This window comes from Camelina sativa, chromosome 10 (genome assembly GCF_000633955.1).
Source record: "Camelina sativa cultivar DH55 chromosome 10, Cs, whole genome shotgun sequence".
NCBI lineage: Eukaryota > Viridiplantae > Streptophyta > Magnoliopsida > Brassicales > Brassicaceae > Camelina > Camelina sativa.
The window spans coordinates 13,098,329-13,167,539 of record NC_025694.1 but is presented as its reverse complement, the minus strand read 5'-3'; the positions used below and the strand labels follow the sequence as shown (position 1 = coordinate 13,167,539).

The 69,211-nt window shown below is 35.8% G+C and overlaps 8 protein-coding genes, 1 long non-coding RNA gene and 1 pseudogene across 16 annotated transcripts; 5 read left to right on the top strand and 5 right to left on the bottom strand.

Annotated features, from left to right (window-relative positions):
* On the bottom strand, positions 416-2,722 carry LOC104718767. Of its 2 annotated transcripts, none has more exons than XM_010436576.1 (7): positions 2,622-2,722; positions 2,409-2,481; positions 1,349-1,411; positions 1,197-1,244; positions 1,013-1,075; positions 850-912; positions 416-693 (listed from the first exon to the last, which is right to left on the bottom strand). In XM_010436576.1, exons 2-7 carry the CDS (start codon positions 2,463-2,465, stop codon positions 676-678), a joined length of 312 nt encoding a protein of 103 aa, XP_010434878.1. In that variant the 5' UTR covers positions 2,466-2,481; positions 2,622-2,722; the 3' UTR covers positions 416-675. The 2 variants fall into 2 exon arrangements, with proteins under 2 accessions (XP_010434878.1, XP_019086386.1); XM_019230841.1 differs by having other exon boundaries at positions 2,409-2,492; positions 2,622-2,706.
* On the top strand, positions 5,656-9,244 carry LOC104718766. Its single transcript, XR_756453.2, has 4 exons — positions 5,656-5,830; positions 6,079-6,140; positions 6,318-6,558; positions 9,156-9,244. It is a non-coding gene; the product is annotated as an uncharacterized LOC104718766 (long non-coding RNA).
* On the bottom strand, positions 7,095-8,160 carry LOC104718763 (ATP-dependent DNA helicase PIF1-like). The gene is made up of 2 exons (XM_010436574.2): positions 7,776-8,160; positions 7,095-7,672 (listed from the first exon to the last, which is right to left on the bottom strand). The coding sequence occupies exons 1-2, from the start codon at positions 8,149-8,151 to the stop codon at positions 7,095-7,097; spliced, it is 954 nt and encodes a 317-aa protein (XP_010434876.2). The 5' UTR covers positions 8,152-8,160.
* On the bottom strand, positions 8,193-9,215 carry LOC104718765. The gene is made up of 4 exons (XM_010436575.2): positions 9,134-9,215; positions 8,924-9,047; positions 8,631-8,843; positions 8,193-8,540 (listed from the first exon to the last, which is right to left on the bottom strand). The coding sequence occupies exons 2-4, from the start codon at positions 9,041-9,043 to the stop codon at positions 8,208-8,210; spliced, it is 666 nt and encodes a 221-aa protein (XP_010434877.1). The 5' UTR covers positions 9,044-9,047; positions 9,134-9,215; the 3' UTR covers positions 8,193-8,207.
* On the bottom strand, positions 9,287-10,588 carry LOC104720320. The gene is made up of 6 exons (XM_019230722.1): positions 10,211-10,588; positions 10,013-10,109; positions 9,816-9,940; positions 9,639-9,723; positions 9,419-9,552; positions 9,287-9,327 (listed from the first exon to the last, which is right to left on the bottom strand). The coding sequence occupies exons 1-6, from the start codon at positions 10,470-10,472 to the stop codon at positions 9,287-9,289; spliced, it is 744 nt and encodes a 247-aa protein (XP_019086267.1). The 5' UTR covers positions 10,473-10,588.
* LOC104718762 (calmodulin-binding transcription activator 5) lies at positions 21,813-27,196 on the top strand. Of its 5 annotated transcripts, XM_010436573.2 has the most exons (13): positions 21,815-22,031; positions 22,552-22,677; positions 22,804-22,919; positions 23,025-23,113; positions 23,232-23,277; positions 23,454-23,568; positions 23,682-23,810; positions 23,949-24,007; positions 24,090-24,509; positions 24,904-25,604; positions 25,701-26,250; positions 26,358-26,654; positions 26,787-27,196. In XM_010436573.2, exons 1-13 carry the CDS (start codon positions 21,968-21,970, stop codon positions 26,838-26,840), a joined length of 2,766 nt encoding a protein of 921 aa, XP_010434875.1. In that variant the 5' UTR covers positions 21,815-21,967; the 3' UTR covers positions 26,841-27,196. The 5 variants fall into 5 exon arrangements, with proteins under 5 accessions (XP_010434874.1, XP_019086626.1, XP_010434873.1 ...); XM_010436572.2 differs by having other exon boundaries at positions 21,813-22,031; positions 22,552-22,919; positions 23,691-23,810; positions 23,952-24,007; XM_019231081.1 differs by having other exon boundaries at positions 21,813-22,031; positions 22,552-22,919; positions 23,691-23,810.
* On the bottom strand, positions 28,010-31,865 carry LOC104718761 (dihydrolipoyl dehydrogenase 2, chloroplastic). Its single transcript, XM_010436569.2, has 15 exons — positions 31,468-31,865; positions 31,052-31,198; positions 30,795-30,929; positions 30,596-30,698; positions 30,357-30,481; positions 30,055-30,180; positions 29,887-29,967; positions 29,550-29,612; positions 29,362-29,436; positions 29,201-29,279; positions 28,959-29,059; positions 28,759-28,872; positions 28,561-28,674; positions 28,406-28,477; positions 28,010-28,280 (listed from the first exon to the last, which is right to left on the bottom strand). The coding sequence occupies exons 1-15, from the start codon at positions 31,774-31,776 to the stop codon at positions 28,230-28,232; spliced, it is 1,695 nt and encodes a 564-aa protein (XP_010434871.1). The 5' UTR covers positions 31,777-31,865; the 3' UTR covers positions 28,010-28,229.
* LOC104718760 (outer envelope pore protein 16-2, chloroplastic) lies at positions 32,172-33,581 on the top strand. Of its 2 annotated transcripts, none has more exons than XM_010436567.2 (7): positions 32,172-32,335; positions 32,442-32,493; positions 32,586-32,657; positions 32,750-32,778; positions 32,917-32,950; positions 33,058-33,128; positions 33,237-33,581. In XM_010436567.2, exons 1-7 carry the CDS (start codon positions 32,213-32,215, stop codon positions 33,381-33,383), a joined length of 528 nt encoding a protein of 175 aa, XP_010434869.1. In that variant the 5' UTR covers positions 32,172-32,212; the 3' UTR covers positions 33,384-33,581. The 2 variants fall into 2 exon arrangements, with proteins under 2 accessions (XP_010434869.1, XP_010434870.1); XM_010436568.2 differs by having other exon boundaries at positions 32,174-32,335; positions 32,592-32,657.
* Positions 39,281-41,898, top strand: LOC104718758. 2 transcript variants are annotated; one of them, XM_010436566.2, is made up of 5 exons: positions 39,281-39,334; positions 39,487-40,356; positions 40,450-40,575; positions 40,673-41,052; positions 41,165-41,898. In XM_010436566.2, exons 2-5 carry the CDS (start codon positions 39,960-39,962, stop codon positions 41,684-41,686), a joined length of 1,425 nt encoding a protein of 474 aa, XP_010434868.1. In that variant the 5' UTR covers positions 39,281-39,334; positions 39,487-39,959; the 3' UTR covers positions 41,687-41,898. The 2 variants fall into 2 exon arrangements, with proteins under 2 accessions (XP_010434868.1, XP_010434867.1); XM_010436565.2 differs by having other exon boundaries at positions 39,487-40,575.
* LOC104720319 lies at positions 57,148-57,980 on the top strand (annotated as a pseudogene).

Here is a 69,211-nt window from a genome sequence, read left to right as displayed (position 1 = left end):
AAGGAAATGAGACTCGGTGTATCAAATGACAAAATGCTTATTGAATGGGAAGATATCGTTAATGTCTTGAGGGTTGCACTTGACAAGGTCACATCCGCATCGTTAATGTCATTGTTGATAGCTCACATGACTAATTAATTCCTCAAGGAGATGACACGAATAAGAATTTCAAACTTATCAACAAACGAGTAGAATGAGGCCATTGTTGGGCCATACATGCCCATGTAGAATGAGGTTATGTTTGTTAAGCAGTAAGCTAAGATAGGTTAGTGGAAACACAATCACTAGCTAATGGAGTGCAGGTATAAATATGGTTGTATTAGGCTTAACCCAAAACAGATAACTATATATGAAGACAATTAAAGAGTTATAATTTAAAACTTAAATGATCATTGATTTGTACTTTCTAGGTTACTGGTTTTCAACTTTTGTGTGGTGTTGTCTCATTTATGCTGTGAATGGTTATGGAACAAACAAGAAAAGAAAGAAAAGAAACAGCAACAATTGTCTGCGATATTTATTGAAACGACAAGTATTTTATGAACCAAGAGTGAAAAAAAAACCGAACAACTTTTGCATACAAGTTTTAATGGAAACATGAAACACGTGAGTAGGCAGGCTCACTACCAAACCAATCACGTTCCAGTTCCACATCAAAACCCTTTTCCTTGTACCCTAAAAGCTCGACTCTGTCTGCAATTATTAAAACAATTTTTATAAATATCTGTTCTAAAAAAATTGCATTTACATTTACTCAAATGATAAAATGAAGAAAACACATTAGTTGTCGAAAAAAAAAACACATAAGGATTTGTTAAGTGAGTAATTAAAATCAACTTATTTTCTCACCAAACTCTCATGACCAGATGCACATGTGGGTCTTCTAGGGGGAAGTTGCTTGCGAGGCGTTCTCTGAAAATAAATTACAACGGAACAAAACTTCGTTGAATAACTAAGAGTATTAACCAAATGCAATTACTGCTCTAAGTAGATTTAATTAAGCATTATTTACCTGTAATTTGGGTCTTAGATTTTCTATTGCCGCTATTGTTCTCTCATCTATACTTGCTTCTTGCTGTGGAAATATCAATTAGATAGTAAAAACCATTACAAGAATGCTTTCAACATGTCAAAAAGATTGAAATATGAATGTTTAAATTACAGTTAGATATATTGCATAAATTGATAATATATACCTTGTGCAAAGCCCAATCTGCTGAATCAAAGAAAGCGCGTTTGTAGTCCTGCGTTGATTTTTAAGTTTGTTAAGCAATAATTAACAACAACTAACGATCATACGAATAAATATGAAAATAAGTGGGTTACTTAAAAGTTAAAGATGATTCACCTTAGAGATAAGAGGCTTTTTCTTTGGCACAAGTCCTCCGTATTTATTTGCACCAGTGGTACACTAATGACAAACACCAAAACAAATCGGAAAGTTCAATAATTTAAGTCTATAGCTTTAATTAGAAGAGGCAAAAAAAGAATGAGTCATTCATGAAACGCCTACCGACAATTCTTTAACCGGAAAACAAATTTCTATACCAGTGCTTCGTAATACCGATTGGTTAACAAAAAGGGTTTAATTTACTAAACCGATTATTTCGATTGTTGTTAAAAAAAAACAATCGGACAGAAAACATAATGGAAATGCATCAGACCAAAACGAAATCGACATTTTTCATATGGACCGGATCAAACCGGATAGAGGACAGGTGTCATCACACGTACTACGTGGCAATTCAGTAAACCGTTGATTTTGCCAAGGGGGTTTCTAAAAGTTGAATATGAGCTTATAGTTTACGACCGTCCGTTACATTAAAATATCTTATCATAAGATTTTATGTAAGGGAAACAATTCCTACCAGAAATATCTTGCATCCGACAAATTAAAAAAGTTCGACCATTCATTAAAAAATGTCGTAAAATTAACGTATTTAGTTTTTTTAATTTTGACTAGAAAATGTGAAACAATGTTTGAAATGTAGAAGAAAGATGAAAAGAAACGTGTACGCCGTCGTTAAAATTTGCCGACGATTAGGTTTGGTAATTTACCACACACAATAAATAAAAAAATGTTTTGACTTGTTGACTTACTAATCCGACCCTAATAATTATCAAATTAATTTAGACTTGTAGTCAAAACTTTTTCTTAAAACATATTTTAAAAAAATGGAATAAACATTTAATTATATTTGATACAATTCAATACCATATTTTTTTAAGAGTGATTCTGAACCGTATATTCATTTTCATCAAAACGTTAATATCTTATCTACCTTACATAAAATAAAAATTACCTAAAACATTGCACCACCAATCCATGGCTTAAAAAAAATCAAGAAATCAGAGAATAAAAAAAAAAAAAAAAATCGCCGAATAAAAATGAGATATAATAAAATTACCTCTTGTTGTTGCTGAGAAAATAAGAAATCATCGGCTCTGTTGTAATCCGTCGCCATTTCTTCTGTCAAATTCCTAATTCGGTTCCGATCAAATTAATTTACAGAACAAAACAATCAATTGAAGTAAAATAATCAAAATTAAAACTGCATTTTAGAATTAATCTAAGTTATAAAAGAAGATAATTAGGTTGAGAGAGAAAGAGAGAGAGAGACCTTAGTTAGAGAGGTTCAGAGAGGAGAAGGATGAGGAAGACGAAATTAAAAAAAGACGGTGAGATGATGATAGAGAATAAGAAGAATATGCGTTTTAGCAAACTTATATATATATACACACATATGCTGTACACACGTGCGTAGTAGTTAGGCACATAGGCTAAGCGCAACATACACGTGTGTGAGAGCTTCTTAGATATTTTTATTATCTCATTTTTTTGGTGGTAAAAATTACTATGAAATTAATATTATTATACTTATCTCATTTAGTAAGACTTTGGTATATATATAGTCTCTTGTATAGACAGATGGACATTTTTTTTTTTCTAATGTTAGAAAACTTGTATCCATATCCATTATTATTAAAAGGGTAATAAATTATATTTTGAAATTTAGATCAAATTGAATTTAATATGATATATTTACATTGTCAAGCAATTTAATAATATTTTATCATGGAAAATATCATCGAAATGGGTCCAGAAATCTTTTTTTTTTTTTATTTTGTAAATAAGAAAACACGTGGATGGAGTTTTGAAATCAATATTGAAATACTAGATTAGCATGTAAATTAATCTAGTTTTATATGCTCTCATTTTACATTTTCTGGTTGGGTTGATATATAGATGTATATTGTTTCCACGGTATGTGCGTGTTTGATGTTCTTTCTCTAAGCTTTGCCAAACAAGTGGGAATTACATACATGCATATCAGTCTAACTCCGAAGATTGAGTCAAAGAATGATAATATATGGAGACTGTAGTTTCTGTTATTTGCAATATATATAAGATTGTATCTAAAGTTATAGATTGAAGTCATCTCCTAGAACCTGTGTCTCGATCGATCTCAATAGTATTTTGGGATTCACTGATCTGACTCCCTTTTCTCTATTATCTAATATTTTGCGAATTTGTTTTTTAGGGTGTAACAAAGTCAAGGAAGAAAAGATTAGTTGTATAGAACTCAAATACCTCCATGCCGTTAAGACATCACTAATATAGGTTGGTCCATCTCGCACATGTTCAACCGACAGGTGTTTTATATATATGGGTCATTGTCTTAATGACATTATACAAATCTTAAATACAATAGAATACCATGAGCATGTAATATTTCTTTATGCTTTCTATGTATATATATACAATGTAATATTTGATATTTCTTCTCACCAACATTATGGTGGCTTTGGAACCGTGAGAATTTTTAAAAAAGATTTAGACAACTATACACTTTAAAGAGATTAATAAATTAAGTATTTCAACATATATAAATTCTTAATTAACAATATTATAAATTGGAAAAAGAATGCTGATTAAGAACAAAGGTAGTACAAGTTAACACCAGACCACTCACAGATGATATACGATCAACGTCATTTTCAAAACATGAAATGATTCTATCATAAGAAAGCTAATGAAATGTACAATCCTTCAAAACTAGTTTCCTTTCTACAAAAATAACTAGACAATGTATATATATAATGCGTCTAACCATATAAACAATTAATCGACATATATGTCTTACTTTATAACTGACATTATATCATACAATTTTTTTTTTAAAAGATAATTAGTACTTGAGATAGTAAAATCTACAAGGACTATCAAAATTCCTACTGAAGTTAGAAATTTTGTTAAATGTGAACAGTTGTTTCTATGTTTACAAGCAATGAACTAATTAAGATTTATTGTGGAACCTTTTTTTAAAAGAACATTTTTAGAGAGGAGTCTACTGGAAAAATATTTAAGGTTTCACCTCCTCTCCTTTCAGCAAATCAGAATCTAATTTTATTTTAAAAAAAAATTAAAAAGCAAAACAAATTAAGCAACCAAATTCTATATACTTTTAATTAAGAAAAATTAAATATTAGTTTGATTTAGATTTTACAATTAAACGAGGTTATATATCGGTTTGAGTTTACAAATAAGATGGTTAGGGTTTAGATTTTACAATTAAAACGAAATTATATGTCGGTTTGAGTTTACAAATGAGGTGATTAGGATTTAGATTTTACAATTATATAATGAAATTAGTTTAGGTTTACAAATGAAGTGATTATAGTTTAGATTTTACAGTTAGATTTGCGTTTAAAAATGAGGTGGTTAGAGTTTAGATTTTACAATTAGAACAAAATTATATTTCGGTTTGGATTTACAAATGAGGTGGTTAGAGTTTAGATTTTATAATGATGTACACAAATTTTGTTTCATTATTTTATAATAAAGTGAATAAAGAGGTGCACCCCTAAGAGCATTTACAACGGGCGAACTCTTTCTGTTACTCACAGAAAAAAAAGATAATAATATTTTATTCTATAACTAATAGAAAGATGATATGTATAGAATTAAACTTAGAAGCGCTGCTTCTCCGAGAATTTTGAAAACGGTTCTCTCTATTTCTCTCTCCTTCTCTCTCCCTTTTATATTATTTAATTAATTTTTAATAAAAAAAATCTTAGGAAGCAACCGGTTGAGCAACGTCCGTTGTACATGACCTAAGTGTGAGCCCGAATATTGTCTTCCAGTCTGATGGTTTTGAAAAGCAGTGAAATTAGAGCATTTCCATTGGTCATCCCAATCGGGGATGTGTTTCTTTTTTTTTATAATAATTAGATTTTAACCCGCGGTACACCGCGGGCCAATTTTTAAATTATATATTTTAAATCAGTTAAAATTAATAAATTATGAAATTTAAGATTAAATAATGTATATTTTTGTGACATATAGATTTTTGTTCTTTGCGTTTATGTATAATGACTTTTAAAGTTTTTTTTTACTTTCAGATTCGATCCGATTATCTACAAATTTAGTCACTTGTTTGCATGATCAAACAATGTTTCATCATAATATTACTGTATAAGTTATAAAATCTATGTTTCTATAACTTATTTTATGTATTACTTGGACACCCTTTGGTTTTTGTAAAAAATCATATTGGGTCTGTAGGCCCATTAATAATGTTGTGGTCGAAAATGTGTGGTCCAGTCTCCCTCTCCATCAATATTTCGACCCATGAACTTTAATCGTTTTATTCCAGATCGTTTTTTTTCTGGAAAAGAAGAACATATCCGGATGGTTTTTTTCTCACCGGCTGTCTTTTTGTCGGTTGGTTTCTTTCCCCTGAAACGATTAAAGTTCATACAGTGTCTAATGAGATAGAAGTGGGTATGTTTTAGATCTCATAATCACCGGATTTATAAAGTGACGAAGGTATTTCCTGATCCAGCCTTGCCTTTTTGGATTTGTTTTTTAGTTATTCGGTTTGCTACTATTGGAATTTGATGCAATCAATTTCCTATTTTACAAAATCGAGTTTTGGTCATTTTGCTTAGGTCGGATTGAATATTGGCTAGCTAATCTAAGTAAATTTGTATATCACAAAAATTATTACTCCAACTGCGTTCTGTGTTTTTTAAAAAAGCTTCTGTAAAACTGACGGATCTTTGTCTAATTTGCAGGTTTTATATGTCGATCCTCATTAACAGAGTTCCTTCTCTTGGTTTCAATATTCGTCTATAGTGTAAGATAAGTGATTTTGTTATTTTTATTTCCTTTTTAGATGTATTAAGGTCTGTTTGGTTTCCATAAAAAAAAAAATACTGGTAAAACTATAAATTTATAATGACCATCTATAGGAACAGTCTTATAATGTTCCTAATCAGTATATTAAACTACAGATTCATATGTCTCTGTTCAGGTTTTCGACCTGAATATAAGTGATGGAGTAATGTACAAGTTTTGCCAGAGAAGATAAGTAGCTACTCAGTCTTTCTTATAAATTGAATCTAATCATTCTACTTTATATTTGAAAAAACTTACTTTTAAATATTTGTTTTGTAGGTTAAATTCGAAGACAACATGTTGATGAAAAGGAATCAAATACGGGACTTGTTTCTACACACCACAAGTCTACACACCAATTCATACCAGATAAAGAGGTGTGTTTTTCATGCTCATTGATATATATTGTCTGATGCATGACATAATAGTTAGGACATACGTATTTAAGTTTTTCATAAATTGAATTTGAGATTTAGTTCTGTGTCAAATCAAATAGTAATTTCGATCGAATTAAATTGTTTTTTCTGATAACTTTTAAGATAAATCATATTTCCTTTTGTCAGTTGGTGTGAGATGTTCTTATTTTTAACATAGATTGTAATTGAAATTGTCGTTTTAAAATTACAAAGTCAGAATGAAGTAGTTTCATTCTTATTCCAAAAGTTTCCAATTTCTGGCATAAGAATACAAAGAAAAATAAAAAGTTTTCTAGGCATGAGTTACGATGGTAACTAACAATAAATTGTTCAACTTAATATCCTTCAGCTAACTCCTTCCAAATTAGCCATCTACAAAAAATATCAATATTTATTTCACCATCCATAAACTTCTTATGGTACAATATTGTGGAGTTCTGAAATGAAAGAGGTTACATACCTTCGAACTCCTTCAGATTTGGGTAATTATAGCAAAATTATTCCAAATTCTGAAACACCTCTTTGAAAACCACATTAGTGGTCTGTCTTTCTATCTTGCCTTCTTTGTTGAGAATCAAAATCTTCAATCCCTTCTTAGAAGTAACCCTAGATAAAGCAACATATAGCTGACCATGGGAGAACACAGGTTTTGGCAAATAAAGTCCCACCTTCTCTAGCGATTGGCCTTGACTTTTATTTATAGTCATGGCGAATGCAACAGAAAGTGGAAACTGTCTGCGACGCATTTTGAAAGGCAACTTGGTATTTGATGGAGTCAAATCAATTTTAGGAATCAAAACAATATCACCTGCTCTATCACCTGTGATTACTCTCGCTTCCACAACATGATTAGCCATCTGTGTTATTTGAAGTCTTGTTCCATTACATAGCCCACCCTTATGATCAATGTTACGAAGCAGCATAACTGGAGCTCCAATTTTCAGCCGCAAATTATGATGAGGCAACCCAGATATCTTGATGCTATTTAAGAAATCAGGTGTAATCACAGGATTGGAAAGTGAATCTGAATCAGTAGGATCAATGCTATCAGCACTCAAATACAGTCTCTCCTCAGCTGTCATTAATTAGAATACGAAACTGAGTTAGAACACAATCAATATTTAACAACAGTAGATGATATAATAACATATAATGAAGTTGTGTATAAGAACACTTACTTTCTAGCATCTCTAGCATATATTGATTGATTGTGTTCACATCATCGTTTGTTGGTGCTAAAATGGCTCTTCTCTGAAAGAATTTGGAATTTTCTTCATCTTTCCAAGTTGCTGGATTGCCATAAATCTCCATGCTAATTGCATGTATTGGATTCTCTGCTTCTGTCATAAGAAATTCATTGGGAATATCAATGATAGCCTCACCATCATTAGGTATAGAAATCCTACCATCTCCAACAGCTAATAGCCAATCTGAAAACTCTTCGATGTCCTTAGCTTCAGTAACACTCAAATCATTGGAGAGCAGACGCATGTTCTTAGTTAACTTTAGGACTTTACAATGATCCCAAAGATAAGAAGCATTAAGCGATGACATAACAATTTAAGAAAAGTGCAGAAAACATAAACCACCATCGGGACAACTTGTTGGTCTTACTTCTTTTCAACCTTGATTTGAACCCCCTTGATTTGAACCCCCTTGATGTCAACCACCTTTCCAACATTAGTATCTTTCATCTTGCACATAGGGGTCTCCATAGTCTTAGAAGCCTCAATACCCTCTTCCATTTCCTTCTCTCCAAACTCAAGTGTTGACACCTTTAAATCAAACTTCTTGATTGGGCCTCCTACTACATTGGATTCAGCACACACCTTCTTTGAAGAGGATGATTGTCCAGGTGTATCAGAATTGGATGTGTAGACACGTTTAGAGGAGGGAGTAGTTGATTCAGAAGTCTCCTGACTATAAGTCAAAGCAAGGTGTGCCTAGCCACATTTATGTGAGAAAGAGTTAGTATCTTTGCTTGTAAGACAAATGGGTCACTTTAGGTAATTAAATCTGCATAATACTCTTACCTGATCACCGGAGATAATTGAAGATGGGTTCACAATTTCATTTGATTCCTCAGTGATTTGCTCGGCTAAAAGTCCGTCTTTGGGAAGGATTTTGGTTACCATGTAGGAATCCTTTCCATCCCAAATGTTTTCTCGTTCCACACAAACCAGGAAAACAAATGTTTTCCCAATGACGTTCTTGATAGCGTCAGACAAATCTTCAGGATTTGTGATCTGAAAGCGAGAATCACATAGCATTTAATTAAAAAGTAGTGTAAACTGAATGTTTATAGATCTATGAACACGTTGATTACCTCATCCAATGAACCACCAAGAATAGCAGCTGCAGATTCTCCAATAACCTCAGAAGCAATGCTGTCAAATAATAGGAATTTGGACTCTCCAGTATTGTCCATGACTTTAACGTAAATCATGTATCTGCAATGCCATTCACAGAAGAAATTGTAGACTAAAATCTAGAAAGTTTAAATATATTTTAACGGTTTATCTGTTTGCAATCTTACCTTGCAATGACATTGGTCACAGGTGACCTGCAAACATCATACCAAAACTTTGGTTTTTGTGGCTTACTCTCAAATTGGTAAAATCCAGTGCGTATATGGGTCACTTTTTTATTGCAGGCACGACAACTAAAATAATACCAAGCCCAGTCGGTATCAATTGCGTAGATGGTGCTCATTACTCTTACTTTCCCGATCTGAAATTAGTGATATAGCATTCAAATACCATTCCTTAGGTTGGTCGTTTGTTCATATGTAAATGATATTTTTTAGAAAGAATATATATACCAACCTCAACTGAATCGATAAGTTCCGCAATGGTTTTCCTTGAATACTGACTGGTGTCTTCTGATGTGACAACCACAATCTCCAACTTTGGGACAGATTCACGGAAAGCGAGAGACAGACCATCATTTGGAAGGCTGTATGATATAAGATGCAAAGTGTTATATAGGTCGGTAAAAGTTTTATCATATATCAGTTTTATTCTTATGATAGAAGTACATACGATTTGATGAAATTATCAACTTCTATCCAAGCAGGGTTGATATGCACTTGTGATGCATCATAGGAATTAGATAGGTATCTACTACCTGTTACATATTTGTTCTTAATATTTGATATAAAGCCAAATATATTTTGATATATATTTGTTTTATTTAGGAAGATGCATGCCGAATATTACCTTTGTATGTTTTCACTTTAACAAACCGGAGGATGCAAACCACAATGACACCATTTGATGCATGGCAGCCTCCAAAAACTTTGTCAGCGAATGAGCCCCGCAAGGTACACGATAGCCTCTCGTCTCTGTCAATAAAAATCAGCTTTTAGTTCATGTTTTTTTGAATTGAAGCTTAGAATTAGGCAGATTAATGTAACCTTTCATCCTGCATCTCAAACACGAGTTTATGCGTTGGCTTGTTGTTAACTTCAACTGTCTCCATATCACCAATGTTCACCACTTGACCGATCACGTCTGATAATGTTGTATCACAAATAGAAACCATAAGAGGACTTTAATGTTTTGAAATCATAGATACTTTAAGAATATAATAAGAAAAAAACAATGAAATTTACCAATCAACATGTTAGTGTTAAGGTCTGGATCCTCAACTCTTGTAAACTTTGTCAAGCTTAGGAAGTTTGAGTCGGACTTAGGATCACTAACAGCAACATAGGTCCCGTTGACAAAATTGAGTTTGTACAAATGAGTGGTAGGACGAAACTGACCAACTGCATGAGTGATTGAGAAGGTCTCGATGAACCTCCATGAGCCAATGGTTAGGTGGTTGACGTAACGGTTGACCAAGTCTTTTTTCACGGACCCGTGTATTTTCATTCCCTATAATATATAATATAAAGTAGTGAGGGCAGAAGAAGTTATGAAAAGAATAGACTAAATGGAAATGATACTCACAGTCTCGTCAGCCAAAATGAGTTCAAGTGTTTCTCCTGTGGCAGCTGTATACTGGCGCCAATTATGAAGGACTTTGACCTGGATTCTCCATGCAGTCTTGTACAGACGAATGTCGCGGAGGAAAGCAAAAGTAGACGCCATTGTTTTAGGTATTAGCTTTGTTTGTTTGATTCGATGATTGGTGAGATTGTGTTTATATAGTCTGCAATTGGGGATTGTTATGATTGCGTATAAAGAAGGCTGAATATACGGGTTTGTCTATCGTTGGGAAGTTTAGATTTTTTTGGTGATAGAATTAAGCAATATGATTGAAGATTGATATGAAAATAATATAGATTGATATAGATTGGTTGTTGAATTTGCAGGAAATTAGGCGTTGAAGTCGAAGGGAGTTAAGAGATAATATAGTTTCCATCTTTTCGGCCAGAAACTTATTAATTTTCTTATTAATTTTTATTTTTTTATTTATATTAATTAGAATGGCATTCTAAATACCTTTGAACTCCAAGGCTTCTACTCAAAATTGCTGTGAAGTTTAGATTTTTTTGGTGATAGAATTAAGCGATATGATTGAAGATTGATATGAAAATAATATAGATTGATACAGATTGGTTGTTGAATTTGCAGGAAATTAGGCGTTGAAGTGAAGGGAGTTAAGAGATAATATAGTTTCCATCTTTTCGGCCAGAAACTTATTAATTTTCTTATTAACACAGCATTTGTTTATTTTTTTATTTATATTAATTAGAATGGCATTCTCTGTAAATACTTTTGAACTCTAAGGCTTCTTCTCAAAAATGCTGTGAAATTAATAATATAGATTAAGTGATTGAAAAATAATGTTTTGGACAAATGTTGTTTGTTTATGTATTTGATAAAATCACATGCTTTTTGAATTCAAAGTCCTCTGCAAATTTTGTGGTCTTCTGCAAATTTTGTAAAAGAAGAAAGGAATGTACGCAACACTTGAATTATCAAATCAACGAATATGTGCTTGTTGTGCAAAGATAAAATCAGTTACAAAATTAAACAACAAAAAAGCACATCTTCTATATAAATTAATTTTTAATTCTTAAGACCTCATATTTTGAGATCACCAGTGATGAGGCAAAAAATACAATCTTAATAGAGATTTAATATGAAACTTAATACTAAATTATATTTAAGACACCCTTGCAAGGTTTACCAATGTGAATGCCCTTAGATTTCATGCATAACTTTGTCTGAGTTACTAGCTTCTCATGACGGAATATTCTCATGTTCAACCTAATGGATCGAGTAATTTTTTTCCAAACCAAGAGAGAGATATCGATATGGTAAAGATTTATTTGACGTATATATATGTCAGACGTATACAACAAGTAATAATGATCATTCAATATACGTACTATTAAATTATAAATCTCTAGCAAGATTCATACATGCATCAAACAAATTAAACATTTTAAATGTTAGGCGGCCAAAATTTCTCCGTTAAATGAAAAATTCACAATTACCATCAACTACGAACACATGTGTACTAATATTCCCTTTTGCCCTGTTGGGTAGACTTACATTTTCTTTTCTAAATATTGGAAATTATCAAACTCTCCATAAATTTTAATTTTCCAATTTCTTTACTATGCCTTAACAGCAGCACAGGGATAAAGAATTATCGTAGTAAGGGCTTTTGACAATCTCACAGCAAACAATAAAAAGGAAAGAAGAAAAACTTGTTTAACCAAAGAATCGTTCACAATGTCTGTAGCACGCTTTGCTATACTTTGCATAATTTTCGTTTCCCTCTTTGGTGTGCCTGAATGTAAGTATCTTTATAAGTTTTGCTTTTGCTCATAATTACTACGTACCATCTTTATATTATAATGTCTAATCACTGTTTGTTTTTTAGGTAGAAACGTGGAGGCTATCGAAGATAACAAGATAAGCCTACGTAACATAACGTGTTACCGAGGAATATGCACCGATATACACTACTGCTTTTGCTGCATTGCAAGTCCCAGCAACTGTTACGGTGACAAAGACGGATGTGTGAGTGAATGCACCAAGCTTTACGGCCCGCCAATAAACATGACCGGAAACACAAATGGAGCAAGTAAAGAATTAGGGCTACCAATTTTGTCTAGTTTTCTTATTGCAGTTTCTTATTTTGTTTTTTAGGATAGTTATTTAGATCTTAAATGTTACCAAATTTTTGTTTTTTTTAATCGCACCACTTAATCCCCTCCATAGATTTTACGAGATTTTAAGAGCGTTTTGCTATCTTAATGATAACCAGTGCAGCTTTATTTACTTTTTTTTTTGCTTTTCCAATAATAATTATGTTATGAAAACTGATTATATGACTCGAACACTTCAATAAAAGTGAGATATACGTTCTAATTCTTTTATTTTGTCGTTTTAAATACAATTCGGCTCTAAGAACTAAGAAGTAAGAAAATAATCGTGGATGTGTTACTTCTCCCGTCAGGCCTCCTCTAACTTCCTCTGCTAAAGACTTCTTAAAACTGTGAACAACTCATCATCCACGGCAGCATTCGCGCTAGGAACCTATTTCGAGCATATAAAACAAACTGAAAACGAGTTTTAGAGCTTCTTCTATATTTCATCCGATTACACCCAATTATGGTAACTAAAGTTTTTTTTGTCTGGTTATCATACTTTGCTATCCTTTGCATCATCTTTCTAAATATGCATGTTGGGGTATCAGCTGTCCAATCATAGACTTTCATTTTTTTCTCTATATATTGAAAAGTATCTAACTCTCCGTAGATTTAAATTTTCCATTTTCTTTCTGACACCTAATTATGTCAATGATATGATCAGATATGATATGATACTCTAGAATATATGATATCTACATATTAGGAATGTACAGTTATTGCTCAACCTAGAGGTTGCACCTCGTCTCTTGTATATAAACATCACTATGTATTACTGTGAATATATCAAGCATTCTATTCATAATATGGTATCAAGAGCCATATAATTATTTTTTCGGCCGCCACCCTCTCCTCTGTTTTTTTTATTCATTCTTTCGTCTTCTTTCTTCTTCTCCTTTACTCTGTTCTCTGTCTTATCTTCTCAATGGCCACCAACGATGAAATCGTTGATCTGTCCCAATCTCTCCTCAATCTTAATATGGGAAACATCACTAAGCTCACCTCCATGAACATGGAGTCTTCAAGTTCACTCCCTGCTTGATGGTCATGACCTTGCTGGTCATGTCGATGGTTCAATTGTTCCCCCCGCTCCCACTATCACCACCGCTGGTCGTAAAACACCCAATCCTATTTACGCGAAGTGGCATCGCCATGATAAGCTTGTTTACAGTGGACTCCTTGGCACGCTTTCTCCATCTGTTCAGCCTCTTGTCTCTAAATCCAAAACTGCGGCAGAGATGTGGAAAATTGTCACCGACACTTATGCCAAACCAAGTCGAGCCCATGTTCAACAAATTCGTATCCAACTACAGCAGCTGTCCAAAGGCGACAAATCAATCGATGACTACATGCAGCTTCTCACCACCAGGTTTGATCAACTTGATCTCCTTGGGAAACCAATAGATCATGATGAACATATTGATGTCATTCTCAAAGGTTTACCTGAAGACTATAATTCTGTGGTTGATCAAGTCGAAGGTCGTGAGACTTCTCCATCTCTCAGTGAAAATCATGAGAAACTTCTTAACAACGAAGCCAAACTCCTTGCTCTCTCTGCCTTGAGTTCTGCTATTCTTCCTGCTTCGGCCAATCTTGCGACTTCCCGCAATAACTCCTTCCAAGGTCGCTCCAACCGTGGTCGCAACAACTCGTGGAACCAATCCTGCCAGTTCGCTTATCAGCCAGCAACTCACAGTGCCAACTCTGTGGTGTGTTTGGTCACAGTGCCAAACGGTGTTCCCAGCTCCAACGCCATGCGTATCCACAACAAGGTCTCCTACCGTCTCCTCGTCCTTGGCATCCAAGAGCCAACTTGGTTTGTGCACCTCCTCGTTCTCCATATCCCTGGCTCATGGATAGCGGTGCTACACACCACATGACCAGTCATCTCAACAATCTGGCTATTCATTAACCCTACAATGGTGATGATGGTGTTCTCATTGGTGATGGCACTAGACTTCCAATAACGCACACTGGTTCACTTACCCTCCCCTCCTCCTCTCGCAACCTTACTCTAAATCGTGTTCTTTGTGTCCCCAACATTAAAAAGAAACTTATCTCAGTTTACCGCTTATGTAATGCTAACCAAGTTTCTGTTCATTTCTGCCCTGTATCTTTTCAGGTGAAGGATCTCAGCTCGGGGGTCCTGTCAATCCAAGGCAAGACTAGGGACGGACTCTATGAGTGGCCAGCCTCACCCTCTATTTTCTCTGCTTTCTTTGCTTCCACATCCACCAAACCAACTTTGGTTGATTGGCACTCTCGCCTTGGTCATCATTCTCTTCCCATTCTGAAAAATGTACTTTCAAATAATGCCTTACCATATACACAATATGTACCTCTTTCTTCTTTATGTTCCGATTGTGAAATAAATAAAACACACAAACTTCCCTTCTCCACATCTACCATACACTCCATAAGACCCCTCCAAAATATCTTCACCGACTTATGGTCGTCACCAATACAATCTGTTGATGGCTATAAATACTACCTCGTTCTTATTGACCACTATAGTCGCTACACATGGTTGTATCCTCTAAAATTAAAATCTCAAGTTCGTGATACCTTTATTGTCTTCAAAGCGCTTGTTGAGAATCGGTTTCAGACAAAGATTGGAACACTCTTCTCTGACAATGGTGGTGAGTTTGTTGCCCTCCGTTCATTCCTCGTCACTGCTGGTATCTCTCATCTTACCTCTCCGCCTCATACTCCGGAGCACAATGGCATTTTTGAGCGGAAACATCGTCATCTCATGGAAACAGCTCTATTGATGCTCACTCATGCCAAAATGCTGAAGTCATACTGGACTTATGCTATTGCCACAACCACATATCTCATAAACCGTTTACCAACTCCAGTTCTGAACATGACGTCTCCATATCACATACTCTTCGGTGAGACTCCCAACTTTGCTAAACTAAGGACATTCAGCTGTCTTTGTTTTCCCTGGTTGCGACCATACACCTCGCACAAATTAGAAGATCGCTCCACTCCTTGTGTTCTCCTTGGTTACTCACAAACTCAAAGCGCCTATCTTTGTCTTCAACCTACCTCTGGTCGAATCTATGTCTCCCGCCATGTTCAGTTCGACGAATCTCAGTTCCCCTTCCATCGTTCCTTATCACCATCACCGTCAAACACCACAACAGCCTCTCCATCTAAATTCTCTTCACTAACCTCCATGACTCCTTTCACTATCGTTCCTTTTACTTCACCTCCTGCCACCATAGAGACTTCTTTGTCGCCACTAGTCTAGCCAACGGAGCCGGGATCCTTGCCTGCACATTCTCACCGGATTATGCACTCGACCTCCTCGTCGGGAACAACTGTGAGATCCACAGAACCCTCATCACCAGAAACGACGCCGTCGTAAGAACAATATAACCAAACCCAAAATCAAATCCAATTACTCTGCAGCTCTTTCTTCCTCCATCCCACCTGAAACCCAAACCGTGAACCAGTCGTTAAAGGATCTCCGCTGGCGTGGTGCCATGTCCCATGAGATTGATTCCTTTGCGATTCATCGAACATTTGATTTAGTTCCACCTCGACCTAACTACAATGTTATCGGTTGTAAGTGGATTTTCAAAAAGAAGTTTAATCCTAATGGTTCTCTTAACAGGTGCAAAGCACGCCTCGTTGCCAAGGGGTATGATCAACAACTTAGGCGAGACTACACTGACACGTTCAGTCTGGTGATCAAAGCCACCACACTTCGTCTCGTTCTTGATGTTGCAGTCTCAAATCTTGGCCGATACAACAACTTGATGTCAACAATGCTTTCCTCCAAGGAACACTTGACGAAGAAGTATACATGGAGCAACCACCATGATTTGTTGATGCTGATAAACCTGACTATGTCTGTAAACTTCGTAAAGCAATCTATGGTCTCAAACAGGCTTCCCAGGCATGGTACACTGAACTGCGAACCTTCCTTCTCAGTCTTGTTTTCAAAAACTCTTTAGCAGATACATCACTCTTTGTTCTTCGTCAAGGTTCGTCATTTGTATATCTCCTTCTCTATGTCAATGACATCTTAATCACCGGTAATAGCAAGGTTAATGTTCGTCGGATTCTTGATCTCCAGCGGAACATTTCTTAGTTAAAGATCCAGGGGACTAAAATTATTTTCTTGGCTTAGAGGCTCACCGAACTTCTGCAGGACTACATCTCTCACAACGTAAGTATATCTTGGACATCCTGCACCGGTATAATATGATGAATGCTAAACCAGTGGCCACTCCAATGGCCACATCTCCGAAGTTGACTCTCGCCATGGGTACTCCTCTCTCCGACCCGACCGTATACCACAAACTTGTTGGCAGTCTTCAGTATCTTGCCTTCACCAGGTTAGACATTGCTTTTGCCGTTAACCGACTCTCACAGTTTATGCACCGTTCGACGGAAGCTCACTGGCAGGCTGCAAAGCGTGTCTTACGCTACCTTGTTGAAACCACCACTCATGGAATCTTCTTCTCGTCTCGTAATCAACTGAACCTCCATGCCTTTTCTGATGCCGACTGGGCTGGAGACACTGACGACTATGTTTTAACCAACGCTTACATTGTTTACCTCCGCTCTCATCCGATATCCTGGTCGGCAAAGAAGCAAACGGGAGTAGCTCGCTCCTCCACAGAGGCGGAGTACAGAGCCGTTGCAAATACCGTTGCAGAAATTCGGTGGATTTGTAATGTCTTAACCGAACTTAGGATACTTATACCTTCTCCGCCAGTGGTATATTGCAACAATGTGGGTGCAACGTCCCTCTGTGCCAACCCTGTCTTTTACTCAAAAATGAAACACATTGCTATTGATTATCATTTCATTCGTAGTCATATTCAGCAAGGAGCTCTTCGAGTTGCACATGTTAACACCAAAGATCAATTGGCTGATGCACTTACAAAGCCACTAAATCGTTCTCGGTTCATTGATCTTCGTAACAAAATTGGCGTGGTCAAGACCCCTTCATCTTGAGGGGGCGTGTCAGTGATATGATCAGATATGATATGATACTCTAAAATATATAATATCTACATATTAGAAATGTACATTTATTGCTTAACCTAGAGGTTGCACCTCGTTTCTTGTATATAAACATCACTATGTATTACTGTGAATATATCAAGCATTTTATTCACAACAAATTATTATAATTAGTGAATTTTTACATTTCAGTGAGAATAGAGATTCACGTTTTTATGCTGCCTTAAAGAATTTAGAAACAAAAGAGCTTAAAATTTTTAGGCGGCTCCCAATTTAATTTATGCCGGTTTACGTGAAAACTCATTTTCCTCTTAAGAGCCTATTAATTAATCCAGGTTAAAACCAAACCTTCTCTCCCACTTGGAAGACTTAAGTGAAAACCAAAATCCTCTTTTTCCTCATAGAGTGTTGCCCAAACTGATGTATTACTTGACAAACTGGAAAGGATTATATAATGTGCTAAAGTTACAAAATTTGTTGGTTAAAAAGTTATGATCTAGACGATTTATAAATTGTTTCAATCTTTTATTCATATTTGCTAATCAGCTATTATTAGTTCCTTATTTTATTTTCAGAACTATATATATTTGTACTACTTGTTAAATCATGTCCATGCTTATTATGACTAGTAATCAGACGGGAAGGTTCCGTAAGGAGAGATCCAACCAATTCTTAGTAAATGTTTGGGATATATATATGGAAAGTGGTTGGAACCATAGGTAAACAAGACTTGCCCAAAGCCCCAAACTAATAGAGATACAAAGAGAACCTTACCAAAGGACGTCAAGAATCATAAAGTTAATGAATTAGACCGGCTATCTTATTATCGAAAAGTCAAGGATCAGAGTATCAGGCAGTTAAGGCTATTGAGATAATTATTGGTGGTTTGATTACAGGAAACAATCAAATAATTATCAAGTGGTTATCACTTGGTTATCTATTTTAAGCAAGGTATGTAATTTTGATCTAAGGACATATTATGTTGCCGAGGAAAATTAAAGAAATGTCGAAGATCAACTAGCTTTATTGAAGATATCAGTTTTGGGATGAGACAATAAATCAATGATCAAAGGGGGTCAGATGCAAAATAAACAATGTTCAATGGTATTGGCGTTCGAGATCGTGCCAAATTAAATGAAGAATGGTTGTAAGAAGAAATTAGAAGTATGTATATACTTAACATTTCTTCTCACCAACATTATGGTGGCTTTGGAACCGTGAGAGTTTTTTAAAAAGGTTTAGAAAAATATACACTTTAAAGAGATGAATAAATTAAGTATCTCAACATATATAAATTCTTAATTAACAATATTTTAAATTGGAAAAAGAATGCTAACTAAGAACAAAGGTAGTACAAGTTAACACCGGACCACTCACAGATGATATACGATCAACGTCACTTTCAAAACATGAAATGATTATATCATAAAAAAGCTAATGAAATGTACAATCCTTCATACACCAATATTAGTTCGTCCTAGCCGCTTTCTTTCTCTCTAGCACAATCTTCGAGATATCTCTTTTTGGCAGTGTCGAATCCGATCGGTGCCGCTGGGAAACTGCATCTCTGTTCTCTTGTCCACTATTCCTACCTAAGCTTGTTCTCTACCTGTTTCTACGGCAAATCCACCGGAGGTTCACCGATGCCTGAATCAGCTACTCCGACCATGGTTTAGCTTCATCATTTCCCTCCCTCTCCGTCTCATCCGGTGGGTTTTCTCGGTGAGTCGATTCTCGCAAGTTCCCAGCCATTCATCGCCAAATTTGAGATCCCAGAACATACTGCTAGTCTTTTGTCTCGTCTCTCTCACCAACTCCCCTTGGAGTTAACCCTAACAACTCTCTGCTCCTTGGATCTAGAATCCCCACCAAGTGTTTTACGTGGCTGCGTTTGGAAAGGAGCTCTGTTTTGACGCTGGAGTTGTGCAAGATATTGACGACGAACCATTACCCAAACCTTGTGCTTCAAAAACCCAGGTTTGTTCCAAATCTTTCTTTGTCTATCCATAGCATATCTCTGTGTCGATCCATGGTATCAATTGTCCAAAGACTGCAATTTGAACCTAATCAACCATTGTTGCTTTGTTGCTACAAAGTATTTTTACAAACTCTGTCATTAGAATCATCTAGAGACACTATCTATGATTGTTAAAGGATGAAGAGGACCTGCATTATGACCTGGTTCCTATGGTAATAATGGTCTAAAGTAGTGTAATTCTATGGTATTTCCTTAAAAAAGAAATCATACTCGAGAAATATTCAATTATATACTTTTATGGAAAGTATGAATTTTTTTTATGTTGAAGTGATATGAGACGTTTACAAATTGAGTAAATAGTTACATTACTTTTAACAACCGAAGTTTAATGTTTGATGAGATATGTTAATATTAACTAAAAATTTATATCACTTTAAAAATAATGTAAAAAATAAAAAATTCGTAAACATAGGTTATTTAAGTGATATAAATTAATAATTTTGTATTAATATTAATATATCAGGTTGCGTCACTTTTAATAAATCAATATCATATATGGCAATCTTCAAAATTTTCAATACGAGCCTAATTTTGACGGTCCAAAGCCATGTTCAAAACAAGTCAAAAAGTCATTACAAAGTTGAGTCGAAAGTGCTACATCAATGTATTACAATACTTTTACATATTAGTACTGTATTGTGTCAAACAAGTTGGGGATGGTTACGGTGAATCTTCTTGAAAAAGAGCAATAGTATTATTTTTATATATAATGCCACTTTGTAGGAAAACTCTTTATCTCCCTTTGCTCCCTTTTTTTGTCGCCAAGTGAACTGATGGATGTTTCTCGCCTTTGCTTCAATTATTCTCGAGAAAGAACATTTTATTTATTGTAACAAATCTTGTAAATCACAAAGGTCTGAAAAAATTATTAGTTAATCAGCGAAAGCATATAAAAAAAATACAAGCATGGAATATAGAAGTCGGCAATGGTCAAACATTAGCTTAACTCGTAAGTCTAATCAATTTGGATAAATGGTGTCTAATCTTAGNGGGGGGGGGGGGGGGGGGGGGGGGAGAAATTAGTCCATATTTTCCTTTACCAAATTTAAGAATTTTGTATTTTCTTCTAAACTGCTGTAAACAAAATTTTAGTCGAGATTCCAGTGATAAAAACGCGAAAAACTAAAAAACATAATCTCAAAATCGAAAAAATGATGTATTCTTTAGTTTCTTTTCAAAGATAATAATTTTAAAAAATTTATTTATATATTTCGTAAAAAAATATGGACCGTCCGATTAAATGTCTTTTTTTTTAAGATATATATTTTTGGCTTCTTCTCTCGGACCAGAGTCCTCCTAATGTACTGTACGTATCTTTAATTAATTGTCAACTAATAAAAAGGATAAGTTCATTAGATGGGATCCACTGGTTACTTAAACCAATAGAATCGTGCCACGTCATTACTGTGTATAAGTTCGTCAGTCGCGGAAATGATAAAATGGTTCACATTTAACTTTTTTTTGTAGGGATGCTATTTTTTTCACGTTAGGGAAATGGTTTTATTCACTTTGGCCTGCTTTTTAATAAGTTTTGACATCTACCCATGGATTTTTCAATTTTGTCAATTTGGTACCTAATGAGATTAATATATTGTTTCAATATACATCTGATGTGCCTATCTTCTTATGTTGAAATATAGTGAATTTAGACGGTTAAAATAAAAACTTTTTAATTTGACAAAGCTATTTTGAGTAATCAATATTTTTTTGATTAATTATATGCATTGTTCACTAAAAAATTTAATCAATGAAATTTTTAGCGTTTATCTGAAATGTTTCAGTGCTCAATTACCTAGAAAAATAGCCTTTTTCGACCTCAAAAGAATCTACTCGTTGATGTTGTGTATGATATATGTATGGGAAAATACAGTCAATTTTGTTTTGGACGGGTGTAATTTATGAATTTAGAAACACAAAGTCTTATCGTTAAAAAAATAAATAGAAGACATTTTTTTTTGTTTTTGTTTTATGCGAGTTAACGCATATACTACTAGTTCCATTGAATCGTCAACACATTAGATTAGAGATAAAATTTTATCTTTTAACAACTTTTCTCTCTTACCAATTTTTTTTTTTAATAGCTCGTTGATTTTTTTTGTTTTTTTTTTTCCTCTCTCTTTCTCTCTTTCATCGTTTTGCTAATTTCTCAATTTCTGAGTTTGTTTACACACTCTCTCCATCGACTTGTAATTTCACTTTCTTAGGGTTCATCGGAGGAGGATCATCGGAAAACGGAGATGGCCGGCGTTGGTTCCGGCAAGCTCATCGGATCGGAGATTCATGGATTCCATACTTTGCAAGGTTTCTTCTTCTTCTCTTTGCTGATTCAATCAATGTAAATCTTGTTCTTTTTTTACTGTTTCTTTTTTGGTTCTTTTAATTCGCACGCACGGACATGGTTTGGTCTGGGTTTTGATTGTCCGATTCCATTTTCGCCTGGGGTTTTTATAGTTCATTTTTTAATATATTCCTCCGAATGCTCTTTTGATTCGTCGTGAAGCTGTTGAACTAAAATTTGCAAGATAGTTGTAGAATTGAGGAGGCTCCTTGTGTTGTTGATTTTAATTACGAAGTCATGGACATTTTTAGGAGAATCAAATGGGATAGAGCAAACTTTTTGATACCGAATGAATCAAAGCCCAGAGACTTTTCTCTACATGCCATGTTCTTGTTTTAATGAAATGGTTGAGGAGAATGTCATCAGTGTATACTTCTCCGGTTTTGATTGTCAATATGGAAAACAAAATTAGATGCATACATGAGTTCCTTCTCAAATGATTCCTTGTCTGAGTATTGATAGTTTTGGATTTGTGTGTTGCAGATCTTGATATACAAACTATGTTGGATGAAGCATACACTAGGTGGCTCCGTCCAAACGAGATCCATGCTCTCCTTTGTAATCATAAATTCTTCACCATCAACGTCAAACCAGTGAATTTGCCCAAAAGTATTCTTTTTTCTTTCTTTCTTTTCCCTCCTCATAGTTCAAGTTTTCTTCTTCTAAGATTTAATCAGAGATGCTTTCAAACTCTTAATCTGTCAAATTTTGTTGAACTATGGTCATATTTGGCAGGTGGTACGATTGTGTTGTTCGACCGTAAGATGTTGAGGAACTTTAGAAAGGATGGTCATAACTGGAAAAAGAAGAAGGATGGAAAAACAATTAAGGAAGCTCATGAACATCTAAAAGTGAGTTTCCTTTGACTTCATGTGCCTGTGTTTTTTCCCCTCCATAGCTAATATATAAGTATGTTCCTTTGTGATCTCTGAATATTATTATTCTTCCTTCTCCAGGTGGGTAACGAGGAAAGGATTCATGTTTACTACGCCCATGGCAATGATAACCCTACATTTGTGCGAAGGTGTTACTGGTTGTTGGATAAGTATGTCTCAACAAAAGATTATTCATTTGGTTTCTGAAGAAATAGTTTGGATGCCTTCTTTCCCTCTGCTTTGTTTCTGAAGGTTATGAAATTAAATCACCTCTTCTTGTAATGGCAGGTCTCAGGAGCACATAGTTCTTGTCCACTACCGCGAGACACATGAGGTTTGTTTTCTACCTGTCCCCAGCTTCTTTATCATTTTTTATTTTCATTTTTTTGTGGTTATAGATTACGATGATGTATCTTTGTTGTCGGATAGAGTACAGCCTTCCTTTGGCAGATTTTAGTTATAAAAGATAAATATCTGTTTGCTGCTCTCTGAGTAATTTTGGTTAAACAGGCTCAGGCAGCTCCAGCAACACCTGGAAACTCCTATTCAAGTTCGATCTCTGACCTATCACCAAAACTTGTGGCTGAAGATATCAATTCTGGTGTCCGTAATACTTGTAATACAGGTGAGAATGTGTCTCTTCATGATTTTGAGTTGTTACGATTTGGCGTATATTAAAATATGCTCTTCATTTGGAGATTTTAGAAGGAGAAAAAATTAATCACACTCTTTTTTAAGGGTTTGAAGTGCGCAGCAACAGTCTGGGTTCTAGAAATCATGAGATTAGGCTTCATGAGATCAACACGCTTGATTGGGATGAGCTTCTAGTACCAGCAGATATCAGCAACCAGTCTCATCCAACAGAAGGTACTTATGTTACTTGAGCTTATCTTATAAAACTTCCCATCCTTGACAAAAAGAATATCTGACTCTTGTAATAAAAAAATGCAATGAGATGATGCTAAAATACTTAACTTTTTCATTTTATTTGTTCTCTGTTTGTAGAAGATATGTTATACTTCACAGAGCAGCTCCAAACTGCACCTAGGGGATCTACAAAGCTAGTGAGTAAATGGAATTTTCCAACCTGCAAGTGGCTTTAGCTGTTTTTATGTTAACCATCTTGTCATCTTGTTCATTGTGCAGGGATATCATCTTGCAGGCTACAACGGATCAGTAGATATACCATCATACCCCGGTCTCGAAGATCCTGTTTACCAAAATAATAACTCATGTGGTGCAGGAGAATTTTCTAATCAGCATGTGCACTGTGGAGTAGAGTCAAATCTACAGAGTAGGGATTCCAGTGCAACGGTTGCTGATCAACCAGGTGATGCTATGCTTAATAATGGTTTTGGAAGTCAGGATAGTTTTGGAAGGTGGGTGAACAACTTCATTAGTGACTCTCCTGGTTCCGTGGATGATCCTTCCCTTGAAGCTGTATATACACCTGGGCAGGAATCTTCTACTACTGCTGTATTTCATTCCCACTCTAACATACCGGAGCAAGTATTCAACATAACTGATGTTTCACCTGCCTGGGCCTTTTCGACAGAGAAAACAAAGGTTTGTATACCATTTTTTCTAGTATACCTTCTTGTTATTTTATGCTGAAGGAAAAGAAAATAGTTTCACTCCTTAGACTTTGGTTTAAAAAGAAGAGGGTAATAAATTATCAAGAAAATAACTCAAAGTCTGCATATTAATAAAATAAGTGTGTGTCTCACTTTACTGCGTGTGTATTTGTTAAAATCTTATGCATCTCTTTTGCTAATTATGAGTAGTATGTTTGTAGTATGAAATTGTGTATAGTGTGATTCACAATATGAAACTTAGATAGGTAAAGCATAACATTGTCAGACTGTCTCTACTTCATATTGCGTATTAAATCTACGTGTTAAGATCGAGTAAACATTTCTAGCTGAAAAATACTGACCTTTTTAGTCGTTAATTTTTGCAGATTCTTGTAACTGGGTTCTTTCACGACAGCTTTCAACATTTTGGAAGATCAAATCTCTTCTGCATATGTGGAGAGTTACGTGTCCCCGCAGAATTTCTCCAGTTGGGGGTTTACCGTTGCTTTCTTCCCCCTCAATCTCCGGGGGTGGTGAACCTGTATCTGAGTGTCGATGGAAACAAACCAATCAGCCAATTGTTCAGCTTCGAACACCGCTCGGTTCCAGTTATTGAAAAAGCTATCCCTCAAGACGACCAGCTATACAAGTGGGAAGAATTTGAGTTCCAAGTCAGACTTGCTCATCTTCTGTTCACTTCTTCTAACAAAATCAGCGTTTTAACAAGTAAAATCTCACCTGATAATCTGCTAGAGGCTAAGAAACTCGCCAGCAGGACTTCCCATCTCTTAAACAGTTGGGCGTATTTAATGAAGTCAATCCAGGCGAATGAGGTGCCGTTTGATCAAGCGAGGGACCATCTCTTTGAGCTTACTCTGAAAAATAGGCTGAAAGAGTGGCTTTTGGAGAAGGTCATCGAGAACTGCAACACTAAGGAATATGACTCTAAAGGCCTTGGAGTGATCCACCTCTGTGCCGTCCTAGGATACACTTGGTCGATCCTTCTCTTCTCCTGGGCAAATATATCGTTGGATTTCCGTGATAAGCATGGTTGGACTGCTCTTCATTGGGCAGCATACTATGGAAGGTAAAACTAACTTGCATCTTTTAAGTAATAGGAGATTTGCTATCTTGTTTCCGTTTTATTTAATTTACTTCTTTACCAAGTTTTTTTTTTGTAAAGGGAGAAAATGGTGGCTGCTCTTCTGTCTGCTGGGGCAAGGCCAAACCTGGTGACAGACCCGACTAAGGAATTCCTCGGCGGCTGCACGGCGGCTGATTTGGCACAGCAGAAAGGTTATGAAGGTTTAGCAGCTTTTCTTGCTGAGAAATGTCTTGTAGCACAGTTTAAGGACATGCAAATGGCTGGAAACATCACTGGCAACCTTGAAACCATCAAGGCAGAGCAGGCGTCGAACCTAGGGAATTCCAATGAAGATGAGCAGAGCCTGAAAGACACTCTGGCGGCGTACAGAACCGCTGCAGAAGCGGCAGCGCGGATTCAGGGAGCGTTCAGGGAGCACGAGCTGAAAGTTAGGTCAAGCGCAGTTAGGTTTGCTAGCAAGGAAGAAGAAGCCAAAAACATAATAGCCGCGATGAAGATTCAGCACGCGTTTCGCAATTTTGAGGTTCGTAGGAAGATTGCTGCCGCTGCTCGGATTCAGTACAGGTTCCAAACATGGAAAATGAGACGGGAGTTTCTGAACATGCGGAAAAAGGCAATTAGGATCCAGGTACTAACAAAAGCCGATCTATATACCGTCTTTAAGAAAAGAGATAAACGATTCTCTGCGAACTTATAAAACTGCTCTGTGGTTTCAAATATGGAAATGTTTTGCAGGCTGCGTTTAGAGGGTTCCAAGTAAGAAGGCAGTACCAGAAAATAACATGGTCGGTGGGAGTTCTTGAGAAGGCGATTCTGAGGTGGAGACTGAAGAGAAAAGGCTTCAGAGGGCTTCAGGTTAGCCAACCTGAGGAGAAGGAAGGGGGTGAGGAGGTGGAGGATTTCTACAAGACAAGCCAGAAACAAGCAGAGGAACGGCTCGAGAGGTCAGTGGTTAAAGTCCAGGCCATGTTCCGGTCCAAGAAGGCTCAGCAAGATTACAGAAGGATGAAACTGGCTCATGAAGAAGCTCAGGTGAAAATCACTTTTACTTCTTTCTGTTTTCTTTAACTCAATTCAAATATATTCGTAACGGATTAAAACACCGTATCACATATAAGGTTTGATGATTGATAAACGTATGTCAAAATTTTAAACGTGACACAGCTGGAGTATGATGGGATGCAAGAACTTGATCAAATGGCTATGGAGGAGAGCTGAATGCAACAACAATGAAGAGGAGGTGGGTGCAGTGTGGTGGAACTGTAAATTTGTGTAAATGACGAGGGGCAATTTCGACCTTATAGAAGCTGTTTTCAAAAAAGTTTCAAAGGGTATTATGGTAAATCAAGCCTGGAGCTGGGAGATCTTCCATAGAGCGTCTTGTCGTTAGTAATTTTCTTTTGTTTTGGGGGATTGTGAAGTAGTAAGTCTTGTATTGCTGCTGTGTTCTGTGACATTTTATGAGAGTTGACCGTAAAAAGCTAAAACGTTTTTTAGATTGTCTTTTAAATTCTCTCCTTCTTACTGTTTTCTATCTTGGATTTTCTGACTTATAATAAAATATATTTCAATTATGTGTCTGTTTTTTTTTTCTTTTTTCTTTTTTTTTGTCTGAAGGATTTCATTGATATTCCACGAGAGAAAGATATTACAAAGTCTCTAAAGGATATCAATCCTTCCACAAGATTAAGCCGGTAAATACAAACTCACTCGCGAAGACTAAGACCAAAAGAGGTCAAACAAAGGAGAAAAAACCCGAGCATGTGAAATACACTACATCCACTCAATTACTTCCCGAATCAAGATCTAGAACTCCAAAATTAAGATAAACAAAACCTAAACCTTTGATAAATTAAAATAATTCTGAGACAAGAAAACCACACAAGCGGATAAAAATACAAGATTCTCCTTAACCACAAATTAAAACCGAATGGAGATGTCGTGCGTCCCTTTTTATGATGCTCCGATGAGAAGCTTCAGAGGCGGTGAGACAGATCCAGAACCAAAAGACATAGGAGGAAGGAGATCTAGATCTACGATGGTGAAATTCTTCATCTGAGACAGAAAAGAACCGGTTGACGGCTGCATCTGCCGTAAAAGGGGACGGCCAAATCTGTAGCTGAGCTTGACGGAAAAACAAAGACAAGCAACGAGAGCCCTAAAGGCGAAAAGGTTTAAGTTTCATAATCTAGATCTCAAAAAGCCAAATCTGATGCTGTTGGAATAAAATAAAGATATGGATGAGCCGAAAATTAAGATAAAACAACACTAAAAGAAGAGAACCCCAGCTCCGGTGCTAAAGAAGCCACCGGAGCCGGTTAAACCTAGGCGGCCGCTGGTGAGTTCTAGAGAGAAGGGAGAGCGATTGTTTATTTTTTAAGAGGAGAGAGAATGAATGTGATTCCACATGTTTAGTGAATTATGCGTCTGTCACAATCTGTTTCTTTTGTTCTTAATTCTAAGATACAATTTAAAGAACAACATGAAACAAATATACGGGATGAAATGTGAGACTCAATCTTTGTCCGTCGTTGAATATTGGTAAAATACAAATGTCTTCTTCCACAAAACTTTTGTTACAGGATGCTTTCAAACTTTTTATTTTGTTTATACAGCAACTTTTACACTTTGTGCTGTTACTGAAGCTGGACTGTCAACCTGGAATATAGATAAATAGGAGTTGGTTGCTTCTATATCGAGATTTGATGTCTATAGATTAGAGAATGTGTTGTGAAAAAAAAAAAAAAAGATTAGAGAATGCAGATTTAGATTCTTGTATTTACCTTGGCTGCTTTAAATAGTTCATCAACAACTTCGGACAGCGTCGGATGTGCATGAACAGCAAGTTTTATTTCCTGCATTGTCATCACCAAACAAAAAAATCACAATCTAAACACCAGTGATCAAAATCACAGCCAGGCCGCAGAGAAACCATTACCTGAATGCGTGTTCCTAAAGCAATCGCGTTAGATGCTTCATGGATAAGATCCGCAGCATGCAGCCCAAAGATATGTACTCCAAGGATTTCACCATTGTCAGGTCTGTATATCATCTGTGCACATAAAAGGCGTGTTCAGATATCTTCTCAGTAACTCGAAGACTGTAAACAACTTTCGATTTAGTTTCTTCTCTTTACCTTAGCAAGTCCTTCTCCTTCATTTTCGGCTAGGGCCTTTGTGTTTGCCTTGAAACTTGTTTTTGCAATACTTACTTTGAATCCCTCTTTCTCAGCTTTTTCTCTTGCTTGAGGCTGAAATTGAAAGATATCCAACATTAAAGGTTACGGTTATACACCTTATTTTCAAGCACCAATCCACTAAGGGTGTCTAGGATTACCTCTGTCAATCCCACCATGCTGATTTCAGGATGAGTAAAACAAGCAGCTGGGATGCTAAGATGATTAAGCACATGATCTGTACCTGTGACTTGCTCCACCACTAACCAACACAAGTAGATGCACAGAGTTTAATAAGTGGCCAATCAAACATATTAAATTGGAAACGAGGGCAAAACACAGTAAAGTGTAAAAGAGGGCAAAACACAGATGCATTGATAGTGGAAACTTAATTATCATTTACCAGAAATTCCTTGAGCACTGGCTGCATGAGCGAGCATCAATTTACCATTGGCATCACCAATGCAGTACAAGTGTGGAACCTATCAACCAAGAGTGACTCCGTACATAAAATATAAATTTGACTGCTAAAAAATAAGGTGTACATATGAAATTATCACTAACCAGCTTTCCATTTCCATCGATAACACGCATTCGCTCATCAACTGGTATAAAACCTCTCTGTGTCTCAACATTGATCTGTGTGGAAAACATAGCTTTAATGTTATTTCTTTCACAACATAATAAGCTCCTCGATGGAGCAAAATGAAAAATAGTATTCATAAAGGATGCCTTTTAATGTCGATTCATACATTTTCTAGGCCAAGTCCAGTGGTGAATGGAGCTCTACCAGTAGCAATTAGAGCAGCGTCCACCTTGAAAAAGGAACATAAGGTCACACTTCCAGTGCAGATTAAAAGCACAAAACGAAAAGTTCCAATTGTGATGGAAATCAAAGACGTTTCTGTTCATTTTCTTTTTGGCAATCCCTGGCTAAGCAACGCAAGTATGCATGTCTTAATTTATAGACTTCCCACGTGGTAATAGTAAAAGCGTCACAACATTGTGGTAAGAAGCAGAATAAGCATCACATAACTGGACAATAATTCTCTTTTGTAGGATTTCAGATACTGCACAACATTTTCTTACCTCCAAAGTATCTTTGGGTTCCTTGGTTTTGGCATCAATAAGCTCAATCATCACGGGTTTTCCATCCTTTGCTGGAGTGATCTGTAAGGAAGAGTTAAAAGAAAAAAAATTCCATAAATTCTCAGTATAAGGATGAAATCTAACTTAGAATGAGTCAAAAAGGCTTACTTTGCTTGCAAACACTCCAGTATGACAGTCAATCTTTCTTGGGTTAATCAGAACCCTTTGAGCCAGCTTACTGATCTCAGGATCAAATCCAGGCATCAGCTGATCCAGCGCCTCAATAAAAGTTACCTGCAAAAAGAGTAATCTTGAGACTTCCTGGGGGTTGTAGTGCATTGCAACGCAGAACATAGCAATAGAAATACCAATAGAGCAGAATCATAAGAGCCTTTTGTTACTATTGAAAGAAACAAAAACCTCACATTATTATACCAATGCAAATCATTAATACAAAATCAACAATTTACCTCACTTCCAAGGGCCGTGTAAACGTCACTGAACTCAAGTCCAATATAACCACTTCCTACTATCACAATCCAGTCAGGAACGGACTCCAATTTCAATGCATGGTCACTTGTGATAACAGTCTTTCCTGCATCACAAAATATAAGGAAATATTAACTATTTGCTATATCAAAAGAGATGAAAAGTTTTGGTTTTTGAGGCTTCTCCCCTAGCTTATACATGTTTAAAACAAAATACATACCATCAACTTCAATTCCTTTCGGGACAAACGGTACAGATCCAGTTGCAATGATGATATCTTTTCCGGTGATAATATTGTCACCATATTTAACCTTTTGTGGGCCCTGCACAAGTGCCAAAAAGACTGATTAGCATCAGGATCACCAAATAACAAAGACGTATCATGTGAGTTAGTCAACCAAAGACAATGACATACTGACCAGAACAGCGCCAAACCCTGTCAATATGTCAACACCAAGTGCCTTCATAGAATTGGTGAGATTATTCCTAATTTTGGTAGCCAGGTTACTTGCATGGTCAGCCACACCCTGACGGTCATAACCGGCAGCAGAAACCTATTATCCAGGGGAGACAATGGAGCTAGAGTCAAGGCAAGGGAGATAATACTTGCTTCACAATTGTTAGAGATCAAACTTGAGCGATTACGAATTGCATTTGACAGCAGTATATACTATACCTGCAGACCAAAGGCCTTCATGTGATGTTCGTTCTGGAGTTCCCGCATCCTACCACTAACAGCAAGGAGAGCTTTGGAAGGCACACAGCCTCTGTTAACGCAAGTCCCTCCAACAACATCTCCTTCAATGATGGCAGTTTTGAGTCCCTATACAACGTTAGCAAAACAACAATTCACCTGATGAGATCATGAGCACTAGAAAGAAAACACAGTAATTAGATAGTAAGTCATCCTATCAAGCAAATTTCCAAATTTTTCCGGCTCAATTGAGAAAGAGTGTACCAGAAATGTTAGTAAGAGCATCAAATTCGCATGTCCAAGAACAATCATGCTAAGAACGATCTGATTCGTGTTCTGACATTAAAGGCAATTTGAATCAGAAATTGGCAAATCATAATCCTAATTAGAAAGCAGACCTTCTCAACGGCGTGTAATGCAGCTCCATGGCCGCCAACTCCAGCTCCGATGATGATCAAATCATAATCGAACGATTTCGACGGAGCTCCATTTCCAGCTGATGCGGAGATTTCGATCCTCCTACTCTGAATTTGAAAACGGCACGAGTTCAATTGCTTCGACGGAGAGAAACCAAACGCTTCTCGCCGGAGTCCACAGAACCGGAGATTCCTCGGCGTAAAGGAAGGAGCTGCGTTGGACGAACAAAGCGGACGGTTCGCTAAAGGAAGAGATGCCTGTGAGAAGGAAAGAGAGAGAACTGATTGCATTGTGTTAGATAGAGAACGTGAGTGAGAGATCTGTAGAGAGAGAGGAGTGACGGAGATGACAAGTAGTGGAAGTCTCTCACTCCGACGAGCAGAGGCGGAGATATCAAAGCGGAGAAGACACGTGGCACGTTTCTCGTCTTTAAACCGGAGATTTCAAAATTCCCGGTTTATAATAATATCTACCGGTTCATTGGACCTTGATTTTAATTTCTCGGTCTGTCTGACGTTGATCTTGTGAGTGCCACGTGGGGAAGGAGAACGTTGAACAGTTCAAACGGCAGACTCCGACACGTGTGGAGGAACAGAACACGTGTCGAAAAAACTCTGTTCAGTTCCACATACTTCTCCTTACTTTTTGTCGAAGAGAGAAGTATTAACAGATAAAAAAAGATAGAGAAAGCAAGAAAGAGAAAGTGAAGAAAAGGGGAAAAAAAAAATGGAGAAGGGTGGAGGAAGAATAGTAATGGATGAGATAAGAAGCTTTGAGAAGGCACACTTGTTCGATCTTGGTCATCCTCTTCTCAACCGTATCGCTGATTCCTTCGTCAAAGCCGCCGGTGTAAGTTTTCGTTTCATATCTTTCCGTTTTTCCGATAGTATATTTATGTTACGTTACGTTACGTGCGTACTTAACACATATAGCTTAACATGGATTAATTATGAAGGTGGGAGCTTTACAAGCCGTGTCGAGGGAAGCTTACTTTACGGTGGTTGAGGGTAAGAACTACTCCGACGAGTTTCTTTTGTTCCTTATAATTTATGCGTAACAAAATTATGTAATATATATGAGTCAAAATTAATAAAAATAGGGGCAGGGTTTGACTCGAACAACGTCGGTCCACCGTCCGAGAACAAGAAACATAGGTTCCCTAATCTCAGAGGTCCGTTTTGTTTGTATCGTATGTGGTTTCTGATCTTATGTAATCAGCGTTAATGTTATGATAGTGATATTTATCGTTGTTATTATTATCAGGGGAAAGCAGCAAATCTCTTGATGCACTGGTGAGTTTATTAACCTTTTATATATAATCGTCAAATGTTCATCTAGACGTGGGCTAGTGTATCCATACGAGTTGCAAACATGACACGTTAGGTCTCTTGTTAGTTTACTGAACATGTTTGAATTTGGTTGGCCTCTAGGTGAAGAACACAGGAAAAGAGTCTCTCCAATGGGGTGAGTTTATTATATATACGTATATTTTTAATTAAATTAATGTTTCAAGATTTAACGTCGGAAGGAGATTTTAAGGTTTAATTTGGATATTGATGTTGGAATTGTAGGGCTAGCAGCTGGGTTGTACTCAGGTATCACTTACGGTATGAAGGAGGTTCGTGGAGGAGCTCATGATTGGGTTAGTCAAATTGATTTATTTGTATCATTTTGTTTCATCAATGATTAACATGTTCTTTAATTATGTTGTGGTAATCATATGTATGTATATATGTAATGTATATCACAGAGGAACAGCGCGGTGGCTGGAGCATTGACAGGAGCGGCAATGGCTATGACGACCTCGGATAGGACAAGCCATGAGCAAGTGGTTCAGTCTGCTCTTACCGGAGCAGCCATTTCTACAGCTGCTAATCTCCTTTCTAGCGTTTTCTAGATGATTTTCATTAGAAGCTTTTAATTACAAGGGTTGTTTTTATTTTGTATCAGTTATGTCTGTTTTAGAAGAAGAAAAAAAAACAAATTCTCTAGTGGTCTACTAAGACTTTTTGTTTTGAAAGTTGAAACTCCAAAAGCCAGAGATCACTTCTCCATCCTTCAAGAATATTACTTTGGAATCTATCTTTCTGTCCAAGATGATCTTATCCAATTTGAATAAAAATTCGGGTCCTGTGAGACTAGACAAGAACCCGGCCGTGAGGGTGAGGCCGCAATAGATCGTTGGAAGTATTTGCTCGCTTATTTATGACTGAATGACATTTTGTATGGAAGTGAAAATATTTTCTTCTCTGCTCCCGATTGAGAAATGTCTTAAAATGTAAAAATAGAAAAATGGTCAGTTTAAAGTTTTTCAAATCTTTGTCCGGTTCACAAAAGGCTTGGATTATCTATCTAATTACTGAAAAATTTAAAGTTAGGTGGCGCATATATTCTCTAATCAACTTTGATGCATCTTTAAATGTACTACTCTATATTTTTGTTAGTACATTAAAGAAAATATAAACATTCTTTTTTTTTTTTTGTTTTGGAAAAAGGTTTCAACACCCAACATAATATATGAATTGAGTAAAAGACTCCCCATGTAATATGAACTAACATGTTAACAACTGGCAAGAATCCCCATTTTGAAGCTTCAAGAATCTCCATTTTGGTTTACATGCAAAATCCAGGAAACTTTTAATTCCTAATATGTAATCTTGCGATAAACGTGTTTATTTTATCCATGATTTATCCATCAAAACCTCAAAGAACGATTTGAATTATTTGTAAGTTTTAGAAAATCACAAAACTAACAAAACTTCAAAACTTTTAGAATCTAGAAATAAATCTACGCATGTACACGACACATCCCAAACTCAAACCAAATCGATATATTAACAACTAAGTATTAGTAGAGTTTTTCACTAAATTTAGAAATAAGGAATGTGGTCGTGGAGTCGATGACCCATACAGTGCCGGTCAATATATATATATTAATCCTTTGCAATCAGCAGATGTATTTTGTAAATTTTTTAATTAAGTGTTCATCACCCGCGTGATTAGGAGGCAAATTCACCCAAGTTAGATTTTATCATGTTGTTTGCATAATAAGAACTTTAAAATTAAGAACAGTAAAGAACGTTTGTGTTTTACTTAGCAAAACAAAATTACATAAAATAAACCTAGAAAAAATTAAGAAGATTAATAAACACACCAAAAGCTAATCATAGAATCAAAGTCGGAAAAACACTTAGGGGGTATATTCAACTTGACATTTTAAGTGATTTGTGTGAAATTTACAAATCCTATGTTATTCAATCATGAATTTTAAAAAGTCTATTAAAATTCACTGTTATTAAACTGATAATTTAAAAATCTACTTTAAAATCCACTTTTATTAAACTGATGATTTAAAAATCTACTTTAAAATCCACTGTTGTTCAAAACAATTTTGTGGATTTGGATTTTAATGATTTTTAGGATTCTAGAGAACTTGAGAGGATTTGTTTAGTTAAAAATACATAAATCCAAATCTCATGGTTTTAGATGGGTTTTGAAAGAATTTTACAGAAAATCATATCAACTTCCCTAAAATCTATCAAAATTCTAAATTTTCTAAATCCCATCAAATTCTCCAAAATCATGGTATACATTATGATTAAGGATCTTGTGTTGAAAACTCCAGAAGAAAAAAGATGGTAGCTGGTATCGATTAGGTTTAATTTTAGATTGATTTGTCGATGGTGATACAATTTGTGTTGATTTTGATACAATTAAGGATCTAATTAAGGATCAGTTTAAGGGTCGATGTTGATACAATTAAGGGTCTAATTCGTGTTGATTTTTTTTTACGTTCACACAAATTTATTAATTCTATAAATATAATATAATTTAGCATCAGTATTTTATTGATGTAAATTTTATATCATTTTAAAAAGTGATTTAACCAAAGATAAATAATTACATCAATTATCTAAATGATATAAAAATATATTTTATATCACTTTTAATAAAGTAATACAATCTAATAGAAACTGAATCAATTTTAAATAACTAATTAAAATTAGATAATTATAATGTCAATTGACATAATTGTTGCTAATCATATATATTTGCATCACTTGAAAATAAGTAATTTAAAATTGCTTCATTTAGTTTTGTGATACAATATACCTGCTTTTTTGTAGTGAAGGTATATAACTACTAGAAAAAAAAAATCCATTGGTTATATGGTGCATTTAAGTATACAAGTAATTATATGTTCTAATATGAGTATTTCATACATTAAGCTGTTGATAACTATAAAATCATCCTATTGATTTGGTGGTTTATATTTGAACTATGAGAAAACAAACAACCACAAAAATGCTTATTTTTTTCATAACATATGCACAAAATTTCTACAAAATAGCAAACATATATAACATAGTCAAATTCCCAAGCCTAACTATAAAGATTGTATAGATTAATTGAGTTTTAGTAAAATAATTTTATGCATAATACTATAAATTGTGACAACTACGCTAAAATGATAAATTGACTAAATCTTTAAGTTTTAATTCAAATTTTGGATAAGATTTGGAATTTTTTTAATAGAGAGCAAAAAGATAACTGAAAATTTGTTATGCCTGTTTATTACTTTAATGTTATAAAATTATACACAAAACTAATGCCTTTGTCGGATATAAAATTAATGTTTTAAAAGTAATTTGTCTAAAATCATGGAATTGGATGAGAGTGTTTGGCCAAAGCTAATGGAAGGTCTCGCCAGCCGTGGATCTATTGCGAATTAGGGAGTTTTGAAGAATTTGACCAGGTCGTCAAGCCTTCACGAACAGGATGATCATCCAAAAAGTGGCATGTGTTGCTCATAACCAATCCTTTCAAGGCATTTTTCAAAAAACATTGGCTGTTTGTCGTACTTGTCAGCTTCATATGTAGTCCTATTAATTGTCACTTCATCGCCGCCACATTTTATATGGAGACCGGAGGAAACTTCAAGAAAACAGAGTATTGAATTAGCATTCACCAAGAATTGTCCTATTATAAATAATCTAATTTATTAGTTTTAACCCATGAAATAATTATTTTTACATTTTTTATTAGCATGTTAGTAATCATTAAAAAAAATTAATTGTTTCATATCAAACAATATAACTATTATTGAATATTAGAGTTTTTAAAGGAATAAAGATATTTTACATATAAATATAAAAATTGTTTTAGGAAATTATAAACCAAATTTTTAGAGATAATTATGGAATCTAATTGATTTTTTTTTGTTTGTAAACTTTTAGAGATTAATTTTGTAAATAAGTATAACTTAAAGGGTAGAACTTCAAATGTTTTTCAAAAATGTTAATATAGATAAATTTTGTTTTTATGTAATTTTTTAGGAATTAATTTTGTAAATAAGTATAACTTAAAAGGTATAATACCAAATTTACTTCAAAAATGTTAATATAAACTAGTATATAACCCGCGATACACCGCAGAACTATATTTTTAAAATTTTAAATATTTAAAATACATGCATTATATTTGTTTGTTATTTTACAGTTGTTTTATTAATTTTAAATTATATACCTATAAATTATAGGGCAATTGACAAAAATAGCACACATTTAAGTTTTTGTTCCAAAACTAGCACATACATTCAAATATTCCAAATTTAGCACAAATTTGTATATCATTAAAAATAAAATGTTAATAAATTAAAACAATAATCTCTCTCACATCTGAAACAAAATCGTGACTTTGTAACCACCATGTTCTCTCTTACTCCTCCGTCTCCGTCGATTCCAAAACCAAATGCAAACGGTGTACCATCGACGAACCCAATCAGATCTGAATCGGAGATGAGTCATCGTCGGTCGGTGTATCATCGTCGGTCAATCAACGGTGGTATCACGTTCACGTATCAGATTCATGATTCTTCTTCTTCCCTGATCATCTTCTTCGTCTTCGTGTCACTGTTCATCATCTGGTATTCTTAGTGTAAGCTTTATATCATTTTCACTTGCTATTCTTCTTTTATTGTAGAAATTGTAAGCATTGTAACTTTTATATATATGTGATTTTGAATTTTTTTTCCAAATCCCTAAAAACCTAAATCATCATATTCTTATCAATTTAGTTAGGCTAGTATTTGAGGACATAAACAAACCAGAACTTGAGATGATTCAGTGTTGGCTTTATTATGTGTGTATGATTTGCAGTTTGTAATTTTTATGTGTGTGTGATTAGGATTTTTGATTATGGAAGTCTTTATCTTTCTTACTTGAATTTGTTGCAGAAATTAAAGAATCAAATTATTGTTGACTGCAAAATAATTTATATTACTCTAATTGACTTGGTCGTTTTAGTTTTGTAAGAACAAGTTTATTGTAAGTATATTTGCGACGAGTCTTGAAATTGGATGTTCTTGTTGCTTATTGAGATGGTCTTGGAGCTGAGTTAGGCCTAACATGCACCATCAATTAAGCTTCTATATTTGTGTTGTTAGATTTATATACTACCTCATGATAAATTTAAAGTGTGTTTGCCACAAGATTTGAACATTGCCCATAATACAACATTTTTAAAAAAGAACTCAGTTGTCTTATCTCTTATGTATAATATGTTTTCATCCTTATTGATTGTTGCTTGTGTATTGTTTATTGTTTGTTGCTTGTGTATTGATGTGTTTCTTAGTTACATTTGAAAATTCAGGAAGAATTGTTGCAAATTCAGAAAGACTTTCCTGAAACATATTCCATGTTTTCATTTTTATTGCAGGAAATGGGGATTGATCATTGCTTGTTGGAGTTTATCTTATACTTCTCTCAATTGGGGAGATAAGAGTATGTAATTCAAAATTTGCTTTATTTAGCTTCTGATTACAAGGTAGTAGTGTTTGGGCAAAAATAACGTTTAAAGACTACGGAAACAAGAAACAGATGTCGAACAGTTCTCTTTATTGATCAAAGTCTCGAGCTCAAATACAAGAATTCAAGGCACATCGAATCAATCTATAAACCCTAGCCGCGTTCTAGAGTTGAGTCGTGTGTCTTGTGTTTTTAGGTCTCTTGCTTCGTCTCTTGATGCCCCCTCTTGTGGAGGCCTCTCTCCTTTATATAGAGATCTCTCAACCCTAATCCCTTAGGATATGTCTTGGGCTCCTCGAGTCTATCTATGATAGGGTCGGTCACAAGACTCTTGGCCCACTAGTAAAGTTGGTCGCTAGACTCTTGGTCCATTAACAGATCTAGTCATGTGATTTTTGGCCCATTGATGAAAGCAGTCGAGAGATTCTCGGTCTCGTGATAGAGTCAGTCACGAGATTCTTGGTTCACTGAACCAATCAGGAAGACTATCCTTTTATAAGATAAATTCATATGTACATTGACTTTATCCAACAAAATATGCGTTGACTTTATCAATTATATTTATTTATTTATGATGATAAAATTATGCCCAACAGTTTGCCCCCACTCTCTATTTTCTTAGTAAGAATTTAGAGAGTTGTATACATATATTATTTTACCGAATGCATAAATAAGACTAACAGTTGGAATATTAATAAAAGAAAGATGCTCCTAAGACTAAACGTAAGTACACAAATATATTGCTAATGCTAAGCATAAAGTACATCAACTACTAGGAAATATGTGGGTCCAAAAATGCTTTTTTTTTTAGCAGATAGATATTTTAGCTAAATGCTCTACCCATGCATTTCTACATACGCTACAATCTTTTTATTAATTTCGCTTGATTAAAGTGAAGAATCAAAATTGGGTTGTAAACGTACCTGGGCTTTAGGGAGGCCTAATAAATAGAAGGGAATTTTTTTGGCCACTTACCTTCCCTCTATCCCGCTCGACTCCCACTTGCAGCCCTAGCGAGCGCATTCATTGTCGACTTCCCAAGGTGAGAAAATTTTTCTCTTGTAAATCTTTGTTTCCTTTCGGTTTTCACAGTGCTGGTAATTTACCAGCAATTTTAGAGCAATTTTAGTTGTTCTTTGGAACACTGTGACTTTAATAACCATTTTCATTGGCCATTTCTGTGTTATTGCACAGATCCAAAAATAGTAAGGTTCATTCCGTTTTTGTTGGCATTTGTCGAGACTCTGGTCGTTTCTCTCCACTTCCATGTGTCTCGATTTCTACTTACAGGTAGTGTATCTTGTCCTCTTTCTATTTATTTTGTATCATATATTTTTTTGCAATTCTTCCCAACATTTTGCTCTCGTTCGTTCAACATTTGCTGGTGAAGAGCTGAGATAATGGGAGATTTTCACGGCGTACTCTAGACCGTTGTCGTGTCGTTTGAGTTCGGTTCAGGGTGTTCCCTTGCTCACATTATGTTAGGCCAATCAAGAGAAATCATAGAAATTCATGTTGGGGACTTAGATGGTGATGAGCCAAATGTTAGGCTGCTCCAAAACAATGTCGCGTCAGTCTTGTCCGAGGAAGACATCAGTAGAATTTAACGGCTTTACAGTTTATCATATGACGTGGTTCTAAGATGTCCTTTGCCATCTGAGCGTGCCATGGATGCTCGTCTTAACGAGGTCGTCGTCTACGAAGCGAATTTCGCATCAGGATTTCGAGGAGTCATTCCTTCTCTGATCGCCAAAATGGCCAACGAGTTCTCTATTTCTCCTGGTCAGTTTTCTCTGTTAGCTTGGAGAGTGCTGATGGCAACTCAAGCCTTTGGAGAGTCTCACTCCCTTGACATAGGAGCGAATGAGGTATTGTACGCTTACTACTTCAATCCTCTAGTAGACGATATTGGTAGATACTCTATACACTCACGTCGTCCTGATCGGTTGGTGTTTGATGTCGGGTTATTTGAGAAACGGAGGCTTGAATTGTCTTGGCCACAGAAATACTTGTATATGAGGGTTGGTTACAATCCAGGATTTCCCACTGATTGGTTTGATGCTGGTGGGTTCGCGAATGACGACTTCATATGTGCCCCGATTTATAACCACTTACTCGTTCCCTTACTCGTTTGGCTCTCCCTCTATATTTTTGCAGACATTCGCGCAAAAAGTCGTGAAGAAGGCAAAGAAATAATCTCCAAAGTGCTATTATACAATCCCAAGTACCGCTCCATTGCCTTCCTCACGAGTTCTTTTGTACTTGAGCATTGTAGCTTTTGGGGTAAGAGATTTGTGTTCGTCTTTGTCGAAATAACTTTGACACTAAATACATAGGTGCATCTTCATATACACACCTATTTCTTTGTTTGTTTTTGCAGGATTCGACATGTCGAATGGCCAGCGTCTTCCCATACCTGACAGCTTCGCGTCATTCTTGGCTGCTCACGGAAAACTAACTGAGGCAATCCAAACAAATGAAGACTCTTCCAACGAGATGGAGTGTGTTGAAGTTTCTGTGGCCAACAAACGCAAGGCCCCTCAGGCGATCCCAACACCATCATTTCCTAGGCGAGCGAGACTGGCTCATGGCAACACTGCCTCCACCGTCACGGTCCCTTGTCAGGAGATTCTAACAAGCACTGACTCTTCTTCGGTTATTGAGCAGCTGAAAAACAAAGTTTTTTCCCATGATTTTGATTCTCTGGATGCCGACGGCACTGCTGCCCTTGCCAATGGAGTTTATAACGACCTTCTCAAGGTATTGAAATCTTGACTTTGTAATAGGCTTGTGTTATTGTTGCGTGATGACGTAGGTGTTGCACACTTGTGTCTTTAGATGTGGTGAACCTCCTTGCTTTCTCCAATTTCAGGTCATGTCATCATTCCACCTTGTTGAAAGGAAACTCTCATCCACCATCGTTGAAGTTGCACATGAGCGTCTAAAGGTGGATAGCCTCCAACAGCGACTCGACCATGAAAAGAAAGAGTCTCGTTCTCTTGTGGTCTCCAAAGACGAGACGATTAGTTGTCTAGAAGGTGAAGTGAAAGAACGTGACTTGATGATTTGTGGCCTTCAAACTGATGCGACGAAATCGATGAGAGAGAAAGAGTTGTTGTTGCAAGAGATTGAAACCCTCAAGAAACGGATTGATTATATGAAGAATGAGCATGACTTTTTCATGAATGGGGCAGCCATCATTGCTCACTGGGAAGCTCTAGGCGAATGCCTTCTTTCAGATCGCAAAGAGTGGAATTTAGCTGATGCAGATATGCAGTACGTGCATGTGATGGAGGCCCAAGAAAAGTTTAAAGGACTGCCTCTTCCTACTTTTGAGGTTTCTCTTGTTGCCATCGCTGAGAATTCTTGCGAACCTTCTCCTACTCAGCCATGAACGCCTTTTCCCTATGCACCTCACTCTCTATCCCTTTTGTTGTGACCACATAATACTCATATTATTATTATTACTGTTTTGGGCGGTCACGCGGCTATAGAGGGTGTTATATATCATGCGTGTATGCTTTGACATTGTGAACGTCGCGACTTAGGCTCCTCGGTATTTTATAATTAGAAGACTTTCGTATAAGACTTTCTGATTATCATGTCGAATCTTACTTCTTATTGAATCCTTTATGACTAGCATTGTACTGCAGCACGTCGTATACTCATGACATTTTATATCATGTGATGTTACGTGCTCAAGAGATCATTCCTGTCACATGCTCAATAGCGCGTGCTACTATTTGCGTCATGTGTGACTGTCGCTATTCATGTCGCGTGCTCATGGCGTGAGTCTCGTGCTTTCGACAATCGCCTTGTTGCTCATGCATCCAATCGTTGGTTTTTGCTCATCACGGTTAGCAAGTTAACTTTTGGAATTACAACACACTTTTGGGTCTCGTGCTCATGACACATTTTATTGTCTTGTGCTCGTGACACATTGTATTGTCTTATGCTCGTGACAGTCCATCGCGTGTTCCGTAACTGTCACATGTTCTTCTCTTTAACAAGCAATGTTTGTTACACTCTCCATGTTTTGTGCTCATGACATATTATCTATGTCTCGTTCTCATGACATATTTTATGTCTCATGCTCGTAGCACACTCTATATCTCGTGCTCGTGACCCTTCTTATGTCTTGTGCTCGTGACACTTTTAGTCTCGTGCTCGTGACACAAATAAATCTCGTGTTCGTGATACGTTTAAATCTCGTGCTCGTAACACACTTTATGTCCCGTACTCGTGACACAAATAAATCTCGTGGTCGTGACACGTTTAAATCTCGTGCTCGTAGCACACTCTATGTCCCGTGCTCGTGACCCTTCTTATATCTCGTGCTCGTGACACTTTAAGTCTCGTGCTCATGACACAAATAAATCTCGTGTTCGTGACACGTTTAAATCTCCTGCTCGTAACACAATCTATGTCTCGTGCTCGTGAACCTTCTTATGTCTCGTGCTCATGACACTTTAAGTCTCGTGCTCGTGACACAAATAAATCTCGTTATCGTGACACGTTTAAATCTCGTGCTCGTAACACACTTTATGTCTGGTGCTCGTGACACAAATAAATCTCGTGTTCGTGACACGTTTAAATCTCGTGCTCGTAACACACTTTATGTCTGGTGCTCGTGACACAAATAAATCTCGTGTTCGTGACACGTTTAAATCTCGTGCTCGTAACACACTTTATGTCTGGTGCTCGTGACACAAATAAATCTCGTGTTCGTGACACGTTTAAATCTCGTGCTCGTAACACACTTTATGTCTGGTGCTCGTGACACAAATAAATCTCGTGTTCGTGACACGTTTAAATCTCGTGCTCGTAGCACACTCTATGTCCCGTGCTCCTGGCCCTTCTTATATCTCGTGCTTGTGACACTTTAAGTCTCATGCTCGTGACACAAATAAATCTCGTGTTCGTGACACGTTTAAATCTCGTGCTCGTAACATAATCTATGTCTCGTGCTCGTGACCCTTCTTATGTCTCGTGCTCGTGACACTTTAAGTCTCGTGCTCGTGACACAAATAAATCTCGTGTTCGTGGCACATTTAAATCTCGTGCTCTGAACATAATCTATGTCTCGTGCTCGTGACCCTTTTTATGTCTCGTGCTCGTGACACTTTAAGTCTCGTGCTCGTGACACTTTTTATGTCTGGTGCTCGTGACACGTTTGCGTGATAGTAACATCCTCACAACAAGACTTGCTTTGTAGAATGAAAAATCAATTTTATTGGACGTGTAGTGTTAATCTTCGGTAAAACCAAAAAGACCAAAAATAAATAATTAAAAACCAAGAAACCAAAGCACTAAAAGTTGTATTTCTTCAAATGCAGGGCATTCCAGCTATTGGGTTGATTTTTTCCTTCACTGCTTTGCAACTTATAGGCTCCTGACCCACGAACTTCAATGATTTTGTAAGGACCTTCCCAAGTGGGACCGAGTTTCCCAGCTCCTTGTTCCCTTGTATTTTGAAAAGTACGTCGCAAGACCCAGTCTCCTACTTGAAATGTTCGTGTCCTGACATTTTTGTTGTAGCTCCTAGCGACTTCCTGTTGATAACACCAATTATTGGTTTTCGCTGCTTCTCGTTTCTCGTCTAGTAGGTCGAGTCCGAGACTCATCAACTCTTCATTTTCCTGCAATTTAGGGTGTTCGGTTCGTGCCGTTTTCACGCCTACTTCACAAGGTACTACTGCTTCCATCCCATACACAAGTGAAAACGGTGTTTCTCCGATCGAGGACTTAGTAGCGGTGTGATAAGCCCACAACACGCCTGGAAGCTCTTCTACCCAACTTCCTTTAGATTTCTCTAGGCGTTTCTTCAGCAGTTTCACAATTGTTTTGTTTGACGATTCTGCTTGACCATTAGATTGCGGGTGCCTTGGTTTTGCAAAGCTTAATTTTATGCCCCAATCGTCGCAAAAATCCTTAACCTTGTTACATGCAAATTGGGGTCTATTGTCAGTGAAAATTTCATGAGGCACCCCAAATTTGCATATAACATTCTTCCATATAAAGCTACTGATTTCTTGCGCTCTGACCTGGCTGAACGCCTCTGCTTCTACCCACTTTGTAAAGTAGTCAGTCACTGCCAATAGAAAAACTTTCTGAGCAGGTGCTGTTGGCAGTTTCCCGACTATGTCCATTCCCCACTTCATGAATGGCCATGGAGAACTGATTGTCTTTAAATTTTCCCGTGGCAGTTTTGAGACATTAGCAAACCTTTGACATTTGTCACAGTCACGAACGAATCGTACAACATCCTCGTTCATTGTCATCCAGTATTATCCAGCTCTCTTGGCTCTTAACACTAGACTTCGCGCGCCTGAGTGATTTCCGCATTCTCCTAAGTGTAGTTCGACCAAGACTGTCTGAGCTTCACTCGCCGTAATACACTTCAAATAAGGTCCAGAGAATGATCTACGGTACAATTGTCCTTCATTGAGAATATATCGTGCAGCTTGCTGTTTGATCTTTCTGCATTCAGCGCGATCCAGTGGTAACACGGCGTCTCGGAGATAGTCGAGTATCGAGGTCGTCCAGTTCGGTGTTTCGCTCGTCGTCATGACACAGGACTCCTGCTTTTCTATATCTTGTTTAGTCGCCGGCCACTGTAAAATCAGTAGTGGTACATAAACTGAAGTGTCAGTTTTGAGTGCGGATCCAAGGTTACATCTGCATGATTGTTCTCCTCTCTTGGGATTTAACTAATCTTGCAGCTACTAAACGTTTTGATAAGCTCCTTCACTACACTCAAGTATCTAGACATACTAGAATCCTTGGCTTGGTAATCCCCTTGGGTTTGATTGACGACTAGTTATGAGTCGCTAAACACTTCTATGTTTTGAGCTCTGAGTTCTCGAGCCAACGTTAGTCCTGCTATCAATGCCTCGTACTCTGCTTCATTGTTAGTAGCTCGGAAGTTGCATCTGACTGCTCTCGAAGCTGTATCGCCTGTTGGAGACATAAGAACTAGGCCGAGACCAGTTCCTCTAATGTTGCTAGAACCATCGACATAGAGCTTCCATTCCCCATTTCTTGTCTCATCCTTAAGCGTTTGCACTTCTTCTTTCACTTATGGGATCATGCTTGGTGCGAATTCAGCGACAAAATCGGCTAATTCTTGCGATTTTATGGCTGTGGTCGGTCTATAAATGATGTCATACTCTCCAAGTTTGACTGCCCATTTAGCCAATCTCCCTGATACCTCTGGCTTATGGAGCACCGATTTTATAGGAGACGAAGTTACTAACAAGATAGGATGGGCTTGGAAGTAAGGACGTAGCTTTCTTGCCGCTGTTATCAATGCAAGCGCTAATTTCTCTAGGTGATTGTACCTTGTTTCGGCTTCTAAAAGAGACTTGCTCACATAGTATACCGGATATTGTTTGCTTCCTTCTTCGCGTACGAGGACTCCACTGACTGCATGTTCTGATACAGCAAGATACAACAACAACACTTCAGTGCTTCCTCACACTTGTCGTCCCATATAAAGTCCTTTGGCTTTGGCTTTTGTAAGGCAGCAAAGAACGGATGAGATCTATCAGAAAGTCTCGAGATAAATCTGCTGAGGGCAGCCATCCTTCCAGTGAGCTTCTGCACTTCATTCACGTTTCTTGGAGGAGCAATGCTCTGAATTGCTCTGATTTGGTCTGGATTAGCTTCTATTCCTCGAAATGTGACAATGTAACCAAGGAACTTGCCTGAACTAACACCAAACGAACACTTCGAAGGGTTTAGCTTCATGTTGTATTTGCGTAGTGTAGTGAAGGCTTGATGCAGGTGTACTATGTGGTCTTCTGCCACCAACGACTTCACCAACATATCGTCGATATAAACCTCCATATTTTGACCGATTTGGCTAGCAAACATCATGTTCACTAGTCTTTGGTAGGTGGAGCCAGCGTTTTTTAAACCGAACAGCATCACTTTGTAGCAGTATATGCCTCGTGTAGTCATGAATGCCGTCTTCTCTTGGTCGTCTGGATGTGTTAGAATCTGATTGTAGCCACTAAAGGCATCTATAAAGCTCATCAGTTGGTGTCCAGCGGTAGCATCTACGAGCTTGTCGATGTGAGGTAGCGGGAATGGGTCTTTAGGACATGCCTTGTTTAGATCAGTATAATCTATACAGACTTGCCACTTCCCGTTTTTCTTTTGAACGACTACCACAATGGCTAGCCAATCCGGATACTTCACTTCACGTATGAACCCTGCATCCAAGAGATTTTGGACCTCTTTGTTAATTATCGAATCACGCTCAGGTGCAAACTTCCTTCGCTTTTGTCTGACTGGTGTATGATCCGGATCTACTTCTAGACGATGCATGATGACGTCTAGAGCAACCCCAAGCATGTCGGCGTGCGTCCAAGCGAAGCTGTCGGCGTTTGATCAAAGAAAGTCGATAAGTCTCTTTCGTATATCAACTGACAGTTTTGAGCCTACGTTCACCCGTTTGTCGGGATCGTTATCTAGTAGCGGCACCTCGTCCAGTTGCTCAACCGTGGCTCTTCGCCGTGTGGCATCAGCGGTGGCTTCTGTAATTGCTATAATTGTTGGCCATTCCCTTTCAAAGTAGTTTGATAACACGAGCGTGAACTTTCTTGTTCCCCTACTATCTCTTTCACTCCCCATGGGGTGGGAAATTTGATAGTCTGGTGCAGAGTCGATGGAATTGCTCCCTTGTCGTGAATCCAAGGGCATCCCATAATAGCATTGTAAGCTGAAGAACAATCTACTACCAAAAATTTGGTGTGCTTGTTAACTCTTTCAGCGTACACTGGAAGTGTCACTTCCCCAATACTTTGCTTGACCTCACCGCTGAACCCCACCAATGGAATAGATTATCGTGTTAGTCCTCCTTCGTCGAGACCCAGCTCCTTATATGGTTGCATATAAAGGATGTTGGTTGAGCTTCCATTGTCGATTAATATCCTCTTCATCAAACAGTTAGCCACCGTCAGCTGTATGACTAATGCATCGTGATGCGGAGTTGGTACGCTGCTCTAATCAGTCGTAAAAGTTATGATGTATGATGGTGTATCGCCTTGTGTAATGTGTCCTCTGCTTTGAGAGTTCTTGACAGCTCTAGTATTTCTTTTCGCAGTTGAGTGAGTTATTCCACTTATCTCTGATCCTCCAGAGATAACATTAATGACTTGATCATGTTTTGGGGGTGAAGCCAGACCACTTGTAATTGCTTTTTGCTTATTTTTCTCGCCATCCAGCCGGTTACGGGTTTTGTCGGATAGGTATTCTCTCAAGTGACCTTTTTTCAGCAGCTCGTTCACTTCCATCCTTACCGTGATGCAGGCTTCTGTTCTGTGACCGTGATCATTGTGAAACTCACACCACTTCGAGGTGTCACGCCTATTGTCAGGCGCTTTCATCTTTGGAGGCCATCTCACAGTTCCACCCATCTCTTTCAATACACCGACTAAGTGTGTATGCGAGATCGAGAGGTTACTAATATCCGGCCATGTCGTTTATTTAGGTTTTCTGTCGTCAGCTCCACTCAATGGTCGATGCATGTTCTTCCTTTCACTCTTCACGTTTTCATCACGAGGTCTTTGGTAAGGCTTATCGTCCCTACTTGTTCTCTCGTTTCTCACCACACGAGAATCAGATCGTGGTGAACGTCGCTGGCGATAAGCTGAGTCTTCTTCCCAATTTATCTGTGCCCATGCACGTGAAAGCACGTCTTCCATTGTTCTGCACTGATACTTCGTAAGCTCCTTGTACAAGTCGCCGTCTGGAAGCAAGCCTCTTTTAAATGCGGAGATAGCGGTTGACGTGTTGCAACTGGGTATCGATACTTTTTCTTTGTTAAACCGTCCCACATAGGCACGCAACGGCTTGTCTCTCTTTTGCCGTACCTCCTAAAGGTCATCCGCTGTCTTCTCCAGGTTCCTGCTGCTAGGAAATTGCTCAACGAAGAGATCTGTCAACGATGCAAACGAGTTTATTGAGCCGTTTGGTAAGTTGATAAACCACTGAAGCGCAGCTCCCGTAAGGCTTGAGCCAAATCCTTTGCACATAGTAGCCTCTCTGCAATCTCTCTGGATAGCCGTCGTGAACATCCGTTGTTTGTATTGTGCTATGTGGTCATCCGGGTCGGATGTTCCATTATACATCTTCATTGTTGGTAACATGAACTTTCTCGGCATCTCAGTGAGCGCAATTTCGTCAGAAAAAGGTGTATCAGCATACGAGTGCAAGTTGCTTTTCCGGATCGGTGGAGCCACTCCTGGCAGTCGTTCAATCATAGCTTCTACTGCACCCAAACGTTTTGCAATCATAGCTTCCAAGTAAGTGGCTTCCGCTGACTTGGTGTATGGCTCATGTTCGATTCCTGTCATGCGCTGTGCGTTGACAACTTCTTGTTGATCCAAATTTTCTTCACGGGTTAGGTTTTCACACGCCTGCCTTGTGTCAGGGTTTCCTCCGCCGCTCTCTTCCTGACGAGGAGTTTCTAGTCGTCCGTCTTCAGTCGCGGTCGTCGTTCGAGTAGCTGCAGGAGTTGAGTTAAGGTCTTGAAACCGATTTACTTGTACGCCATGAAATCTTGAGCTTGCTTCAGTAAAAATTCTTCCTGCTGTCATCAGCGAGGCATTCTCCTCTCGTAGCCTAGCGTTATCAGCCTCGATTTGTGTCAGATTTTGTACTGTCTCGTTCATCTTGGCAGTCAAGGCTTCCAGCTGAACGGCAACAGTCGCTTCGACATTGGTCGTGTCACTTCTGTTTCCTGTCATCTCACATAGATTACTTTGCCCCTCCTTCTAGCGCCAACTGTTTGGGCAAAAATAATCGATTCGTTTAAAGACTACAGAAACAAGAAACAGATGTCGAACAGTTCTCTTTATTGATCAAAGTCTCGAGCTCGAATACAAGAATTCAAGGCACAACGAATCAATCTATAAATCCTAGCCGCGTTCTAGAGTTGAGTCGTGTGTCTTGTTTTTTTAGGTCTCTTGCTTTGTCTCTTGATGCCCCCTCTCGTGGAGGCCTCTCTCCTTTATATAGAGATCTCTCAACCCTAATCCCTTAGGATATGTCTTGGGCTCGTCGAGTCTATCTATGATAGGGTCGGTCACAAGACTCTTGGCCCACTAGTAAAGTCGGTCGCTAGACTCTTGGTCCATTAACAGATCTAGTCATGTGACTTTTGGCCCATTGATGAAACCAGTTGCGAGATTCTCGGTCTCGTGATAGAGTTAGTCACAAGATTCTTGGTTCACTGAACCAATCAGGAAGACTATCCTTTTATAAGATAAATTCATATGTATGTTGACTTTATCCAACAAAATATGCGTTGACTTTATAAATTATATTTATTTATTTATGATGATAAAATTATGCCCAACAAGTAGCAGTATTGCAGTAGCTGTGGAATTGTTCTCATAATCAGTGCATCTAATGCAATACATAATGTTCTTGAATTTCAGGAAGACCGTCATGAAAAGAAAAAAGAGCATTAGGAAGGAGTCATTGACGTTTAGGAAGAACTCCTTGAAATTTTGGAAGAATTCATTGACATTTAGGAAGATCTTCCTAAGACATCATGTTGGATATTTCTATTTGCTACCTTTATTCTAAAACACCAATATGTGCACATAATCAAATCATTATACATCACTAATAAAGTAATATGTGATACAATAAAGCAAAACACATATAAAGAGATTTAAAAACACATTTTTAAAAAATTTAGGAATGATTTCATAGCTTTTAGGAAGATGTTCTTGAATTTTAGGAAGGACAGTAATATTTATGAAGCAAAACTTAAAGTTTGTGATAGCCTTCATAAAATATTTTTTGGAAGACACAAAATCAAATTATTACTCTTATATATCTTATATATATATATAGATAAAATATCAGAATGTGTACAAAATAAAATCAAATATACCTCATTAAATGGAGTAATATGTGATACACTCATTTCTTTAGATTTAGGAAGGATTTCATAGTATTTAGGAAAACTTCATTGATATTTTGGAAGCTTTTCCTAAATATTCAGAAATCCCATTAATGGTGATGACCAAACTAGATGATCATACTCCGCCTCATCAGCACTACTAGTCAACTCGATAACAGATGAAGTATAAGCCGAAGACATCGAAATGATGAAATTTTTACTCTTTACCAACAACTTTGTTCCCAATGACATTATATCAAACACTTGATATGCAACTACTTTGGTATCCAAATAAGAGAGAATATAACTCAAATACACATTTCAGCTTCAAGAATACCCATGTTTTTCTACTTCATTCACAATTAAGATTCCAATACCAACCAATTTAAGCCACCACTCATAATCAGATTTCATTCATTACCCAACAATTTCCAGCAGTTCAAATTTCATTCAATAACCAACAATTCCAATACCCAACATTTCATTCACTTGAAGACAAAGTCCAAAGATCTGAGTGGAGGATAAGCTTCAAGTTCTTGTTCACTTCCTTCATCCAACACGACATCTCCGCTTCTACTCTCTCTTTTACATTCAAAAGCTCTGGTGGTGGTCTCAGAAGTAAGAACAAAAATCTGTGATTCTTATTAATTAGTATCGATGAGTGGTGGTGGCAATCTCGTCAACGGTGTTTGTCGTTGCTTTTTTCATCGTTGTCCTTCTTTTTATTATTCTTCCAATAACCATCACAATCCTCGACGACAGTAACAACGATGGAGCTACAAATAAAAATGTGAATCCAATTGGTGATTAGAATCTTAAAATTTGAGATCAAAATTGATACACAGAGAAAAAGAAAAATAAGAAGAAGAAGAAGAAGAAGAAGAAGATGTAGAAGCTTTGCCACCACAAGCTTTGCTTTCACGGGAAGATCCATCTTCATCGGGAAGCTCCGCCTTCACCAGAAGCTTCGTCGGAACATAAGCAATAAGATCGTAATATTAATAAATTAATAAATTAATGCAAAAATAATCATTTATTTTGTTTTTGAGATAATAATTCACTAATGCTACTTTTGGAATATTTGAGGATGTATGCTAACTTTGGAAGAAAAACTTAGATTAGTGCTAGTTTAGGGTATTTCTCTAAATTATATTTGTTTATTGGATTTTAATGTTCATATATGATTTTAAGTAAAATGGTTAAGTTTTTTTTAATATAAATGTTACTGTGTTATCTAAGTTTTGACCCGCTGTACACCGCTTGAGTGTTTTTTTTTTATGTAGAATAATATAGAGATATGTGAAAAGTAATAGTTATTTTATGTGTTTAATGTATATAAAATTTAATTATTTTTATTTTTAATTTATCGATTAAAATTCATTGTTATAAAAGTAAACAGATCATGTTATTGTGCAGTGCATATATATCTTATTATATAAAGTTGGATTTTGAAAGTTAGCAATTAATAAGATTTTTACATATGTCAAGTTATTAATCTGAGATTTTGACATGTGTAAAAGTTAATATTTAATAGAAGAAATTTGAGATAATGACAAAAACAAATAAAATCTGGTTAAACAATATTAAAAATATAAAAAGATAATTATAAAAAAATTACAAAATTTAAAAAGTCTTTTAAAAAAATAATTTGAAGGAGATTATATATTTCATAAAATTCGAAATTATAACATTACTAGACAAGGGTCCGCACATCATGCGGGTTTAAAAATTGTTGAAGAAAATAAATCCTAAACCTTAAACTGTTTTTTGAAAATATATAAAGAAATTTTATTTCCTAGAGTAAATATATAAATAATTTAAAATAGAGAATATTTAAATTTTCCTTCATATATTTATTAGTGATCTACATCTTGGATTTGTAAGGACACACAAGAAGACGTACGGAGCATATGTAAAGAACAAGATAAATTCAGAGATGGAGAAATTGATCATTAGAGAGGTTGAGGAAACAATATAAAGCAATAAAGGTACTGATATGTTATCGTGAAATGTACTTGCACAAGTTCGCTCTATTTTGTACACTAATTTACCAAAGATTTGGGCAAGATTATCGGTAGTATCTAATAACAGGGTTGTTAAACACTGTTTGATTTTTTTATGAATTAATTGTGTATTGTTTTGAATATAAGAATCCATGATCTCTTAGTTAAATTTTTCTCCTCCAATGGTAGGTTCTAATTTTGGGTCTCTTATTTTTTAAAATATTGTTTTTTGAAATTTTAAAAATTTAAATAGAATATTAGTGGTATTAGAATATCAAGGATTACATTTATATGAGGAAAAAATCAATGTAATTTAGTATTCTACTACATAACATTTACAAGAAATTTACAACATATTGTAAAAGAAGAAAGAGAAAAAACTAAAGTTGTTGATTCTGGTTAAGCATTCTCAATAATCCAATAATCCACAAACAAAGCAGCCATGTCTCTCTCAACTTCTTTTCTTCACACAAAATATAAATCAACCAAGTGTAGCTTATCGGACGAGGCCAGAAATCAAGAGCAGCCATGTCTTTAACCTCTTGTATTCCCAAAAGCTTCATGGCAACACAATAGAATTGAAGCGATTCCAGATAATGAGAAGAACTTACCAGCAAAAAGAAGGAACTCTGAAACTGGTTTTAGGGTTGAATTTGGCGTAAGAGAACTGGATTTTTGAACTTGCAGAGAAGAAGTGAAGACGGATGCAGGAGAATGTAGTGACGAGAGAGGAGAGACTGTAGTAAATGCAATCCACAGGGCAAATCTTTGTAGAGAAGACGATTTGAAAATTTACAGAGTAAGAAGAGTGTAAAAGACAAAGGAGACTCTCCCTATAGTGGATTACAAATCTTCAGGAGCATAATATAAGGTTGTGTAGCATAACGAAGACAGTTACAGAGTAATATTGTCCGTCTCAGTAATCAAAAACAAATCTTCAAAGAGACAAACAACTCTCAAAAATGCAAACAGAGGAAAAGCTCAAATTCAGAACAATAACTTTACCAATCAGCTAAGATTAAACAAGCGTCTGTGACATCAAGCTGATGAAAATCAATCTTGAGACCTTTTCTTGGTCCCTCAAGGATTTAACTGCTTTATGGCCAGCATCCACGTTTCTGGCTGTAAGAACAACAATCAATCCATGACCTGCAAGCTGCCTTGCAATCTCAAGTCCAATTCCAACCGGTCACCACTGCTACATTTTCACAAGACCACCACCTAAAAAATCACAAGTCACAAAAATCAAGAAGATGGTTTCAAAGGTATAGACTTTAATTTCAGTTTCTCCAAAGTATATATTCTCTAAAGTAATATTTTTCTCTCGCCCAACGATACGCCGACACGTAGCGCCCCTTAAACCAAGTTTCAGTCTCTTATATAAGGGAAGATCTTACATTTTATTTTTAATTATAATTAATTTTTTTGCACCAAAACTCTAAAAACTCAGCTATGAACCCCCCAATGGGGAATGTCTAACTCTAAAAACTCAGTTATGAACCCCTCAATGGGGAAGGTCTAAGACCATCCCGAGCAGAACAACAATGTTAAAGGGTTACTTTAATATATATATATATATATATATATATATTATTTTAATTAAATTAATATATTTATTATAAGTAACCATTAGCGGAACGACACCTGTCAGTTCTGTCTGAGAATCGATCCTTCCCCAAGCAATCTGAGTATCGCTTCTCTCTATTCTTCTTCTCTCTCATTTCTAAATTAATTTTTTATTGATAAGTTTTTTGATAAGCACTTCCCAGTGGAGGTGCCCTAAGACCATCATTACTGATAGTTACTCATACTGATACTTTTATTAAAAAATTAATAAAAATAAAAGAGAGAAGAGGTAAGAAGGAGAAACGATTCTTCCTAAAGAAATTTGAAAAACGATACTCTTAACATATAGCACAGGTGTCACTTATTTAATGGAACAAATATTAAAAAATAAATAAAAAAAGAAAATTTGTAATAAAGATAATTTTTTTTTTTTGAGTAACGATACACGGTTACTCTCCAGTAATGATGCTCTAAAGGGATTGGTTATTTACCTTACAGAAATAGTATGACCTGAAGTAGGAGAATCATTCAGAAGGGATTTCAGGTACACAAGTTGAAATCAGATCATATGTTGAATCAACCGCAATATAACGGTGTTGAGATGGAGTAGTATAACATGAAGAAATTGGCGGTAACAGGCGCACAAATTTCGTCATACGATCCCTATATATCTCCTATTTTTGTTTTTATTTTATTATAGCTGTGAAGATTCTGTATGAAAATCATATAGCTGTAGATTTATCTTCCATTGATCTGAAAATTATACATAGTTCCTCTAGAATTCCATAGCCAATTTTTGTTTGCTCTGTTTCTGTTTATCTGACTGTTTTTCTTTGAAACTCTTATCTATTTAACTGAATCAAAGCTAGAGTGGTGACATGCATTATGAATAAGAGGAAAGAGAGAAGGGAACACAATGAAACACGTATTGTTCTTTGGATCCTTGAATTGTAAACACATATTCTTAGATTATTTTCTAACTTATTTATTTATTTTGGTGTATATTCTATGCTAACGGATATTCCAATAAGCAGCAACACAATTCCAAGTTGTAGTCATTCAGTAGACACCGAGAACGATATATTCTGTCACCATAGATTCCCAAGTTGTGCTTCATCATCTAATTCACCAAACGCATTTTAACAGTTCTGAAGGTAACAAATATTTTAGTTTAGACTCCCAACCTTATATGAAACTAAATTTTCTTACCTTTTACAGTACGTATGACCAATTGACCATGGTGATGCAACAAATATTTATGAGTATTGCAATGCTTTCATGTGGTATGATGAACGTGTTGGCAAAACATGCAGATGACCACATCCGATAAAGCTTAACGAAGCTTACTCTGCTACTTTATCGCTTCCGTTTTCAATCAGTCACTTCAAACTCCCTCTCATCTCACCGTATGGATAATTCATTCCTATGTCTTTTGTTTGCATGTAATCGTTATAGTATCTGATAAAAGAGTTATGAAAGATATGATACATATTCTCTTGCATTGTATTTTCCAATTATTTGAAAATGTTCTGATTATAGATTATACCAAAAGAAAATTTAGTTTCTATCAAAAGTTAATAATTTGATAGATAAAATGAACTTTGAACTATTATAAATTAAATATAATTATATGTAAAGATAATAACAATATTTTTTTCCTTTTATTTGATGTAAATAAAGCAAATCAATGCACGAGCGTACGCATGGGCTGTAATACTAGTATAGATATATAGATATATATATAGTGTTTAAAAGAGAATAACAATTAATTTAGCCGATATAATTTAGGAAAACTATATTATCACCTTCAATAAATGTAGAAAATATTAAATGGAAACTATTAATTAAGCCGAAATAATTTAGGGAGACTAACAGATTTTTTCTCTAAAGATCTATTAAAATAGGTTTGAAAATTTTTATGAGATTAAAAATTTAATGTGTAGAGTTGTTTGTGGAAAAATCGAAATGTATAGATGTTGTCCAGCTATTTGTGGCAATAAACGTATCAAATTAGGTAGATTTAAATAGTTCCATTAATTAAGTTTTTACGAAATATTATTTTAGGAAAATTGTGAGGGGTTAATGTTGTAAATAAAACATATTAAATAAGCAAAACTTGAAGGCTTAAACAAAAATGTACTTCAAAAATAATAATAATATAGATGTCACACACATTTCTAAAACGTATAAAACATGGACACAAACAATTGAGAGCCACACACATTTTAGCGGGCAGAAAAATAAAATGTACGTAATCGGACACTCAAATATCATAATGTGTAACAAAAAGATGGTAAAAAGCAATAAAGTTCTACTACCATTTTACTAGTCTAGAAATCGTGGATTTTGGATCGAATAAACCAAACCCAAACCAAACATATAAGATATTCTACTATTTTTTTTCTTTATTCTCAAATAAGAAAATAAAATCAGTATGTATTATTATAAAATTTAAAATTTAAACCATTCTTTTATAAATTCAAATCGACATATAATTTCGTTCTAATTGTAAAATATAAACTCTAACTATCTAATCTATAAACCCAAACCAACATATAATTTCGTTCTAATTGTAAAATCTAAACTCTAACCACCTCATTTGTAAACCCAAACCAACATATAATTTTGTTCTAATTATAAAATCTAAACCCTAACCAAGTCGTTTGTAAATCCAAACCGACATATAGTTTCGTTTTATTTGTAAACCCAAACCGATATATAACCTCGTTTAATTGTAAAATCTAAACCCTAATTCTCATTTATAAACCCAAACCGATATATAACCTCGTTTAATTGTAAAATCTAAATTAAACCAATATTTAATTTTCCTGAAATAAAAGTATACAAAATTAGTTTCATTAATTTGTTTTTTTAATTTAATTTTGATTTATTTTTTAAATGAAATATTAAATATAATATTTTGATTTGTTGAGAGGGAAGAGGGTGAATACAAAGTACCTAAATATTTTCCTAACAACAATTAGTTTAGCAAATTACTAGTTTTATTTTATTTTAAGTCAACATTAATGATGGTAATATTTATATTAGTATAAGAAATTTTCTCTAGAGATATGAAGAGTGGAGATCACATGGATAGGAGAAGAAAAGGATAATCTAAAAATAGAATCCCATTACCTTTCCTTTTTGCTTAATAAAAAAAGGATTCTTCTTCCTCCATCCACATAATAATACAATAATCCTCTCTTTGTTGACGTTCTCCTCCTCCTCCTCCTCTTAATGTAATTAAATACATTAATCACTTTTTAATCTCTTATCTTTATCACTAACACATCTTTAATCTTGTTTTTTTTTTTTTTTTGTTCTCTTTGCAGTTTCAGTTTGGTTTCTTGATTTTTTATGTAACTGATTAACACATGGAGTCTGATTTCTCCGGTGACGAATCCAGCCACTGTTGTTTACGATCAATTACGACGTAAACGTAATAAGAAGAAACCTTCTTCACCGCAACCACAACCACCGTCTCAATCATCTGTTGAGAAATGGAGATCGGAGAAGGAACAACAAATCTACTCTACTAATATCATTCAATCTTTAAGGGAGCTCCGGATTAGCTCAGCCGCCAAGTCGTCGTCGTCTCCGTCTCCTCGCGGCGGTGGTGGTGTAGCCATACGAGACGCAGCTTATAGATCATTGGCGGCTATGGCGAGAGGATGAACACTGTGGAGCAGAGCTATATTGTCTAAAGCCGTGAAGCTCAAGTTCAGGAAACAGAGCCGGTCAAGAGATTCAATAACCACCAGGAATGTTAGTAACCGGTTAAGGAGAAAAAGAGCGACGGTTATGAGGTTGAAAGGGAAAGGTTTGCCAGCTGTACAGAGGAGGGTGAAGCTGCTCAGCCGGTTAATTCCCGGTTGCCGGAAACAACCGTTACCTGTGGTTTTGGAAGAAACCACCGATTATATTGCAGCCATGGAGATGCAGATTCGAGCTTTGAATGCATTGATCTCCGCCGTTGCGCCGCCACCTCCTCCACCGCCGGAGACAGGTCATGATGGGGATGAGACACACATGCTCGGTTAGCTTGGCCCAGCTGTCTTTTTCTGATTTTTTTAAAACATTTATTTTTTGTTATTTCATCATAGTTATTTTTTTTTTGCCATTTTATTATTATGAGTTTTATGTATGTAATGATTCAACATTCTCTACATATTAATGCATATCCATCCTTTTTTCTTGAATCACTCTGGAAACAAAACACAAGAATGGTGAGAAGGGATGTTGTTGAATATTAAATGGAAGAATTTGTAATGTTTGTACTGAGGTAAGCTTCGATTTGTTGTTATGTAACATTTATATTATTATGACGTTTTTGGTTGGTATTGAAACTGAAGTTTATCGGCTGTTATAAAGTTGTGTTATACAGTACTCCATCACACAAATTAAAAAAATCATTAAATTTTCTATTTTGGTTTTTATTATATTTTTTTATTTTTTTTACTGATCAGAACATTAAAACAGTTAAAACTAGAAAAGTGTAATTTTTACTAAATATTCGCAATGAAAATCCAAAATAATAACTATTATAAAATAAAAATTTAACTTTAAAATGACAACTAATAAAAAAACGGAAATAATAGTTACTATGAGTCTATATAAATAGAGATTAGCTAGGGTATACAACAGTAATAATTGGCAATATTTACTTTCAATAAACCTATTTAGTGCATAACCTATTTTTCAATTAGTTGTCACTTATACGGCTGTTTACAAAGCCAATTATTTGCTTTTTTTTTTAAAGGTTTGGGTTCAAAAGTTTTGGCTCAATTCAAAATATATAACAATAAGATGAATAACAAAATTATGTAAATATAATAAATATATAATATAATTAATTAATATTATACATATATATCTATTCATCTACTATACTATTATTAGTTGAGATTCTTGAGAAGTCAGTTTTTAAAATAACAGTATAATTGTAGAAGATCAATTAAGCCCAGAAAAATTAGACTAAGGAAGAGTATGATTGTGTTTTGACTTTCGAAATAATTGAATATAATATTTAATTAGAAGATATCCTCATAGAAATCAAAATATTTTTTCAGTATCTCTTAGCATTTCAAATGGAAATATGTATTTATTTACAAATTCTTAACTTTGAGAGATGAATTAATATGAACTTACATGTTGACAAGTGGCAAGACATCCCATTTTAAAGGTATAGAACCACTCAAGTTCCTAGCGAGAAAACCAAAAAAAATCTATTGGTTATATGGTGCATTTAAGTAGAAATGTCATTATATGTTCTAATACAAGTATTTCATACATTAAGCTGTTAATAACTATAAAACCATCCTATTTCATACATTAAGTATTTCATATTTGAATTATGAGAAAGACAAACAACCACAAAAATGCTCAAATTTTTCATAACATAAGCACAAAATTTCTACAAAATAGCACACATATATAACATAGTCAGATTTCCAAACCTAACTATAATAAATGTATAAATTAATTGATTTTTAATAAAATAATTTTATGCATAATACTATAAATTGTGACAACTACATTAAAATGATAAGTTCAAATTTTTGGATGAGGTTTGAAATTTTTTATTAGAGAGCAAAAAGGTAACTGAAAAAATTATTATGGTTGTTTATTACTTTAATGTTTTAAAATCATACACAAAACTAATGACTTTGCGGTTATAAAATTATACACAAAACTAATGACTTTTCGTATAAAAATTGTTTTGTCTGTATATAATTAATCACAAATAACGTTATTGATAATGGAATTACGAAATATGTGGACAACCCATGAGAGATTGTGTAATACATCAAAATATCTATATTAACATTTTTGAAGTATATTTTGTGTTATGCCCATTTAGTTTTATTTATTTAAAAAGTTATTTACAACATTAACCCCTAAAAAATTTCAAAAACTAACATTACTCAAGATTTTGTTTCCTAAATATTTTACATTTTATTTCCATTAAAAAAATAACAACAATCAATATGGAAATAGAAACTATCATATATTTAACCATACATTATGTTGTGTTTTGAAAATATTCTATATCTGAACCCTTCGTAAACAAAGAAAAAAATAATTTGATTCCCATTTTGTTTTCCAAAATCTGTGAGCTTTAATTTTTAACGTAAGAAAAACTTCCATTGAAAATTATTTAAATATTATAATTAACATATATAAACTTAATAAAAATTTTAATTATTACGAATATGTAAAATTAAAAAAAATTCTAAAATACTTTATAATGTGGTTATATAATAGATGAGTTATAAAGAAAACATGTTGAAAATTAATAAAATATTATTAAATTTGTGTTAACACGGGTTAAGTTCTCATTTAATTATTTATCAACACTACTAATATTAGAATATTTGACATAAATTCAAGTTGATTTAACTAAGATTGTATAAAATAATTAAATCATTAGGAAAAATGTGACTTAACCACAGCGTATAATTACTGATTATGTATTTAGATCCCTTATTTTTTTGTTATAATAATTAAAAATCAAAATAGAATCTCATACACTAAATAAAACAAACTAAATATAACAAACAAATGACCATGACCTGTATTACGGATTAAAAATAATATAAATATTTAGCCGCACAACAACTAGAAAATTTAGTTATTTCTCTATTTACAAAACATTTAATATTAAACAAATAAATACAACATAAAATATTAATTATATATCTGTGGTGTACCGCGGGTTAAAATCTAATTAAATTAATAAATAAAGATTCAGGTCCAATCATGTCGCTTATCATTCTGAAAATAATATTGGGCTGAGTCAATAAACCTTACTCTCAATAAATATGATAAACACTACACATATAGACTATGAGATGAGCTATTGACACAACTAAGCTATTAACATAGGTATAGGCCCAGATAATCCACTTGCATAAAGAACCCTGCTGCACACATACATCATCATTAGCATAGCAGTTAAAAGTTAACTAAAACAACAAATAGTGTAATCTGTAAAAGAAGATCTTACAAACTCTCAAGCTTTGTCCAGTTCTCAATTAAATTTAGAAGGTTTCCTCTAAACTGATTGTCACTTATACTGCTGTTGATAAAACCAATTTTAAACATTAGTATCACAAGGTAAATATTTATAACTTATTTAAACGAGGAGATACTTACAAAACCCTCATGATGGTCATTTTTGAGAATATAGATGAAATATTTCCCCTGAATTTGTTTGAGTTCATAAAGCTGAGAAAATCAAACAAGAAGGGTGAGTATTTAATTTGCAAACCTGATATCCGAGTGAGTATATTTAATTCCTAAGACACGTGAACAATTAACATGCAAATGATTCACTTTTACTGTATCGAATTTCTTATGGTTACATTTTTTAGATTTATTCCCTAAAAGAATTATTCTTACATTATTAGTTTTTTTAAATTTTTAGTGTTATTAAATTTAACCCGTAAGTTTTTAGTGTTTTTAGATTTAACCCGTGAAAAAATTATATAACATGCGACGTGGATTAAATTATATTATAAAAGAAAAAAATTTGGTTCACCAAGAATTGTCTTATTATAAATACTCTAATTTATTAGATCTAAGCGGTGGAATAATTATTCTCACATTTTTTATCAACATATTAGTAATCATTAAAAAGTTTAATTGTTTCATATCAAAGAATATAGTTATTATTGAATATTAGAGTTTTTAAAGAAAAAGAAGATATTTTGTATATAAATATGAAAATTGTTTTAGGAAATTATAAACCAAATGTTTGGAGATAATTTAGGAATCTAATTGTTTTTTTTTGTGTAATTTTTTAGGAATTAATTTTGTAAATAAGTATAATTTAAAGGATAGAACACCAAATGTATTTCAATGTAGAAAAATTTTGTTAAATTTTTAGAGATTAAATTTGTAAATAAGTATAGCTTAAACACTAAAACACCAAATGTACTGTTAACATAAATATCGATTGCCAAAGATATGTGATAATAAATGCACAAATAATTGAGAGCCACATACATTTTAGTGGTTATATATATACCCAAAATCTGATGAGTCGTTGGTTGACTCATATGTTGTTATCTCTAAACTATGTATTCCTACTACAGTAAAACTTCTATAAACTAATAATGTTTAAAATATGAGTTACATATATGACTCATATTTTTAATTGTTTAAAGTTTTTAAAATTATGAATTGGGACAATTTTAGCAAAATAAGATTAAAATTTATATTTTATAAATTTTGTGGTCTTGGAATTGAATTTGTTATATCTAGAAACATTATTAACAAAAAATTACAAATACTCTTGATAAATTGATTAAATTCACTTATACACATGATATTAGTCAATTCATTTGGGTCTATTCGTTTTGTTGTGGCAGGTAACTGCGGCAAGGCGCTACGGCGTACGCTGCTTATAATTTTTGATATCGATTAGATGCGGCGATCAAAGATGTTGCGTTTGCCGCATCCGCCTGCGTCGACGAAACGAACACGCCCGGAGTCGATATCTCCGGTGATGGATCAAACCTCGGTTGTTTACGATCAATCACGGGGTAAACGTAATAAATAAAAACCTTCTTCGCCGCAACCACCGTCTCAATCATCGGTGCAGAAATGGAGATCGGAGAAGCAACAACAGATCTACTCTACTAATATCATTAAATCTTTAAGGGAGCTTCGGATTAGCTCAGCCGCCAATTCGTCGTCCTTTACGTCTCCTCGCGGCGGAGGTGGTGTAGCCGTACAAGACGCTGCTTATAGATCGTTGGCGGTTACGGCGAGAGGAAGAAAACTGTGGAACAAAGCTATATTGCCTAAAGCCGTGAAGCTCAAGTTCAGGAAACAAAACCGGTCGAGAGATTCGACAACCACCGGGAATGTTTATAATCGGTTAAGGAAAAAAGAGCTGAGGTAAAGGAAAAAAGAGTTAAGGAACCGGTTATGAGGTTGAAAGGGAAAGGTTTGCCAGCTGTACAGAGGAGGGTAAAGCTGCTCAGCCGGTTAATTCCCGGTTGCCGGAAACAACCGTTGCCTATGGTTTTGGAAGAAACTACTAATTATATTGTTGCCAAGGAGATTCAGATTCGAGCTTTGAATGCATTGATCTCCGCCGTATATACGGTTGCTTATACGGTTGCTTATACGGCATATATACGAACGACTATACGGCTAGCGTATATACGGTAAGTTTTTTTTTTTTTTTTTTTTTTACCTTCAATCAAGCTATAGATCTATAAATTGATAAAACGCTAAGCTTCATTATCGTTTTCTACTGCTGTGACACTTAGGTTGTTTCTCAAACTTCATTCTATATACAGAGAGTCTTCAGGTTTTCTTTACTCTCCTTCTCTTGTTTTGATTATATGATTTTTGTTTTTTAGCTTTATCATCTATCGTTGAGGTCTTGTTGATTAGAGAACTATAATTCTTAATATCGTAAAACTATGTTTGAGTTTTGGTATCGTAAAACAGAGTTTTGATATCGTAAAACTCTATTTTGAAATCGTAAAACAGAGTTTTGATATCGTAAAACTCTGTTTTGGAATCTCACCGCATATTTGTCTTTTATAATTATTTTCAGAAATTATTCAAGTTTCAATGGATTCTTGTATATAAAGGTTGATACTATTGGTTTGATAATTTTTTGAGTATTTTTGCAAAGATTTTAATATTATTATATATATTTAATTATTTATATGTAATATATTCATATCTAAATATATTTTTAATAAAATATATTTACCGTATATATCCCATATATACAACCGCGTATACGGCTATACGCTAAACGGTGGTCCATCGCCCGGCTAGCGCCTAGCGTATTTTAGAACATTGGTTATGTAACATTGATATTATTATGAAGTTTTTGGTTGGTATTGAAACTAAAGTTTATCGGCTATGTTATAAATTTACTAGGAGTCTAGGACAGCGTTACGTAGTGCCTTTACCTCTATCTTTTATGATATTATGGTTATAGCTTTCCATAAAAGATTGTGGGTTTATCTAATAGATGATTCTTATTGATAGTTAAGTAGAGTATAAAAATAGAGATTAGCTAGGGTATACAACAACAATAATTGACAATATTTACTTTACATCAAACTATTTTAGTGCATAACGCCATAACTTATTTTAAAAAGGAGATACTTAAAAAACCCTCATGTTGGTCAATTTTGAGAATGTAGATGAAATCTTTCCCCTGAATTTGTTTGAGCTCAGAAAGCTAATTAAGAAAATTAAACAAGAAGGGTTTTAGTGTGAATAGAAAGAACATAACAAGCAGAGCAATCCAAAAAAACAAAATGCTTACGGTCGTCTAAGGTTTGAGAATCGCCCAAGCTCTGGGGTAAGAGTCCAGAAAGCATGTTATTTTCCAAGACACTAGAACAAAGACCGAATTAGTTACTACCAAAAGAATAACATGATCAAAATTAGAAACAATGCAAGGAATTAACTATTATCCAAACCAAAATGAATATAAAAAATTTAAATGAATTGTGACACCGTTTTTTCTATTCAGATAGTTACCAAACACACATTTCTAACTTTCATTTGCAAAAAGGAGTTTGGCTGAATCAGGGTGAAAGACTTTTGCATGCTATGTATCACCCAAATCTAGATGTTGAGCCCAAAGTTCATAGTACTTTTTATTCAAGAATAAGTAAGAGGCAGGACAATCAATTATTAACAAAAATCAAGACTAGTAAAGTCTAAATTTGATCTAATCCAATTGACAAGTGGCAAGACTCCATATTTTGAAGGTATAGAACCACTCAAGTAATTCCTAGCTAGAAAACCAAAAAAAAACTCCATTGGTTATACAAGTCAATATGTTCTAATATGATTATTTCACACATTAAGCTATTATACATTAACCATCCTATTGATTTGGTGTCTTTTTTTGAACTATGAGAAAGACAAACAACCACAAAAATGCTCAAATTTTTCATAACATATGCACAAAATTTCTACAAAATAGCAACTTATATGACATAGTCAGATTTCCAAACCTGATTATAACAAATGTATAAATTAATTGAGTTTTAATAAAATAATTCTATGCATAACACTATAAATTGTGACAACTACATAAAATGATAAACTAACTAAATCCTTAAGTTTTAATTCAAATTTTTGGATGAGGTTTGAAATTTTTTATTAGAGAGACAGAAGGTAACTGAAAATTTGTTATGTCTATTTTTTTTACTTTAATGTTTTAAATTATACACAAACTAATGTTTTTTTTTTCATATAAATTTTGTTCTGTCTGTATATAATCAATCACAAAAATAACCTTATTAATAATTTAATTAGGGAATATGTGGACAACCCATGAGAGATGGTAATGAATTTTATATCAAATATGATTTCAGAAATTTGGTTTATTTTTTATTTTTTTTGTCATCCAGAAATTTGGATTGTTATGCAAGTAATTTGTCTAAAACTCAATATTACTTTGGCAGACCGCAATTTTAGTTCATTAAAAGTATGTAAAGAATTAAAAATCTTACATCTCATAACGTGACAAATGGTGGATAAATATTCCTTCTAACATGGTGTAAAATGTGTAATGCATCAAAATACTAAATTAATAAATAATGTTATTTTGTATATTGAAAAAGGTATTATTGAAAATACCCCTACTATATACTATACTATTAGTTAAGAAGTCACTTTAAAAACATAACCATAAGTGTCTTACATGACAGCGGACTGCCCGTGTACTAAGGGAAAGAAGCAAAAACGAGAGTTCAGGGCAAAACAACCTGAACCTGTTACAACTCTACACACCTCTCCAGTCCCCAGTTCTACCACACTGATGCACGAAACAACGACCTCGGCTGCCCTTTCAAAAGATAAGGGGAAGGGTGTTGCCCTGACCCCATGCGCTTCGCCTCCGAACCCTACCATTGACTAATCCCTGGACCAATCTGCTACTACTTCTGCGTGGGTGCAAGTTAAGAAGAATGCGAAAAAGTCTCCTGGAAACCGAGTCTCCTGTTCTGCCCCGGTTCAAGCCACCCCCTTCTACATCAATATCGGCTTAGAATCATTGCAAGTTGAATCCGGAACCCCAGAAGACAAAAGCCTTGATCCCGACTCATCTGACATCCAACCCTCAGAGGATGATGCAGCTCCTGATATAGATGAGGCTCAGTTCTTACGTATGTTCTCACAGAGACAACAAAGGTATGATAGGGGCAAGGGCCCCAAAAAGAATTAATCAATGTGTATCGACGTTTTTTGATGGAATGTAAGAGGTTTTAATAAATTAAGCCACCGCAACAGATTTAAGGATTGGTATAAGGTTAACCATCCTCTTTTTGGAAGTCTAGTAGAGACTCACGTCAGCCGATCTAAGCAGAAGAAGTTTATAGACGCCATTCTGCCCGGCTGGTTTTTTGATGACAACTACGGTTTTTCTGAGCTGGGGAAGATCTGGGTAATGTGGCATCCTAGTGTCAAGGTGTCCATCCTCTCCAAAACTCTCCAACTGATCTCTTGTATAGCGGTTCTCCCAAATGATCAGTTAGAAATTATTGTCTCTTTTGTCTACGCATCAAATGAGGAGTCATCCAGAAGATCTCTCTGGACTGAGTTAGTCTCTATGGCCTTGGATCCGCGAGTTTGTGGGAAACCTTGGGCATTCCTTGGTGACTTCAACCAAACGCTGGATCACTCAGACTCCTCTATCTCCCAAAATCCAAATGTTGATCTTCCCACCAGGTTGTTTTGAGAATGCCTGTTAAATGTTGAGCTTGTTGATCTCACCTATCGAGGTTGTTATTTTACTTGGTGGAATAAGCAAACCGCAAACCTTATAGCAAAGAAGCTTGTTCGAATCCTGGTGAATGAAGACTGGTATCTCAATTTCCCAACTTCCTTCGGCTTGTTTGATCAACGAAGCTTCTCTGATCACTCGACCTGCTGTATCACGCTTAATCCCACAATCCAGAGGCAACATAAAGCTTTAAGGTTTCATAACTTTCTCCTGCCCAATCCTAATTTCATTCCTCTGATTGCTGATCAGTGGTACAGTTTAAGCTTTGTTGGATCTGCAATGTATCGGTTGGCCAAAAATCTTAAAGCTCTGAAGAAATGCATCCGCATGTTCAGCAGGGACAACTACTCTGATTTAGAGAAAATAGTTAAGGAGGCACATGCTGAAGTCCTCCTTCTCCAGCGGAAAATTCTCATTGATCCTAATCCATCTACTGCGAACCTGGAGAGAATAACGAATGAGCAGTGGCAAACACTCCTCCATGTTGAAGAGTCTTTTTTCTGCCAGAGGTCTCGAGTTACTTGGCTAAGGGAGGGTGATCTCAACACGTCTTATTTTCACCGCATGACTTCTGCTCGACATGCAATAAACCATATACATTTCATGATCGATACTAATGGGAACATGGTCGAAGCACATAAGGATATTCAGGATCACTGTGTCGGCTATTTCTCTTCCCTGCTTGGTGGTCCTGTGGCTCCCCCTCAGTTTGACCCAACGGATATAGCAGGCCTTTTGAATTTCAGATGTTCCTCACACCAATAGGACATGCTGGCAAACGAGTTTTCTCCTAAAGATATCAAGGCTGTTGTCTTCTCTCTTCCAAGAAACAAGGCCTCAGGACCTGACGGGTATCCTGCTGAGTTTTTCAGGTCCTGTTGGCACATTATCGGTCCCGATGTCATCGATGCAGTCAGAGAATTCTTTCGCTCAGGTTAGATGCTTTAGCAATGGAACACTACAACCATAGTACTTATCCCAAAGATCCCAAATGCTGCATCTACCTCTGACTTCAGACCAATCTCCTTGTGCAACACCGTGTACAAAGTGATCTCGAAGCTCTTAGCCGGACGACTGCAGACTCTTCTGCCCTTGGTTATCTCCAACGCTCAGTCAGCTTTCCTCCTTGGTCGCCTCCTTGCTGAGAATGTGCTCTTAGCTTCGGAATTGGTCAATGGCTACAGTAGGAAGAACATTGGTCCTCGAGGAATGCTCAAAGCGGTTCAATGGCTGGGCCACTCGTTCTCTTTCTTATGCGGGCAAGCTCCAACTTTTAAAATCTGTCATCTATGGTCAGATTAACTTCTGGTTATTAGCCTTCATCTTACCAAAGGCGTGCATCAAGAAGATAGAGTCCCTTTGCAGTAGATTCCTTTGGTCTGGCTCGATTGATCGGAGCAAAGGAGCAAAAGTTGCATGGTCGGACTTATGCTATCCAAAGCAAGAAGGAGGGTTAGGATTGCGGAGACTGAGCACCTGGAACATCACCCTCTGTCTCAGGCTTGTTTGGCTGTTGTTCTCAGGAAGCGGCTCCTTTTGGGTTGCTTGGCACCACTTCCACCACATCAAAGGTAAAAGATTCTGGTCTCTTAAAGCTTCTGCGAATGACTCTTGGAACTGAAAATCCCATTTGGCTCTTAGATCTCTGGCTCATCCCTTCATCATGTGTGACCTGGGTAATGGAGAACATGCTAGCTTCTGGTATGATGCTTGGTGCTGTTTTGGTCCGTTAATAAACCTAACTGGTACTGACGGACTTACTCGTTTTGGTATTCCCTCCCATTCCTCTGTGGCTGATGCGTGCGAGGGAAACATTTAGCACCTGCCAACTCCAAGGTCGGATCAGGAGTGTGAGTTACACTTATTCCTTGACATGCTACCTCAAATCAGAACTGATGCTGGTACTGACTGTTATAAATGGGTCGTCCATAAACAAAAGCTCCCAAACTTCCACACAGCAAAAACCTGGGATAATAACAGAGAGCGATCCAATATCAAGGATTGGTCATCATCGATCTGGTTTAAATGAGCAACGCCTAAACATGCCTTCACAATGTGGGTTGCCTATCTGCATCGACTGCCAACCCGCGATAGACTACACGCCTGGGGCATCTCCACTTCTACTTCTTATTGCCTCTGCTCGACATCAGATGAATCTCATGATCACCTTTTCTTACGGTGCCCGTTTAGCGAACATGTATGGTTGCAGCTTCAGTCCCATCTTCGGCTACGACCTCTGCCTTTTCATACCTGGCCATCACTTATCGCCTGGAAAAAGATCAAATCGGACTCAGCTCCACCAATCTTCCTGAAGCTTGCGTGTCAAGCTGTGGTGTATCACCTCTGGAAGCTTAGGAACAATATCCTTCATAACCAGGTGTCGTATTCTCCTACTGCTATCTTCCAGGAGATTGTGATGGAGATCCGCAACACCATCGACGCCAGAGTTTCTCGGAAACAATTCAGGACGCTCATGACACTTTGGATTAGATGAATTTTTCTAGTTGATTGACACTCAACGATTTTTTGTAACCCTTGTTTGTTTTTTTCTTTTTTGGCAAGGTTACAAACATTATAGGTGGCTCTTTTGTAAATCTCAAACTTTTCATTAATATGAATATTCACATTCCTATCAAAAAAAAAAAGTGTCTTATT

What these genes read in the sequence shown, in the direction of transcription:
- LOC104718767 (XM_010436576.1), bottom strand. Translation starts at nt 2,465, where the DNA reads ATGGCGACGGATTACAACAGAGCCGATGATTTCTTATTTTCTCAGCAA. An exon ending in TTTCTCAGCAACAACAAGAG is followed by an intron (nt 1,412 to 2,408) that starts GTAATTTTATTA and finishes GTTTGTCATTAG; the next exon opens with TGTACCACTGGTGCAAATAA. An exon ending in AAAAGCCTCTTATCTCTAAG is followed by an intron (nt 1,245 to 1,348) that starts GTGAATCATCTT and finishes AAATCAACGCAG; the next exon opens with GACTACAAACGCGCTTTCTT.
- LOC104718763 (XM_010436574.2), bottom strand. Translation starts at nt 8,151, where the DNA reads ATGTCATCGCTTAATGCTTCTTATCTTTGGGATCATTGTAAAGTCCTA. An exon ending in TATGCTAGAGATGCTAGAAA is followed by an intron (nt 7,673 to 7,775) that starts GTAAGTGTTCTT and finishes AATTAATGACAG; the next exon opens with CTGAGGAGAGACTGTATTTG.
- LOC104718765 (XM_010436575.2), bottom strand. Translation starts at nt 9,043, where the DNA reads ATGATTTACGTTAAAGTCATGGACAATACTGGAGAGTCCAAATTCCTA. An exon ending in TTGGTGGTTCATTGGATGAG is followed by an intron (nt 8,844 to 8,923) that starts GTAATCAACGTG and finishes TCTCGCTTTCAG; the next exon opens with ATCACAAATCCTGAAGATTT. An exon ending in CAATTATCTCCGGTGATCAG is followed by an intron (nt 8,541 to 8,630) that starts GTAAGAGTATTA and finishes AAATGTGGCTAG; the next exon opens with GCACACCTTGCTTTGACTTA.
- LOC104720320 (XM_019230722.1), bottom strand. Translation starts at nt 10,472, where the DNA reads ATGAAAATACACGGGTCCGTGAAAAAAGACTTGGTCAACCGTTACGTC. An exon ending in GTTGATAATTTCATCAAATC is followed by an intron (nt 9,553 to 9,638) that starts GTATGTACTTCT and finishes TATATCATACAG; the next exon opens with CCTTCCAAATGATGGTCTGT. An exon ending in TATCGATTCAGTTGAGGTTG is followed by an intron (nt 9,328 to 9,418) that starts GTATATATATTC and finishes CACTAATTTCAG; the next exon opens with ATCGGGAAAGTAAGAGTAAT.
- LOC104718762 (XM_010436570.2), top strand. Translation starts at nt 21,968, where the DNA reads ATGGCCGGCGTTGGTTCCGGCAAGCTCATCGGATCGGAGATTCATGGA. An exon ending in AAGCTCATGAACATCTAAAA is followed by an intron (nt 22,920 to 23,024) that starts GTGAGTTTCCTT and finishes TTCCTTCTCCAG; the next exon opens with GTGGGTAACGAGGAAAGGAT. An exon ending in TGGGCAGCATACTATGGAAG is followed by an intron (nt 25,605 to 25,700) that starts GTAAAACTAACT and finishes TTTTTTGTAAAG; the next exon opens with GGAGAAAATGGTGGCTGCTC.
- LOC104718761 (XM_010436569.2), bottom strand. Translation starts at nt 31,776, where the DNA reads ATGCAATCAGTTCTCTCTCTTTCCTTCTCACAGGCATCTCTTCCTTTA. An exon ending in AACCCAAAGATACTTTGGAG is followed by an intron (nt 29,613 to 29,886) that starts GTAAGAAAATGT and finishes TCCTTTTTCAAG; the next exon opens with GTGGACGCTGCTCTAATTGC. An exon ending in CTTTAGGAACACGCATTCAG is followed by an intron (nt 28,478 to 28,560) that starts GTAATGGTTTCT and finishes ATGACAATGCAG; the next exon opens with GAAATAAAACTTGCTGTTCA.
- LOC104718760 (XM_010436567.2), top strand. Translation starts at nt 32,213, where the DNA reads ATGGAGAAGGGTGGAGGAAGAATAGTAATGGATGAGATAAGAAGCTTT. An exon ending in TAGGTTCCCTAATCTCAGAG is followed by an intron (nt 32,658 to 32,749) that starts GTCCGTTTTGTT and finishes TATTATTATCAG; the next exon opens with GGGAAAGCAGCAAATCTCTT. An exon ending in GCAAATCTCTTGATGCACTG is followed by an intron (nt 32,779 to 32,916) that starts GTGAGTTTATTA and finishes GTTGGCCTCTAG; the next exon opens with GTGAAGAACACAGGAAAAGA.
- LOC104718758 (XM_010436565.2), top strand. Translation starts at nt 39,960, where the DNA reads ATGGATGCTCGTCTTAACGAGGTCGTCGTCTACGAAGCGAATTTCGCA. An exon ending in TGAGCATTGTAGCTTTTGGG is followed by an intron (nt 40,576 to 40,672) that starts GTAAGAGATTTG and finishes TTGTTTTTGCAG; the next exon opens with GATTCGACATGTCGAATGGC. An exon ending in TTTATAACGACCTTCTCAAG is followed by an intron (nt 41,053 to 41,164) that starts GTATTGAAATCT and finishes CTCCAATTTCAG; the next exon opens with GTCATGTCATCATTCCACCT.